The 64,421-nt window shown below is 45.0% G+C and overlaps 4 protein-coding genes across 8 annotated transcripts in view; 2 read left to right on the top strand and 2 right to left on the bottom strand.

Moving 5' to 3' along the window:
* Positions 1–3,875: 3,875 nt before the first annotated feature.
* Positions 3,876–48,799, top strand: CYFIP2 (cytoplasmic FMR1 interacting protein 2). 3 transcript variants are annotated; one of them, XM_003210363.4, is made up of 31 exons: positions 3,876–3,989; positions 4,652–4,792; positions 7,019–7,108; positions 7,186–7,263; positions 9,520–9,621; positions 10,218–10,399; positions 10,713–10,809; positions 11,480–11,608; positions 12,269–12,373; positions 14,774–14,865; positions 17,561–17,678; positions 18,541–18,660; positions 19,189–19,314; positions 19,768–19,934; positions 20,226–20,373; positions 20,713–20,866; positions 21,168–21,324; positions 22,046–22,142; positions 22,593–22,669; positions 23,548–23,656; positions 23,922–24,041; positions 24,715–24,914; positions 25,409–25,496; positions 33,531–33,674; positions 34,946–35,036; positions 35,632–35,762; positions 38,721–38,793; positions 39,306–39,400; positions 43,256–43,494; positions 43,960–44,107; positions 44,667–44,834. In XM_003210363.4, exons 2-31 carry the CDS (start codon positions 4,676–4,678, stop codon positions 44,832–44,834), a joined length of 3,762 nt encoding a protein of 1,253 aa, XP_003210411.1. In that variant the 5' UTR covers positions 3,876–3,989; positions 4,652–4,675. The 3 variants fall into 3 exon arrangements, with proteins under 3 accessions (XP_003210411.1, XP_010717326.1, XP_031411569.1); XM_010719024.3 differs by lacking the exon at positions 3,876–3,989 and adding an exon at positions 4,351–4,424; XM_031555709.1 differs by lacking the exon at positions 3,876–3,989 and having other exon boundaries at positions 4,676–4,792; positions 44,667–48,799.
* FNDC9 (fibronectin type III domain containing 9) lies at positions 26,312–28,827 on the bottom strand. The gene is made up of 2 exons (XM_010719023.3): positions 28,539–28,827; positions 26,312–26,981 (listed from the first exon to the last, which is right to left on the bottom strand). The coding sequence occupies exon 2, from the start codon at positions 26,975–26,977 to the stop codon at positions 26,312–26,314; it is 666 nt and encodes a 221-aa protein (XP_010717325.1). The 5' UTR covers positions 26,978–26,981; positions 28,539–28,827.
* A 2,893-nt stretch (positions 48,800–51,692) lies between the features above and the next one.
* On the top strand, positions 51,693–60,797 carry NIPAL4 (NIPA like domain containing 4). 2 transcript variants are annotated; one of them, XM_010719022.3, is made up of 7 exons: positions 51,697–52,167; positions 53,914–54,162; positions 56,316–56,372; positions 57,240–57,330; positions 58,328–58,488; positions 58,590–59,173; positions 59,619–60,797. In XM_010719022.3, the coding sequence occupies exons 1-7, from the start codon at positions 52,125–52,127 to the stop codon at positions 59,628–59,630; spliced, it is 1,197 nt and encodes a 398-aa protein (XP_010717324.1). In that variant the 5' UTR covers positions 51,697–52,124; the 3' UTR covers positions 59,631–60,797. The 2 variants fall into 2 exon arrangements, with proteins under 2 accessions (XP_003210427.1, XP_010717324.1); XM_003210379.4 differs by lacking the exon at positions 59,619–60,797 and having other exon boundaries at positions 51,693–52,167; positions 58,590–59,612.
* A 1,136-nt stretch (positions 60,798–61,933) lies between these two features.
* The window catches only part of ADAM19 (ADAM metallopeptidase domain 19), a 30,272-nt gene continuing 27,784 nt past the window's right edge, over positions 61,934–64,421 (bottom strand). For both annotated transcript variants that reach the window (XM_019620436.2, XM_010719020.3), the window contains 2 exons: positions 63,891–64,037; positions 61,934–63,107 (listed from right to left, as the gene is read on the bottom strand). In XM_019620436.2, the coding sequence (XP_019475981.1) occupies positions 63,033–63,107; positions 63,891–64,037 (222 nt within the window). In that variant the 3' untranslated portion in view covers positions 61,934–63,032. The remainder of the gene's footprint in view (positions 63,108–63,890; positions 64,038–64,421) is intronic.

Below are 64,421 nucleotides of genomic sequence, written 5' to 3'. Positions count from 1 at the left end.
GAGGGTGGGCAGGCGGCCGCGGGGTGCGGGCTGAGGGTCAGCGCCGGGTGTGGAGTGATGGCAAAATGGTGAGCAAAGCGGCCCTTCCCGTGCGCGGGGTCGCCTGCGAGCGAGACGCATCTCTTTCTATTGAACTTCGCGGCCGAGGATGCTGCTGGAAACACTGTGCCAATGCCATCCGCATCCTAGCTGAGCAGGGAACGCGGCAGGAAATCTCTGTGGTTGCAGAGCCTGGGGGGGGGCTGGGGAGGAAAAGGGACACATGTTGGAACCCTGCCGCTGTCTGATTTGGGGAAGGGGCTGGTTTGTGTGCCGTTAGGGACGCTGCCAGCAGCAGAGCTTGGCCTCTTTGCCATCTGCCGCTTTCTGCGGGGGTTCTGGCCTTGGCCTCAGATCACAGCCATTTCCTGCAATTAGGATGGGCTGCACCCCAGCAACCCTCCTGCCCTGCACCACTCCTGCCCCACAGCCGTGCTTTGCACGGTGGCAATTGTTGTCAGGGGTTGGTCACTGCCAGCAGAGACCGCCTGCTGTGTTGGTGTCTGTCACTGCGTGTAATTCTGGGGCAGTTCCCTACAAAGGATAATTCCTTTCTCCTTTTCTCTGTACAGCTAATTGCTATTAGTGAAGCCTGAGGAATATGGAAAAGCCTTCCATTTTCTGACTCGGGTCTCGAGCAAAACTTAATATCCTGATATCACAATGATTTTATTAACAAACAATTATTGTCTTTGCACGAAAAGAGGAAGATCACTTTTGGAACATTTCTAATTATTCAACTACTAACAACACTGTTCTGTATGATATTATCTTCCAAGAAGTGCTTTGACTGTCAGCAAAGGATCTTGCTCACAAACTTGCTTTACATTTCTCTGCTATATTGGAAATGCAGCTTCCTATAGCAGCCTTCTTACTTGGCCAGAGATAAATGAAGTTATTCTACAAGAAATAAATTCCAAAATAACGATGTTGCTGAGACAGAGATGCACAGATATCTGGAGCTCAGCCTTAGTGGGATGGCAGCAAATTTCGAGTGCAAATACAGACAGCTTCAGGAGTGGTGCAGTTTGGCTTCCTTTTTTTGTCAGGATGGGTAATTTCATGGTTATTAATGGCCGTGGCTGTGGAGGGCAGCAGTCCAGCTCTGCTCATCCTGGCTGTGTTGATGTGCTCGTGCAAAGAACCTCCTGACTGTGGTGGTTGCAATTCCAAGTAAATCTTAGAGTATGTGAGGAGACTGTTGACATGCATTCTGCAGCATAGGGGATGTTAATCCTGTGCTTCTGGAGCAAGAGTAGAACAATCCTTTTGCACCCTGGAATCACTCTTCTTTACCAAAATCCATTGCTGGCCAGCAGCATGTACCCTTCTCTTACCATGAGGCAATGGGCATCAGAAATGTGCTGCTATGTATCCAGGATGTCTGCCTGCCGGGATGCATGCTGGGCCAGGGTGGTTTCTGACCACGAGTTAAATGATTTTTTGGAGTAAGAGGGTGAAATTTTTATCACAAGGCCCAATAAGTGAATGTGGCTTTCCCAGGTTGCACAGCAGAAGCAGAGCACCAGATCCCCTGGGAGGTGTTTTCCTCCTTTTCCTCCATGTCACCACCTCTCCAGCAAAAGTCATTTTGTAGCAACTCACCCCAGGCTTGCAGGGCTTGGATCTCAAATGACTGCCAGTCTGCAGGGCAATTGTTGCTGCCCCTCCTGTGCTTGGCTTCTCCTGCAGCTCCAGCATGGATGTCTGCTGTGGGAGCAGGAGTGCTGAGCACCCGAAGCAGCCCATTCCACTTCTCCACAGCTCTCAGCTGTGCAGCTGCGAGGCCAAGCGCACATGAATGCAACATACTCATTATGGCCCCACTTTCAAAAGTCTTCCTTTGTTCCCCCAAGCTGCCCTAACGGTGAAGTCTCCTTTGTTCCTCTTGCTGTGAAGATGATGATATTGCACAGATAGGGAAGGTAGGACTGGGCTGCAATGACAAGCTCAGCCATCTGGGATGTCCATGGTCGCTCCTTCCCAAAGCCTTCCTCCAGACTGTTAAATCCAGCCCTCTGTTCTCATAACAGATTTACCTTCTTTTCAGCTCTGGGATGGTGAACCTGGGGCTGCAGTCGTTTGGCACATGGGTTGGGGAGCACTGAACATCATGGTGGCAATGAGAGGAGGAAGTTTCTGCAGAGGACAGGCAGAGTGTGAGCAGCAGATCGCTCATCAGCATTAGTAGCATCAGCCCCATGGCCCCAGGGTTTCCCTAGGATAGGGTTGGCTCCTGCAGGGTGCAGTTCTACCAAAATGCATGGGGCTGGCGGGGCTCTAGTGGCAGGATATACAGAACAAAATACTTTAGAGAGGCAGCTTCTAGCAGCCTGGGTGGCGGTGCTTTGCTCCACGCAGGCAGGATATGTTTCCTGTGCGAGGAGGAAAGCCTCACCCCTCTGCACACATGCACAGGCAGCAAAAAAGCCCCATGTGGGGCACGCTGTGCTCCACCCCAAGCAGCGATGTGTGCTGGCACAGGAAGCACTGCCGATACACCGCAGGCACCATTCACAACCCACACCTTGCCCCTTCATCTGCTTTGGCTCTGCCATTCTGTGCAAGAAAGCATACAATTGAAATTGGGTTCTGAGGATGTTGCAATAAAGATTCATCTGTTAAAATGAGAACATTTGTGCAGTTTTGTCACCTGGATCCTATTTCTTGCAAGACTAAGCATGGGGCAGGCTGTGCTCATGGCTGTTTGCTTGCTTTGCTCGATGCTTCCTTTTCTGTTCATTATTTCCACACTGCTGCCTCCTCCCTTCCTGCGTTTGAGTGCAGGGCCGTTGTCTTCCTGCAGGTTTGTGCAGTACTCTGCACTGTGGGTCTGAGATGCTGAGTTGGGAACCAGATCTCCTGCTACAACCCGAAAAGCTGCCCACTGCTTTTGGGAGGCATTTGTGGAGGTGACAGGGGTTTTTCCAGACCCCTCTGTGCTCTCAGAGTTCCCGCTGCAGGCAGCAGCAATGAGAGGCACAGCTTATCTCTGCCCTCACCCAGCATGAAGCCACTCAGGTCTGCATGCATCCATCCCCTTGGGCCGCGTTCCTTACTGAGTGTGTGTGTGTGTCTATCTATGGACAACCCAAAGCCATTGTCCTTCCATGTTCCCAGTGCTGGAAATGAAAAACAAACTTATAGTCTGGGAAGCAGTGACTCAATTAAAAAAACAAACAGCAAAAAAAATGGACCTAAGAGAATTGAGGCAGATAATCAGCTGAGCAGGAGCGCCTGTAGGACTGCTGCTGTGACCAAAGGAGCTGATGTGGTGGTGCACAAGAAGGGACACTGTGCTGCTTTTGTGTCTGGTGTTTGTGCAGACAGTGCTGGAGCACCGTGTCCTGCTATGCTGTCTGCACCTCACCAAAAAAAGCTGCAAAATTGGAAAATGGGATCAAGCTTAGAGAAAAGCCAAAGAGATGATTAAAGGATTGGGAGATGTGCTCTGTAACAAGGCATTGAAGAGCTCAGCCCACTTGCCTGAGCTAATTCAAAGGTTGCAGGGTGTTCCTATTGAAATCCGGGACTATCCTCATGAAAACTTTGCCAACAGAGCTCTGCTGTCTTACAGATTAAAGTGATAAATTCAATTTGAAACTAATTGGGTCCAACTGGGAAAAAAAAACAAAAAACAACACAGTTTTTGAAAGGGGAGTGATCTGCTAATCGAGCGACATGTCAATATTTAAAGCTATTTCTCTCCTTTCAAATGTTTAAGTGCAACTGAGTGTTTTCTAGGAGACACACTCCAGGTCAGCACAGCCATTGCACAGGGATTAGGCATTAACCAGGGGAGCCCAGTGGCTGTGGTTATACAAGTGCTCAGCATGGAGGACAGCAGGGTCCGTCCATGGTGAGGCATTCACTGCAAAGGTGAAGAGCAAAGGAGATCGGGGACGTAGAGGTTTGTCCTGTGTTTCCTGCTGGCTTGGCTGAGCACAGAGGTAAGCAGCAGTGAGCTCTTTCAGAAACATTTCCCTTTGGTTTTTGTGTCATGTGCAGCTGGCACTACCTCAGGACACAGCTGGTGGCAGCTCCAGGGCAAGCAGGGCCTGACCAGGGGACGCACTGCACAGTAAAAGCAAATAAATACTTTTTTTTAACAACCACCTCTTTTTTTTCACCATCTAAGCTGTCCAGAACCTGAGCCTTTCCAGTTCACCTGCAAAAATGTGCTTTGTTGTTTACAGTTTCCAATGCCTCCTCATGTAAGGAGGGCACCATGTGAGTGTCAGCACTGCTCATGCTTTTGTCACTGCACTGCTTCGAGAGATATTTTTGAAAGCACCGCTTTGCATCTCACGCTTTCACTTCAAGCTGCTCGGGCTGCACCGCAGCACCCAGCTGTTCTGCACAGAGCTGAGCACAGAAGGAGTTGGGTGGGTGGCTGTGTTCCTCTGATTCTGCATTCCTGCTCTGTTACTGAATTGTGGAAAGGGAGATGACACAGAGATATAGGTTAAATACACAAGAAAAGGAAACAAGATAAACTGTGATTGTGTCCCCTGCAGTGCAAGGCAGGCCTAGGTCCAGTTTAGTCCTTTGGTGCTTTCCCACTCAGTTTTCCGGCTGCTGTTTATCATTCTGTCTTTTCCTTTGGATCTAGTGTGGAAACTGAACAGCTGGCATCATGACGACCCACGTCACGCTGGAGGATGCCCTGTCCAATGTGGACCTGCTGGAGGAGCTGCCACTGCCGGACCAACAGCCATGCATCGAGCCGCCTCCTTCCTCCATCATGTACCAGGTACCCACAGCTTCCAGACCCACAGGGCACAGGGGCTGTTCTGCTCAGCATAGGGGCACGTGGTGCTGGGAGAAGGAGCAGAAAGTGCTCCCAGTCAGCGTGTTAGAGGAAATGTTCAGAACAGATCGAGCCACAGCTCTGCTGTCAGAGATTGGGAAAAGGGTTCTTTAACACTGAGCAAGACATAGGGAAGTTAAAAATGAGGACCAGAGTGTATGAATGGATAAGAAGCCAGAGATGAGATTTGTGATAACAACAGGAGGTTCTCAGCAGTGTTTTGTTATGTGTGTATTTCTGTGCTTCCTTTAAATGCTAAGTGCATGTGTTTAAGTAGGTCAGAATCAGAGTTCAGCTTGAATTTGTCTGTCCCGTACTGTGCGCACAGCTGGAGCTGCGGGTTGGGGGAGGGCAGGCAGTGGGGTGGTGAGGCACTGGCATAGGTTGCCCAGAGAGGTGGGGGTTCCCCCTCCCTGGAGATACCCACAGTCAGGGTGAAGGGGCTCTGAGCACCTGATGGAGCTGTGGGTGTCCCTGTTCATTGCAGAGGAGTTGAACCAGGTGGCCTTTAAGGGTCCCTTCCATGTCAAACGAGTCGATGATTCTGTGATAACCACTGCTCTGCCTCAAGTGACCACAGATTCATCTGCAGCTGCTCTGCCCAAGCCTGGCATGGGCCCAAGAGAAGGCTCAAAGCGCTGCTTTTGGACCCACAGCGGGATGCCACGACTGCTTGGCTACCACACCCTGTCCTATAGCACACTCCCAGGATTAAATATAACACAGGGTTACTTTCTTCATCCTACCATTCCTGCCTGCACGCCTTACTGTGGTCATGCATAAATGCAACCATACGGTGATTGCTGTGCTGCCTGTGCAGGGTGCTGGAGTTACAGTACCTCTTTCAGCAGGTCAGACTGTGGGCTTGTTCAGTAGCATTGGTATCACTTTGGGTTATCAGACCCAAAGGCATTTCTGGGCTGTTCAAGTTTCAGCTCTCCCTGGAAAATCTTAGTAACATTTTAACATCTATCTTCACAAAGTAATTTTTACTCTTTGCTGGCCTGTGGCTCATGGGAGGCTCAGTGTTCTGCCCAATGGCACAGCTTCACTTGTGCTTCATGACCACAAGCGTGTGCTCTCAGCTGGGCCTGTAAATCTTACTGAGACCATGACAAAACTGGATCTGGAGGTATTGGCCAAGCCTGGTTCCTCATCACGCCTGCTTTGGGGTTAGCACTCTCCCTGCTACTCAAAAATGCATTTGCAGCCTCAGGTTTGCTGTTATGTTAATCAGATTAGGGTCATAGAGGCATGAAGAAAAGCAGCTCTATGGCCACAGCTCTGTGCTCCCGGCTCAGCTGCTCAGGAAGTCAGTTATTGAGGTGAACACAGTCATTGCACTGCTGATGACATCGCTCTGTGCACTTAGGACTTGTATGTGCTCTGCCTTGCAGGAGATAGCATCAGTGTGCCTTCACAGAGGAAATTGCCCAAGCCCAAAGCATGTGAATGAGGCGGAGGAGCTGTGCTTTCACCTCCTGCCTCGCTTTGCACTTTCTTACTGCCACATTGCTACTGCATGCAAGGCAGTAGCTCAGGTTTCACAACAACTGTTTCTCCCAAAGCATCAGCTTGCAAGAGCAGCACTAGCACTAAGCGCTGAGTGCTGACTTTCACGTTTATGTTTCATGTTATGTTTTGTTTATGTTATGATATCTCTTTCCCTGCTCTTTCTATGTTTATCCTTTGCAATTCCTGCTGACAGGATGTGGTCTTCCCCTAGCATCCAGGGCACAAATGGAAATTAATGAGGTTGCATCTTTCTCTGAGTTAGAAGACTGAAGTATTTCACTTGCTACTGGTGTGGCTGCAGTTCTGTATAACTGATCACCACTGGCTTGGCTTGATTTTAGAAGGCTTTGTCAGTCTCAGTGGCCACATCTTCACATCCATCATCTGCAGGGTTTCTTCTAATGAACACGTGGAATTCAGATACACTGCAAACTGTATATGTGAATCTACTTTATCCCTAGAGATGCAGTGATTTCCAGCACCTCCAATTCATTATGGGTTGACCCCTATGTCCCAAGAGCCCTCCTGCTTCTCCCTGTGCCTGCTGGGAGTTTTCTTGCCTGTACTTCTAAAACAACTTGACAGCACATGGCATCAGGTGAGCAAACATCTAGCTTGTGCATATTTTAATCCTCATCTCCATTTCACCCATAGGCTAATTTTGACACAAACTTTGAAGACAGAAATGCCTTTGTGACAGGAATCGCCAGATACATCGAGCAGGCAACAGTGCACTCCAGCATGGTGAGTTCCCAGGCACTGCCCAGCAATGCCACACCACAGCGGGTGCCATGCCCCAGCAACACCTCTCTGTGTTTCAGAATGAAATGCTGGAAGAAGGCCATGAGTATGCTGTGATGCTGTACACGTGGAGGAGCTGCTCAAGAGCCATTCCCCAGGTACATGTGGTTTTGTCTTCAGTGTGGTCAGTTTGGGGTGGAGGCAGAAAAAAAGCAAAGACTGAAGGGGGTAGAATGGTTGAAAACAGAAACCATAGACTCTTCAAATTGCCTTCCTCTCCCCATCAAAGTCTCAACCACTAATCCCTGCAGCAGGTAGCCACTCCAGAAGAAGCACATCCCTTTTGCTGCCCTAGCAAAGGACTCTGCTCTGCACCTTCATGTATAGAAGATGCAGCAGCTCCATCCCTGACATCTCTTAACAGTACCTCTCAGCTATATATATATTTTCTAGTTTCAGGAGGCAAAGGCAGGGAGGTAGTGGAGTCACTGTCCCTGGAGGTGTTCAAGAACCATGGAGATATGGGACATGCTTAGTGTGCATGGTGGTGATGCACTGACAGTTGGACTAGACGATCGTAGTGGTTTTTGAAACCTTAATGATTCTGTGATTGCATGAAGAAGCAATATGGCCAGCATCACATGAGAGCAGCAGGTGCTCTTGAGACATGGCAGACCTGGGCTGTCCCTGCCTTGCACAAAGCATTGGGCAGCTGGGACAGGTTTCTACGTCCCCAACTGGCGCCTGGATGTGGGGGCCCTTTCTGCTCCAAGGGGAACCCCAGAAGGATTGATGTTGTGTTAGGGTGCATGAAGGAGCTCTTTGCTATATCAGAAGCATTTCTGGAGTGAATATCTGCTTCCTTGTCAGGTCACAACCAAATGTCCTATTTTGCTGCTGATGTACCTGAACATCCCAGGCTTAATCATTCTCCCCTTCTACTGCAAGTTCTGTTTCAAATGTTTTTCAGTCCTTCTCCAACCTGAATTTTGGTGGTTCCATCCTTCAAACACCTACAAGCATGAGTAAGGTTGCCCACATTGCCCACTGAGCTGTGATTCAGACTCCAACACAAAGCTTGTCTTCTGCCACGTGAGAGCTCACTTCATCACTTCAAAAATGCAGGCTGACAACACTGCAGGCAGATGTAGCACACTTGCATTAACCCTACTGATAAAAGGGTTTGCAGGGCTTCCGTGGAGCTTGGAAAAAATATTTCTGCATGGCTGGTATTGCCTGTGTTAGCAATTCCCCAGGAAAGGTCAAATCTCAGTTCCCGCTGGTTATATTCTGCTGATGAGACCCAGCCATGGGGAGACTGCTGATGCTGATTAGTTTTTTGTTTATCTCCCATTTATATTTGCTGCTGTGCTGCTCTTGCCTTTGCTGTTCATGCTAGCAGAAGGCAGGCCATGGCTGAGCTGTTGGCAAGACAAGATGTGGGTTGTGAACTTGGGCAGGGTTTGAGTACTACGGATCATCTTCTGTTTTGGAGTTTTAGTGTCCTCTCATCCCTATTGCTCCTGTGATTTTCATGCCACCTGAAGGGGCATGAAACTTGTGGTATCGCTGCTCTCCCCAGTCCTTCTTTGCTGAACAGAGGCTAAGGGCTGTTTTGTAGTGACTCTGGCAGCTGCCCACATGTAAAGCTTGCTGATTTGTCCCCCTCACACACTGTAGATCAACTGCTGGGCTGCTAAATTTGTACCAGAGCTTTGAGCCCCATCACAACCTTTTGTCAGCAACAACTTTAAACAAAATACACCGTAGGAAGGCCCTTGGCATCCATTCCCTGACAAAGAATAACAGCAGCGGAATGCATTTTGTTGGGCAGCTGGGGATTTTCCCGAAAGTTTGGTGATGACTCCAAGTCATCATTTAAAAATGAGGTGGGTGACAACTGGATACGTCTTTCCTTAAATGTGGCTTCCTAGGACTGATAAAGGTGACTCACTTCATTGCTGCTAGCCACATCCAAGCCCAGGGATTTTTAATGGTTCTGCAAGAGAATAAAAATTATCCCAGCAGAATTAGAGCAGAGCCGCGGCATGGTGCTTTGTGTGTACAAGGGACTTTGCAACACAAAATCTTCAATAAATTCATGATAAAACATTCCCACATCATGTGGGTAATCCAGACTCTGTATTTTATGTATTCTACTGAGAAGTGCATTAGAAGATTTTGTTTCTTGGAGTCAGGATTGTGCCTGTCTATAACACATGGAGAGAATTTCATATTGGAGAAATAGCCCCTTCTGACATCACCTTTTGCCTTGAAAAAAATCTCCCTCTTGAGTCACTCCATTGTCCTCAAATGGGGACAGTGCTCAGTGTGAAACAAGCAGAAGACAGTGGCTGTAGCAAGACAGCTGTGTTAGAAGTACTAATGCTGACAATCATCATTTGTCTTTGCAGGTGAAATGTAATGAACAGCCAAACCGAGTGGAGATTTATGAGAAGACAGTAGAAGTTCTGGAGCCAGAAGTCACCAAGCTTATGAAATTCATGTATTTTCAGGTAAGCAGTCAGAGAATTGACAAAAATAATGTCTTTGGTTTGGGGTTCTTTAGCAGGGCCAGCATAGATCACTCTGCTGTTCTTCCATCTGAAGCAAAGACAAAAAGAGCTGAAGGTGCAGCTGGTGTATTCATTCTGGCCACTGTACCTGGCCAGTGTCAAACACCAAAGCTAACAGTTGCTACATTTGAGACACTTGAGAAAATAACGCACTCAGATCCCAGCAGAGCAGTGACCACAAAGCAAACAGAGCTGCTGTGGGCGAAGGGAGCACCCCATGTCACTGCTTGCATTTGCAACTGGGTTTCACTACTGCCTTTGGGTTTTGTGTCCCATGAGATCTTAATGCTCCACCTAAAGAGCTAAAGCATGATTTGACTGATCACGCTTCTCTCTGGACAGGCTGGGCAGAGGATTCAAGGCTCTCCTCCCCTCCAGCATGGAGGACATTTATTATAGGGGTCTGTAATGCTGCATCATTTCATGGTGACAACAGAGCGAGACCCTGGAGCTGCCATCCCACCAGGAGAAGGAAGGGGATGGTGGCTGTAGGGGTGGTGGTTTGCATGTGCTGACCCTGTCCCACTGCCTTCCAGCGCAAGGCTATCGAGCGGTTCTGCAGCGAGGTGAAGCGCCTGTGCCACGCTGAGCGGAGGAAGGACTTTGTCTCTGAGGCCTACCTCCTCACCCTGGGCAAGTTCATCAACATGTTTGCTGTCCTGGATGAGCTGAAGAACATGAAGTGCAGTGTCAAAAATGACCACTCAGCCTACAAAAGGTGAGGGGCAAGAAGCAGGCAGAGCAGGGCTTGAGCCTGTGCCTGGTCTGGCAGTGGGCATTTCTCACAGTGGGATCAGGCAGATATAGGGAGGCTGGAGGGCGGTTATCTGTGCTGTTGTGGCATCTTTGTGAGAAAAAGACCAAGCTCCTGTGTGTTTCACTTCCCTGTTGGTAAAATGAGGAAAGGGAAAAGCTCTGCTCAAGGTGAGCTGTGAAGCTGCTGCTCTGCAGCTGCAAGTGAAGTGAGGAGGATGGGTGGTGAAAGCCTGGCACTGGGCAACAGGTGGTGATGGTGGATTTCTCCCATTCAGAGCTGCCCAGTTTCTGCGGAAGATGGCGGACCCCCAGTCCATCCAGGAGTCCCAGAACCTCTCTATGTTCCTGGCAAATCACAACCGCATCACACAGGCAAGTCCCGTTCCTCTGAACCAATTGATCCTTCCATGCTTCAGGTGCTTCAGGCTGGACTGCATCAATATCTGCCTTCTTTGTTGGGTCATTTCTGATGATTCTTGGTGACTGGCTCAGGCTGCGTAAGTCTAGTAATAATTCTCTCCATTGGGTTATCCTGGGTAGCTTTGGAGGTCTTTTTATGTCAAGACAAGGATAAAGCTCTAAAAGGTATAAGAAGAGCTCTCAGGAGGCTTTCTACCATAAACCTTGCTCCTATTTTTCTCCAGAAATCCATCCAGTCTCTCTGCAGCTGCATAGGGACTGCAGATCAGACACAAGGGACCTCCACACTCCACAGGCTCTCAGATTCTGCTAATTAGATAAAATATTGCACAGAGACAGGAAACAGTCAGAAGGTGTGCTTCTGTGCAGACTCTTTTTTTCATATCACTGTCTGATGCTTGGCTGCTGTCATCAATCTGAAGAGGAGAGCTCTCCTACAGAACGTGTTTCTTTATAGGTGGTACCATGAGGTCAATCTTCTATCTGTAACTCAAGAAAAGTGCAGACAGGGTTTTAGGAAACCTCATTATCTTCTTAATATTTCAAGTATGCTTCCACCTCTGGAAACATTCCTGCTCTTCCTCCGCCCTTGTGGATAAAGTGTCTCCTGTTGCTGTTTCAGTGTCTACACCAACAACTAGAGGTTATCCCTGGCTACGAGGAATTGCTGGCTGATATTGTCAACATCTGTGTGGATTACTATGAAAACAAGATGTATCTCACACCCAGTGAGAAGCATATGCTTTTAAAGGTGAGGTTTGGCTGTACTTACAGAGCTAGGCATTTGGGTAGTTCCATTTTTGACTTAGTAAAGTGAAATTCCCTTCCAAGACAATACTTGTCTTCATTTTCTTTACTTTTTTTTCTCCTTTGGGTTTACATGCATCCCTTTTCTGAAAAGCCAATATCTTATGGGCACACAGCTTGCTTAGTTAGTATGTTTGTCCTTATTGTAAGTCAGTTATTACAGTGATTACAGTCACTATTACCCTAAGAACAACATTACCATGGTATGAGTCAGCTTAGATTCTTTGAAGGATAATGTGGGTAGGTTTAATATCTATAATGATTTGCACTGAATTAAAGGGAAAAATCAATTCAGAAGAATATTTTAGATGTTTTCAATTCTCTGGGAGCAAATGCTTGCCTAAAATATGAGTGGAAAAGAATTTTGGATTGTCTTTATTTGTGAGAGAGGAGGAACAATTAAGAACCATGCATTTTTGCAAAGAAAACAGAAGCATTCCATAACGTGTACTCTACCTACCACACACATCCTTGCAAATATGTGCACATTTTATACTGTTTTCTCAGTGAGTTCCAGGTGGCACAGGATCCTGAAGTGGGTTGGCTAAGCAAACAAGAATTGCCTTTGACTTGTTAAGTTAATGAGACTTTCTGTCTTCTTCAGGTGATGGGGTTTGGCCTGTATCTTATGGATGGGAATGTCAGCAACATCTACAAACTGGATGCCAAGAAGAGAATCAACCTTAGCAAAATAGACAAATTCTTCAAGGTCAGTGACCCGTCTGGGTGAGACTGGAGACCAGTGAACTACCAACCTGTATCACTGCAGGTGCTGCCAACAAAAAAACACAGGAGTCATTTATAGTTACAAAAAAAACAACACTAAAGGATCAAGGAATTATCTAGACAGAAGGATGAGGAGTGGGATTGTCATGAATGTGAATAGGCACAGAGGAACAGCATGAGTGAAATGGGAGATGATGGCCCTTCTGTCAAGGGCTGAAGGATGGGAATGGCACAAGGAAAGTCTGTTTTGTGGACAAGGGAAAAGTATGCCAGGCCAATATCCACATCTAGCTTGGCACAGTTTTCAGGCAGGGCTGCAGTCTCCTGAAGAGCACCATGATTTTTTGGTGGGTTTACCCTGTCCCTTAGCTCACTGCTGAGCTGGCATGTTGAGGGACAAGGGACAAAGCTGGCCAGCGAACATACCACTGGCAGTCTCACCTGGTATATAAGCTGTTCCCTGTAGGAGACAAAAAGCTACTTGGGGAGCTTGTATTGGTTGCAGTTTGCAGGTGTTCAGGGAGTACCTCAAGGGGCTGAGGTTTGATGTTCCACAGGCCGTATGGAGGAAAGCATTGCCACAGGGCTGCTCAGCACAAGAAATGTTTGGGGTAACCCTGTCTGCTTCCTCCCCAAATGTGTGTATGCAAGCTGTCAGTGACATATGGAGAGTAGGGCTGACTTTGCATAGTCTTTGCCTGATTACACGACTTGCTTGAGCTCAGCACACTACAAGCATCTCCTGGGCACTGGCAGGATGAAATGACTTCTCCTGCCCTTTGGTTCTGTGCGCAGGTTGAGTGTTGGAGACTTTCCAGGTTTAGGACAGGTCAGCTCATTTTGGGATCTGGCAAGGGACAGATGTGTTGGTGAGCCTGGATGGCTGATTTCATGGAAGGCTGATGTACCTGCTGCTGCATCCTCACCTCAAGTGAGTGAGGAGCTGTTCACCCATATTTGCATCATCTCCCAGAAATGGCAAGACTCAAACACCGCCTATAGGGAACTACAGACACCATAACCTCACAGATGGGGAGGATAATGAGGTGGCTGAATACTTCCCAGTCACCAGGGAGATGGCTGAAGAATGCAGCTTTGCAAAAGAGATTTATTGTACCACCTCTTGGAGTTTTCTGAGTTGGTTTTTTTTCTGAGTTCACCTTTCCTAGTTTGAATCTTTGCCTCAGTTTAAACCAAGTCTTCAGCATAATCTGTAGTGTTTGGTCATCTTACTGCACTCAAGCACATCCGTGGTTGTGGTCCATCAGAGAAATGGACTGTACAGTATCTTCCACTGCATGGAATAATTTCTTCCTTTCCAGCTTTTTTCTGCAAGCTCTTCTCCAACATCTGCTGTGGTCTCACCCAATCAGTTAAGTACCACTCCAGACTATCAGATCTCAATAAGAAAAGCCGACTGCTCCTCTTACTACATCTGCTTACTGCCTTCTGATTAAATTTTTAGTGGATTGACCAGGACTTTGAGTAGCGAAAAAGAACAACCCTTTCATTTAAACTGCTTAGGAGAGTGCTACTGGGAATTCCTGATGACAGCATTGCACATCCTCCACACAAGCTAGCCTCAGAAAAGAAGTGTGTGATATAATAGGACAGTGAATTTGCCACCTTATTCTTTGATTTTTGGGGCTAGGCTTCTTCTAGGTGAAGTTGAAGCTTCACTTTTTATTGAAGAGCTGTAGAAAGCTCTTGATTGAATTTTGCTTGCATCTGAAAGCTTAGTCCAGTGGGGGCCTCTGTGAGCTTGAAACATGTTCAGTGCACTTAGAATTTATTTCTCATCAAAATCCTCCTGAGATGTACAGGGAGAGCAGAGCCATGTTGTAGTGCAGGCAGACAATGACTGTGTTTTTCTTTTTGTGGAGAAACTGTAAGACACATCACTAGCAACCACAGTGCCAAAGTAAAATCTGAGTTCCCTGGAGAAAGAGGCCACATCTCCAGCAGAGCAGAGCAGCCCCCACCTCCCCTCCCTGCCATGCTGCCAAGATACTGATGTGCCAGGTTTTATGCCTCTGTTCTCCCTGAGGTTTATGGTGGGAGGAAGTAAGCCCCAATGAGGAATATGCTTCTCTCCTTGTGGTGTAAAATGACCTTTCTCTCACAGCTGATGCTGGTTACAGCATTCTGGCAATAACCAAGCCAGTACTGGCAAGCCCATGGCTCCAAAGCACTCGCAGTGGGTGATCTTCCTTGCCCCAAGCCCTTTGTGATAGTTTTCAGTCAGTTTCTAAGTGTGAAAAGATCCCACAACCAGGTTTGAACAGCCTGGAGCTTCAGAGCCGCAGAATGCCACTTCTTCATCCCTTGCATCACCCTAGGGACTCTCTGCTGCGTTTCAACCATCTTTTGTTTTCTTTTCCAGCAGCTGCAGGTGGTTCCTTTATTCGGCGATATGCAGATAGAACTGGCCAGATACATTAAGACCAGTGCTCACTATGAGGAGAACAAATCCAAGTGAGTGCCTGCCATAATGTCTCTTGGCTTCTGTGTGTGTCCTGAAAGCTGTGGGAGCTGCATCTCCCTCCTCGGCGTGCGTGAGGTCTGTGCACAGGTACCTGTGTGTGTCCCCGGGGGCTGCACACCCAGCGTGCCTGACTCTGTGTGCACGTGTGTACCTGTGTGTCCCTGCATGGGAAGACATCTCCTCGCCAGCTCCATGGAGCCATTCCCGTGTGTGCAGGCGGGTGAGCAGGCATGGTGCGCAGTTCTGGGGTGGCCGCTGAGTGCTTGGGACGTGTGTGCCCGGAGCTGTGTGAGTGCGAGCAGCGTGTCCCTGCTCTGGAGAGATTTTAATCCGCGTTTTCCATCCCAAGGACAAAATCCTTCAGAGCGTGAACACAGCTGGGTCTATCTGTGCAGTAGCCAGGCACTGTGCCTTCTAGTTCAGGCACTGCAGGAAGGCAGCAGGAATGAGGTGAGAAGAGTGAGTCAGATGCATTACAAATGAATGAATATTGCTGGAAAAAAAGGCAGAAATTGAGTCTTTCCAGGAGCACTCAGTCACTGTGGCGTGGGATCTGCAGCACTGCATCACAGCACCGGTTCAGAGCCATCAGGAGGATTTGCAGGTGTTGCTTCAGATTCCACCACTTGTGTCCAAGCCCTAGTTGTCTCTGTAGCTTTGCACAGTGCTCAGTTATTATTAGGAGAATCACTGGTGGGTTTGGACATCCTAGGAATAGCATTTACCACTGCACATAAGCAAAGCCCGTCTGAGCTGTGTTTGCTTTCATCACTGGTTGCAGACTGGCTTTTACCACTGAGTGACCATTTACCCATGGGACCAGGTCATGCAGAAGTCAGATTTCTTCATTGTCACTGAGCAGCAGTCTAGCTGAACAGCTGTCGGGACAGGATTTATACTACAGGCTGCCTGTTTGCTTTCCCCTTCCCTGTGGAGGGTCCTGCTTTCTGCCCACTGCCTGGCTGCCCCAGGAGCACCCTCCCTGCCCTCCTGAAGGCTGGTTGAAAAGTGCGAATCAACTTTGCATGAGAAAAATGAGAGTAACATGGAAGAATTTCCCAAGCAAAATGGAAATTGGGAAAGAAAAAAAAAAAAGAAAAAGAAATTCTAATAAAAATGTGAAATTTAAAAAAATATTTTCAAAAATTTAAATTTGAAAAGGAAGATTATCTAAAAATATACACCTTTTTTCCCCAAACCATTCAGAAAGCACATTTCAACAAAATGTGTCAGCTGCATTTCATTTTCTCATCTCAAAACCGACGTAGCTCATGGGCTGTTTACCTGTGCACAATTTAATGTCTGTCTCAAAATCTGTCTACCAGGTCTCTGTGCTGCACCTTACTAACTAACGTTTCTTCACTCACTTGCTTTCTCAGCAAATTGCATGGGGCTTCCAGCATTAACTGCCAAGTCTGTTCCATATATTCCCCATTTCTTACTAATATTGTTTTTGTCACTTTCTTTCCGTGTCTCCATGAAAATGGATTTAATTGGTGTTTTTCCTGCATGGCGTTTTGTTTCTGCACTGTGGACTAAATTGTATGTAGCAGGAAGGGCTGGGGCAGCCCTGGCAATTCCTGCTAGCCTGCCAATTGTCCGGTGGGGAACACAGGACATTGAAACGGGTAAGAGTGGAGTGATGGGACTGTGGGAGGCTGGATTCACGAGGGGTGACATGGTCCAGCACTTCCAGCACCTTCCAGCACCACAAAGGTTGGCAACAGGCGCCTACAGTTAACTGTGGGAATAGGTTTTTGTGTCTATGTCCATGTCAGAAGCAAGTTTCTCACTTCCCTTTTGTATGGCCAGTCTATACTGGAGAAGACTATCTTAAGATGGCCAGTTATTTAGTTGGAAAAAAAAACAACCACCTAAAACCATTGTGATGATGGAAACATGTTTGTTTGCACAAATCAGTTTAGCGGAGCCATTCTGTTTCTATGTCTGTAGCCAATAAGGATCTGGGAAAAATTAGATGTTAAATTAGACTTGATTCATGCTTATTGTGACCACTTCTTCATATGACTGTGCCACTGGAAGGGGAGAACTGTCTTCCTTTTAAGAGCGCATTGCACTGTTACACGGTACATGTGGCTCAATGCAAATCTAGTTCATCTGACCATATCCTGCTCATTGTTTACACTCAGGGTTTTTCAGTGAGCTGGCAATATGACCCAGAACCAAGTAGAGCAGAAGGGATATTTTGTTGCTGGCTCCTTGCAGGGTATTTCCTTGCAGCAGAGGCATGACCTAGCCTCAGACTCAGAAAGATGTCCTCTAAAGAAATTATTATCCTTATATTTAGCAGAAAGGATGCAAATGATGATGGTGCTCTGCAATTTGTTCTTCCCTGAGAGCTTGCCTGACAGCAGCCAGGGAAGTAGTCTCCTCTGCATATGGGGGTTAAGTAACCCATAATGGAGTGCAGCCTTCAGGGTAGATGGAGCAGAGATGTTCTGGTAGAAATGTGGAGCAAGCATCCTGTCATACCCCTGAGACCACTTCTGAAAGACATTACATGCCCTAAGTGTGAGAGGGAGGATACAAGCTGACATTTGTCCTGAAGGTGGGATGTCTTGGGCACACTGAAAGGAAGAGAGCAGCTGAGTGCAAGGCTTTGTTCCTGGGGTGTCTGAGCTGAGCCCCGTGTCCTCTTCTTGAAGCCGCTGCTTTTTTGCTCAGGTGGACGTGCACTCAGAGCAGCATAAGTCCGCAGTACAACATCTGTGAGCAGATGGTCCAGATCCGAGATGACCACATTCGCTTCATCTCTGAGCTCGCTCGCTACAGCAACAGTGAGGTAAGCTCAGGGGCAGTCGCTTTAATTGAGTTCATTAGACAGACAAGGCTGGGAAAGGACAAATGTGGCATTAGTATGGTCTGCCAAGACATACAGTGAGATGGGTGAAAGGACACAAGTGGAACAAACTGCTGCTCGATCCAGCAATAAAAGAAAATGAGTTATGAAAGGTTCCTGTGGGTGCAAAATTGTGCACTGGGAGACCTACTCCAAAAGCTATTACTTTTTTGGCCAGAGCTTAGTTGAAATAAGGGGTAGAAATATTTTTGCAACTAATTGTTTATCATCAGCTGTGGATGGCAGAACACCCATGTCTTGCAGATGGGCCTTTTTTGTTGCACGGGGCCATTAGAGCTCTGAGGAAAATTCACTGTTCTCTGTTCATTACTGAATGTCAGAGCCTTTTCTGATGCAATTCTGACTGTTTTTTGCAATTGCCTGATCTTCATTGATCACTGTTAGTTCAGTGAATTGTTAGAATTCTCAGCCCTTTTGTTTTGGCATTTGTATATGCTTATTTGAACTTTAAGTCAGTAAATGCTAGAGGAGTTCAGTGGTATTAGACTACCACAGAAAAATGGGAAAGTGGAATGAAAAGGTCAGTTATTTGCTTTGAGGTTACGGGTCAAACTCATTTTTCTGTAGGAAATAAATTGATCTCCTGGGTAGTAAGAGTCCTGCCAAATTACACTCCTTTTCTCAAGGGAGAATACATGCACAGCCCAGTTTTATCTTAATCATAAGATCATGGAGAATTCATTTCAGCTGGGATTTGAGAAGGAGATCTGCTGCTGCTGTTTGGCTCAACTGAAGCTGCAGCAAGTTGCTGACTCCGGCCTTGACATGATGTGATCTCCTCCAGGTGGTCACCGGCTCAGGGCTGGACAGCCAGAAGTCCGATGAAGAGTACCGGGAGCTCTTTGATCTCGCTTTACGGGGACTGCAGCTGCTGTCCAAGTGGAGTGCCCATGTCATGGAAGTGGTGAGTGCATCAATGTGTAATGTCCTCCTCTTCCTAAGTGAGTGTCAACTTGTTAGCAGGCTATGCGATATAGATTGTGAAATGATGAGGCTGTTTGCATGCACCTTACTTCAAGCCTTCAACAAACATACTAAAATCAGACAGCTGATCACTCTGAACTTCCTCTACAACAAATAGAGAAAGAAAACTTGTTCATCTCTCCCAAGAGCTGCACTGCCCTTCATATGTTCTGGGGTGTCCACATTAAGTATCGAAGGGTGCATGACAAGTCTGGGTCTTGAGCAAGTAAAACTAATTTAAATGATGATAGAAAGCCCATAGATATCAAAAGCCCAATATAACTGGCAAACCATCAAATAAACAAAACCAATATTTAATACAGTGATGTTCAAGCCAGGAAAAAGTACACATTCTGCACCCAAAGTTGTGTCAAGCAAGTATACTGATGTCCAGGGACAGAGCTCTCTTTGTCTCCAGCCTTGCTTCTTACTCACTGCAATGTTGACAGTATCTTTTTCCATTTTCCAGTACTCTTGGAAGCTGGTTCATCCCACCGATAAGTTCTGCAACAAGGACTGTCCAGGAACAGCAGAAGAGTATGAACGAGCCACCCGGTACAACTATACCAGCGAAGAGAAGTTTGCCTTTGTGGAGGTAGGTGCCATCTACTGCCTTGCTCCTTAGTGCCATGGCAGAGAGAATGGCCTGGAGATCAAGTTTTCTGCATTTTGAAGTTTTGATTTTTGCATAAAAAATGCTAAGAGTGACTAAGAGCCAGCAAGGGCTGTTTTCCTATCAGGCACAAAGAACATTTGGAACATGTGCAGTTTCCCAGGGTTAGGTGTTATTAAAGATACCAAGAGATCAAGAGTGGAAACAGATCCTACCAAGGGACAAGGTCCATTTGCAAGAAACTGGTGGTGGAAATGCTCTCCCCAGCTTGTTGTGATCCTTAAAGCATATAACACAGGAAAAAAAAATCAGCCACCTATTTGCTGTACCTAAATTACTTGAATAGAATTTATTATAAAATTATCTGAATGTTTATGGACCTCTCCGTACAAAAGAAAAAATAGGAAGTACATCTGTTTTTAATTTTTGTTTCAGGTAATTGCTATGATCAAAGGTCTACAAGTGTTGATGGGCCGGATGGAAAGTGTCTTTAACCAAGCCATCCGCAACACTATCTATGCAGCTCTGCAGGACTTTGCCCAGGTGACGCTGCGAGAGCCACTCAGGCAGGCAGTAAGGAAGAAGAAGAATGTCCTGATCAGGTTGGTCTTTCTTGAATGTAATACAAAGCCAATGTATTTATTTGTGTAGTATGTAGTACAGGTGTACTATGTAAGTATGTAGTCCTGTACACAGCTTAATATTATACAGTCAGTCAACATACCTTGGCCAGCAATTCTTTCCATAGTGACTTTTGGACGTGACTCCCCTGCAAACAACAGTGTAACTCCCCACTCCATATACTTCTCCTGCTAATGTTCATAGCTGTGAATGTTTTTGCCTTGCAGTAAAATCAAGTTAAGCACTAATTTCCCTCTCCCTACCCATTCCAGTGTTCTTCAAGCAATTCGAAAGACAATCTGTGACTGGGAGGGAGGTCGAGAGCCACCAAATGATCCTTGCCTGAGAGGTGAAAAGGACCCCAAGGGTGGATTTGATATTAAAGTCCCACGGCGAGCGGTAGGACCATCAAGTACACAGGTATGTAAATCTATATTTCTATGGAATTAATGGCCTTACAGTCATGTAGGAATCTTCCATTCTGTGGGTTAGCAGCTCCTTTCATGGGCTCTCCAGTAATGTCTTTACCCTCATGTTACATGTTAAACATTTTTTTGATGCCTAGCTTGTTGTATAGTTCCCTAAGTCTCACTTGTTATGGGTGTGATTATTTCCATCTCAGAATGATGGTGGCCCAAAGGGTGCAGAAAGTAGAGCATAAGCCGAAGTAGAAGCAGAAGTGTTTTTTGCTGCAGAGCATCATGTTTGCGTGCAGTGGTATCTCACAGCAGAGTAGTGACTGTTAACTTCCTTCCTAAGCTCTACATGGTACGGACCATGCTGGAGTCCCTCATAGCAGACAAGAGTGGCTCCAAGAAGACTCTGAGGAGCAGCTTGGATGGGCCGATAGTTTTGGCCATTGAGGAGTTCCACAAGCAGTCGTTCTTCTTCACCCACCTTCTCAACATCAGTGGTGAGTGAAACTGTGGCAGGGGGAGATTTGAATCCAACTCTCACATTCTTGGACAGGCAAAGGTTTACCTGTAGTTTTGCTCCTCATTGATTTGCACAGAAGATTTTCCTTGATTTTTCCCAAATGTTCTACTTCTGGCTGATGCAGGCATGCTTCTAGGTAGTAATCATGATGAGAACAGGAATGAGTCAGCAATAGCAAAAGAGCCATTAGTGGTAGTTTAGTTTCTAGGAGTGGAGTTTTCTTTCCATCCTAGGATGACTTCTGAGTCCTCCCACTGGGGGATCTCTCTGTGTTGCAGAAGCGCTGCAGCAGTGCTGTGACCTGTCCCAGCTCTGGTTCCGGGAGTTCTTCCTGGAGCTGACGATGGGCCGCCGCATCCAGTTCCCCATTGAAATGTCCATGCCCTGGATCCTCACGGACCATATTCTGGAAACCAAAGAACCCTCCATGATGGAGTAAGAGATGATGGGCTGTGGTGGGCTGTGCCTTCAGTGGGGCTTGAGATTTTGATTGGTGAAGGGTAGGCTGGGGATGAACTATCTCTTTGAGAAGGGTGAAAAAATATATATATATGTTTTTTGACGTGCTACTGCATGTGTGTAATGTATGAATAACTCATTAGCAGATGCACACTGGCTGCTTCTTGACATTGGAACTTGCTCATCCATCATAAACCAGCAGTTGGGAATTGCTGCATTAGGATATCCACTCAATTTGGTGGTAGTGGTCTGCATACAGCAGTCAGACAGCATGTCAGACAGGGACATGAACCCTGGATAAAGCACTTTAAGCAATTTTTTTGTACATCTGATAAATGATCAGAGAAATTGCTGTAATGCAAGTATAATTATATTTATATTATCTTCCTCATTAAGGAAGCTTTGTTTTCCATTTTATAACCATTGGCAAGGCACTCTGGACTGAGGGCAAGACAACACTTTTTATAAGGGCAGAGAAAGAGATGGCATTGATTGAATAAGACACAGCATACACCAGATTGTTCTTGCTGCTTCCAGCAAATCAGACAGAGAGTGAGATGAGGGAACTTGAGGATCTGGAGTGAATGGAGGTAAAAGGAGTGAAAGACAGAAAAATGCCAGTTCTTGCACCGAGTGGCTGCTCTTTATGCTGATATCTCCAAGGTTAATTGAAGATATGATGTCTTCTTGTCCTCAGATACGTACTGTACCCCTTGGACCTCTATAATGACAGTGCATACTATGCCTTGACCAAGTTCAAAAAGCAGTTCCTGTACGATGAAATTGAAGCTGAAGTAAGTTCCTCTTTATTGTATGGAAAGAGCACACGGGGGTCACACTGTCTTGTTTGTCAGCCCAACCCAGCAGTTCAGTGAATCAATAATGGGCGTCTCCTGAAAAATATACTCCATCAGACTGAGATTTTCAGAAGATCAAAATATTCAGAGAGCTTACATGCTCTGTTGACAAAGGGCTTCAACTTAGCAGTGCTGTGGGACCAGGGGAAGCCAAATGCTGTCAGACACTGTGAGCCTGGAAGAGTCTGTCTGATGGGCAGAGGGTTATAAGACATCAGAGAAAAATGACAACCTGGAGATCTCTGAGAGCAAAGGATGACTGGGGTTGGGAAGATTGGGATCTGTAAGAACATGCAGAAACTATAAGCTCTGTATTGAGTTATACCAATCTTGCAAGAGTAGAAAGGAGCTACTTTGCAACGGTGATTTTCTTTTTTTCTCCCCCAGGTGAATTTATGCTTTGATCAGTTTGTGTACAAGCTGGCAGATCAGATCTTTGCCTATTATAAAGCAATGGCTGGCAGGTAGGAGAACCCGACTGCTGCTGATGAGTGATGATATTGCGGTTAACCAAAAGGTACCCCTCAGGGAGTAGTCACTGCAGGTAGACAAGACAAGAGATTATTCTTGTCTCACCAAGCTTAGTATCCATGTCAGACCACTGTAGATAGGGAAAATAAATTAATGGTGGCAAGCGGACATGGCGAACAGTGAAATACAAATAATTGATATCCTATATAGCTGTCTGAGTACCATTTTCTGGAGCAGCAGCAGAGCAGATCAATCCTATTGAAGACATGTCCTTGCTTGACTTTTGATTGTGTACCAGGCAGATGAGTACTGGAAGCCTCCCAGCTATAGGAAGCAGGGATATTCACTTGTCCTAACCCTAGTAGAGCATCAAGACTTAAAATAGCCAAATTGATACACAGTCATAGGACATACCTCAGACTGCAGGACTTCTGCAGTTACTTGCTCCCTGATGAGGATATAAGCATTCTGTGACATTTCCTTTTAACAATTTAAAGAGCACAGATGAACTCTAATCTCCTCTCATGTCTCCAAATGTGCACAAGTCTTAGTTTAACTCTGCAAGGAGTTTCGTTTCTAGATCACAATTGGTCTTAGAAACAGAGACCACTCCACTACTTGGTACTAGTGATATCTTTCAGCACAGTCTTTTATATTTTTGGATGTTTTAGCCATAAAAGCCAAGAATGGTAGCAGCCTGGAAGTCACCATGGTGACAACTGCTGCTTTGTGACTTAGAAGTGAAAGCAAAGCAAGTGGACATTTGTTGGCATTCTGACCAAGATGAAAAGAATGAATATAGCTCTGGAAGAGATTCAGAGAGAAGATGATTGTGTGTTTGCGTTTTGCTGATGTTTGTTGCCTGTTTCAGTGTTTTGCTGGACAAACGTTTCCGGGCTGAATGCAAGAATTATGGGGTGATCATTCCATACCCACCATCAAACCGCTATGAGACACTGCTCAAGCAAAGGCATGTCCAGGTACACTGCAAGCAAGTAGTATTCATAGCTCTTACTCTATTATCCTTTAGTTGGCATCCTAGTGCTGGGCTCAATTGAGACCAGCACTGGAATGAGAAGATCTATCTATCTCACTGCACTCAGGACATTGGGTTGAGGGGGATCAATGAGTTACACTCCATATTTCCAACCTTATTCCCAAGTAGTGGTAAACCAAATAGAGGGTTTACTACCAACTTTTCCCCATCTGAATGTAACATACACCTATCTTTTCTTCTTTTCCCAGTTGCTGGGCAGGTCAATTGACCTGAACAGGCTCATAACCCAGCGTATCTCAGCAGCGATGTACAAATCATTAGACCAGGCCATTAGCCGCTTTGAGAGTGAGGACCTGACATCCATAGTGGTAAGAACTATTACTGAGAGTATGAATTGAGAGAATAATACACTGCTAGGAATACAGAGTCAGCGATCTTCTGCTAATTGTCCCACCTACAGTACGGTTCAGCCAACCATGTATTTTCCTTTATGACACTGAATCTCTACTGTTTCTACTTATGAAGACTTAATTGCATTATTATTAGACTATGAACTATTTGTGTAAATCATAAGGTGACAGTCAGTATTTAGATTTTGCGGAGCTCATAGAACAGAGTCCAGTGATCTGAGAGTAGGAAATCTTGACTGTAATTCCCTCTGTTGAATACAGGTAGCTGAGATCGTTTGTGCAGGATTTTCTGCCTTTGATACTTAAAAGGAGTATCAGAGTCAAGTAGTGTAAAATTACCAGTTTCCACCTCTGAAGGATTCTGATGTGAAAGCCAGCCAGCACTCAGTGGGGAACAAATTAATTTTGCTGCCTGCAGGTTTAGGAGATAGTGGACCAGGACCCCCTTGAGTAGAAGTGCAGTTGGCCTCAGTCACTGAGTGAAATCATTGTCTTTAACATTTGTTTCATCCTCACCTGGGAAGTTCTCTGTGTGGGTGTGGATATAATATCATCCCTTGGCAACTGAACCAACAGTTTCTATTGCCATCTTGGTAACACATGTCATCTGCCGCTGCTTTGTGTGCTGCAGGAGCTGGAGTGGCTCTTGGAAATAAATCGCCTGACTCACAGGTTGCTGTGCAAACACATGACTTTGGATAGCTTTGATGCTATGTTCCGGGAAGCCAACCACAACGTCTCTGCACCCTATGGGCGCATCACCCTCCATGTCTTTTGGGAGCTCAACTTTGACTTTCTACCCAACTACTGCTACAATGGATCCACCAACAGGTGAGGAGGAAAACCAGAGCACCTGGAGACCTTACATCTCTTTCCAGAATTTCAAACCTGACACATAAAACTTCCATGCATTGCAGGGAAGTTTTTATTCCCTATGATGTGCAGCACTGAGAGTTAAAATAAAGTCCACCAGCTCCCCTTGGTCTTGGAAGCTGTAGTAACACATTCAAACAAAGTTGGACAGAGATTATGAACAACTGAGGTAGTTCAGTCTAGAATGTTGTGACTTGTCAGCAGAGCTGTGGTCCCTGCTCAGATGTGGGTTTCTTGCCTGCCTCCAAAAAAAACCAAAACCTTTGTAATATGTTAAGTTGATGTGTTTTATATCACAAATAGGTTGGGGCAGGATTTTGCACATGTAGCTCGGATGATGACTTCCTAACTAGTGTGCAACCACAGTTCCTCTTGGACCGCGTGATGTCTGCACTGCCCACAGTTGACCAGGCACTGACCACTTCCCTCCCTATCTCTTGTGCCTGCTGCAGGTTTGTGAGGACAGCAATCCCCTTTACGCAGGAACCCCAGCGGGACAAACCAGCCAACGTTCAACCATATTACCTCTACGGGTCCAAGGTCAGTCAATGAGCCATGGCAGCCAGCAGGGGTGGATGCTGGAATCCTTTATTTAGGAAGAAACAAATGCAATATCTTGTTCAATAACAGCGTGACAAGTGCGAATGTTAGCATCACATTGCCATGTGAAACAAAAAAGCCATGAAAGAAGCAGCTTCAATGTGCTTTTTGCTATTGCTTTCCCATATTTTTCTCCATAACATGCCTGTGAGGGGGTGCTGACACCACCCTTTGCTTACTGGTGGTGCTGAGACCAAGTCACATCCATTTAAACACAGAGAGAGGAGAGCTAGCTGGAGTTCCAGTACGGTGCTGCTCCCCGAGGAAGGTGCTACTGCAGGAATCCCATTTGTAGTTCAAAACAGGAGTTACTAAAATGCTGGAGTGCAAATGTAAACTACTTAACACTGTCAAAAAGCTCTTTTGTCAGGCCATGATGACTGTTTATACAAGTGTTAGGAGGGCTTGGGGTGTGATGCTAGTGGAGGATCACTCAGGCATGAAACTACTGGAGTGGAGTTTATTTCTTGTGCATGCTGGTTGATGACTGATGTGATCTACAGCACTGATGCAGATTAGATAGTGACACTACAGTCAGCCTAGCATGGCCATTCCCAGAATGTGTTTCCTTTTAAAAACCCCTCAATGAATGATAGTATTTTTGTCACTTGAAAAAGCTTTTCTCCCTGCAGATAATGTTCCTACCTCATGTTTTACCCTGGGACAAACAGCCCCTGTGCATACACAAACTGGGAAGAGCTGGGAAAGAGCAGCATGAACCAGACTGCCAAACAGGGCCTCTCTTTATTTTGCTCTCACTGAAGGCCATGCTGCGGCAAGATGGCTGTCTTATCATCACTGTTCTTATAGGGGAAGAAGCAGCGTGGGGAACTATATGGACTCTCCCTCGTGAAACTAGAGCTCCTCATGAGCACAGTGGTCATGGGCACTTCTAGAAGCTCTTCTTTCAGTCCATCACTCAGAGGACCATCCAGCGAGCTGCTGCCTTCACCCACTTCTTCGGGGCTGACATCATGTTGCTTTGGCCTGGAAGGCCCACAGCACTGTGCAGCCCAGAACTGCAGGCAGCCGTAGACTAAGAGAGCTATAAAGCAGAGCAGCAACAAGCTGCTCACCATCCACATGGAGGTGGTGGGCTCGTGCTTAGAGCTGCTGAAAAGTAGGGGGTTTTGGTCCAGCGTGTGAAACGTGGTGCAGTGGTTGCTGGAGGGATAGGAGTTCTTGCACGTGATGCAGAGGACATAGATGGTGGAGGGCGTGAGGCGATGGAGGATGATGGAGCTGAGGGAGTGGGGAACTCGCTCCTCACGGTGGAAGTTTTGGCGCAAATAGCCGGCAAAGACGCTGTTCCAGTTGGGGCGGTACATGACGTGGTAGTAGTTCTCCGGACAGGGATTGGTGGTGGTCCAGGAGACTGTGGCACTGGTGTAGGTGATGTTGTGCACTTCGATGTTCATCATGTCCCTGAAACCAGAACCAGCGAGAGGCTGAGTTCCCCAATGCATGTGCAGTCCTAAGGGCCACTGACATCAGTGAAGGCTTTCCAAGGTATTACTGGCCCTTAGACTGGGCATGTGTAGGCTTCAGCTGAACTCTCTGTGCCTTTTGTAAAAGTAATTACTAAAACACACTGCATTCTGGATAAGTCGCAATTGTCCCTGAAATCTCTTTTAAGTGTTTTGCCAGTGGTTGACACTAAAAAATACTGCATTTTTAGAACTGTTAAGCACTGCAGGTGCTCTCTAGCAGACAAAAAACTTCATCGCAATTGTCTTCAGGGTCTTCAGCAAACTTTCAGAAGCTAAGTTACTCAGCTGACTGCTTCAAAACCTGCCCATTTCACCATAGACTCCTACACTTAGGGGAGTTTGTGGAAATGAAACTCAATCTGTTGAGGCACCTGCTGCACTCAAGAGTTTCATTTCTAATATTGCTGTTTCCATGATTTCCACACTCATAGTTGTTACCATCTTTTCCCTCAGTCACCACAGCTTCACTTCCTTGAATGTAGAAAATGTCATATTCCTCTTTACAGAGGCAAAAAGAAAGCGACTGTGGGAACTGAGCTGCCCACAACCTAAGAGGGAGCTCTTTCCACTGGCTGCAGAAGGGCTATGCCTAATGAGCTTAGATTAGATGCTCGATCTTAGGTGATTAAAATTACCGAAGATGAAACCTGCTTGGTTCCCAGACTACTGTTATCAGCCTGCTTCTTAAAAGAAAAAAAACAACAACCAAATATGTAGGACATAGGGTGTACTTTATGGTCTAGTTAGATTTTGAAAAATCTCTTCTTTGTGACTGGTTGTCTATACAGGAAGCTTTTTTAGCTCTTTTGCTTCACATTCCCATTGAATGGAAAGGATACTGCAAGTTTGATTAACATAAGCTGATAATTAGACTTGCCCGGTAGAATTTCCTAAAGATTAATTTTATACCTAAATGTCATACGGAAAAGCTGCATAATGATTCAATAGTTGTTTAAGCTGTCACTGAATTTTCCATATTTAACGTGTTGATTAATAAACAATAAAGTATTTCTGTTACTACAGTATCTCACACCGTAATATCAGGATAGTAACTGTGAGATCTGAAAACTGCTGAAATATAATATTCAATATTATATTACAATAATATAATATAATATTGTAATTCTTTAAGGGATTACAAGTGTATGAATGACAAAGCTCTCCCCCTAATAAAAGACTACTCATTAACCCATCCCTGATTAACAACACCCACAACAGCTGGTACATCACTCTCTTAGGGCACCAGAGTGCCCTCTGAGCCTTGTTGCAGGGTTCTCTTCCCCCAACCACCTGAGCATTCCAAGCAGATGCTGCAAGCAATCGATCTCATTTCTTTTTTCTTCTCTTCCTCCCCTCTCCCTTAACAGAACTAACTTTCCCTTAATTCTCTCAAGAAGCAGCTCATCTTAACAACCATTGAACCATTCCTACAGAGCAGAAAAGCACATGCACCCATCACTAAGCCCTCCCAGAGCCACAGGAAGCGGCTTACCTCCCCAGCACCTCTGCAGCAGCCCCTCAGTGCAGGAGAGCGGCGCAGCACCTTCCCCTCTTCTCACCGCTGTGTCCCTCTTGCTCTGCTAAATCCCTGCTCCGCACGCTGCCTCGTATTATACCCATCTTGGGCTCCGTCATCTCTCACCATAGCAACCAGTAGGAAAGGATGGGCAGGCATCTTCAAATAATTTGGGAATGTTGTCCCTAAAAGCTTTTTGCCTGAGAGAAGTGTGTCTCCAAGGCAGAATGAGCAAGCCAGTTTTGTTTTGTTTTCTACTTTGTTTTTGTGGTTTTTGTTTTTTTTTAATCTTTATCTGCAGCCCTGCTCCAAAGCTACTGCCTCCAGAAGAGTCTGGAGTTAGAGCCATACTGGTATATGGTGTGAAATCCAGCATCCTGGCCTATTGATAGTTAGCACTCAGGGGCTTTGTCTTTATTGCTATGATTTCTTGCATGTTTAAACTGCCATTTAAAGCCAGTGAGCGGAAGATTTTCATCCCTGATACTGAGGTAAGTCCATTTGCTTTTTAATTTATTTCCAAGCTGTGTAATAGGAGCAGGTACTGGGTTTTCTCTGAATACCCAGGGAAGGAAGGAGAGGCAAAGCTATTGAGAAAGCAGCCCGAGCCCATAGCCAGGAAGTGACAGGAGGGAACAGATGTGGCAGCAGGACTGGTAAGGAGAGGCTCTGAAGAAATGACTTGCTGCTCTGTGAAGCCAAAAGATATTCAAGAGAGGAACTTTCGCAAAATAAATTTCAGTTCTGGCTATGGAGTTATTAGTTCTCCATTCTTGCTAGGAAGGTGCCTGCAGTATTTCACAGATCTTCACAATGTCATTAGTGAGGAGATGATGCAAACCAGATTAGGAGAGGCTGTTACAAGCCCAGGCAGTACGTGTGACTGTTGCTTTTGATTGACACTTTGCAGTTCTGTGTGTGTTTATCTTCCAAGTCCTGCCATATTTCCATCAGTTTCTGAGTGGGCTGCAGCTGCCAGGGAGCTGAAAATGGGGAGGAAAGATGAAAATAATTATAGGTAGGGATGGAAATGAAAGTGCTCCCAGGCGGCCTCCAGCCTTTTACATCGCTCAGTCCTCCTTGCAGGAGCTGGGGAATGGAGAGCTCTCAGCTGCTCCCATGCTGTGAAGAAAGTACATCCCTGCCTGCAGGGAGAGAGCTGAAGATACAAATCTGTGCTCAGAAAGGTGTCACCATGTGATAATACTTCATGGGAGTACTGCTTTTCTTCTGCAGATGGGTTGTTGAGTTAGTGGTGTTCACAGTTGTTTCAAAATTAAATTTCAGTTGTTTGCACATAACATGTTAACAGCAACAGAGGAAAGCACAGAAAACAGGAATAGCTGCATCCTGCTAACTCTTCTCTATGCAGTGATCAATGCCACGAGCTCTGAAGGAACCGTACCAAAGTTTTCAGTGCTGTTGGCATTACCAAAGTCAAGTCAGCACCAGTTTACACTGGTGATAAACTAGAAATTGTTTTTTTTGTGAACAAGAAAACACCAAAACTGTGTCAGTGCTTGGGCTGGTCCAGCACCTTTGTTCCCTTCTACCCAAATAACGTCTGTCAGTGGCCCTGGCTGTCCTTGCCTGCCACTCTACCCTCTGGGATGCAAACCATGAATGTGTTTGAGTGGTCAGCAGAAACTGAGCAATTCTGTCACTCAGCCACTTAGAAAATGCAGCAGGTTGCCAAGTTTCCTACAAAGGAGCTGTAAATCAACAGCAACCCACTTCTTACCACTTGCTAACCACTTCTTAGCTCTGTAAATGCTTCAGATTGGGTTTCATTTATGTACTTTCAAGAGTGTTTCTGTTTTCTCTTGGCACTGCTGGACCCAGGGTCACGCCAGACTCACTGAAAATCACAACTTCCCTCTCACTGCTGACTTTGCCCACCCATTTTTAGCAAGCGTGAGAGCAGATGTAACCTGAAGGGCAAGGCATGCTGCTGACAGCTGTATAAATAGCCATGCTGTGTGAATGGGATGGAACCACTCTATTTTATGCTGCCACGTCTGCAGCAGCAACACTGAGGCGTGAAGGGGCTATGGATGCTGCAGGTGGTGTTGGCAGTGGGGGATGCTGATCCATTGCAACAGGCTGTGGGGGGCTGTGCTACCTCTCCTGCCGTGGTTCATTATACATTATAGCAGTGTATGTAGGTATGTACGTGTGTGTGTGTGTAAAACTACAGTCAGTATAGCAAGGCATTATGCTAAGGCATGGAATAGACAGAGAGATTGTTTAAATACAGTATATTGTATTTTTGTATGATTTGTATGATTTGTGCATATGTATTTTAGTGAAGCACTGGAACAGGTTGCATCACTGGAGATATTCAAGGTCAGGCTGATCTGGGCTCTGAGCACCCGACTGAGCTGTAGATGTCCCTGTTCAATGCAGCAGTTGGACTACGTAGCCTCTAAGGGACTCAAATGACTCTCTGATTCAATTCACTTTGCGTAAAAGTCTTATAGTTGTTTATACTTTCTTAGACACCATCTCAACTGTGGCACTGAAGTCAGGCTGACAGTCAGGACTAATCTTTGGTTGTGCCACTGCCACAGATCCCAACCTGCCTGCCACCCAGCCTCTCAGCCCCAAAACCTGCCTGTCTGGCCCTAAACGAAAGGCAGGGAAAACCGCTATGTGTTCAGTGGCTGTTGCTCCGGTGAACAGTAAAGCATCCTGTGGGCCTGCAGGAGAGGGGCTTTGCTCCTGCTCCCGGGGGGTGGCAGTGGCCGCACAATGTGGGGGAGTGAGCGTGCCACACAGCCAGCTTGTGTGTTCAGCTGGTTTGTCTTAAAATACACCCTGGTGTCATATTTTACATCCTACAGTCCTTAAACTAAGTTGTGTATCTCGCCCTTAAATGGAGGTATATTTTAATTGCTCACAGGGTATTATTATTAGACGCAAGCCTGCTGCTAATGCGCTGTGCAGAGAGCTTGATGAGCCTACCTTATCTTGCAGACAGGCGGGGATGAATCACTCTCCTCATCTGCAGCCCATGCACAGCCTAAAATGTATCTTCTCCTAATCAGGCTTATTGCTGGGACCCCCACTCGAAGGAAAAGACAGCTTCAAAGCTGCGCTGCAGCAGCATTGTGTTTTGCTGCAAGGCAGGAGGCTGCACCAAGAGATCGCAGCAAAATGTCAGCCTCGTTCCAGGGAAAATGCAACCAATTCTATCTCCCCAAAATTATTTCACTCTGACCCTTCCTATTCAGAGGCCTATTGCTTAGTTTTGATGGAGGAGAAACTTCATGCACGCTGTGAATGAATGCACTACAGAGACTACAGAGGCTTTGTGTACATAACAGTACTGATGCACAGAAGAGTGGTGAAGAGTTTCACTGTCTATCAGGGCCAAAGGTGAAGTTTTAAGAGAAGCAGGGGGCTCTCCAACTTTTTTTCCTGCTAGCTCTTTAGAGGAGTACCTAGCAATCATAGGAGGTGATACATTGCTGGATCAGGGCAGTAGGGCTCTAACAAAACAATTAATTCACTGATTAAAGCAACTGTCAAGTCCATGAGAGCTATCAGTACATCAGTCAGCAGAAATTCTGTATCTGAGAGCAAAAGAAAACAGTATTCTGATTCCTAGCAAATGACTTCACTTCCTAACTTGTTAGGCTTGTGGAAGTGAGTCAGAAGGAGTGGATGAGTGAAGCCTTCGAGCACAACTGGCTGTATTGCAACTGCTACGAGCTGCAGGAGCTGAGGATCCATCATTTTGTCCTCATCTGCCACTTCAGTGCTTGCTGCCTTTCATCTTAAGCTCTCCAAAGTGGTGGTCTCTCAGGTGCCTTGGCCAGAGTCTGTCCTTGGTGCTGTCATGGAAGGGAATTCCTGCAGAGTTGAGTCTGTAGTTGCTGTGGAAGGATGCAGCATGCCTTGCACAGCACATTTGGATGTAACTTAATTTGTTTAATTTGTCTTAAGATCTTCTAGCAACCCTGAGCCAGGGATTTCATCTGTGTTTTTCTGGAAGCGGCACTACATGCCAGAGTCTTTCTAAGGCTCAGTGCTGTGTACTGGAGCTGTGGTTGTCACAGATCTCCTAGGGGAGGCTGCAGCCCTTCTCTGTGGGGCTGAGTCATGGTGCCAGCACTTCTCTTACAGATGCCAAGCTGAACATGTGGTGTCTCAGCTAAAATCAGTTTTCTTTTTGATTTTTGGTTTCTTTTGCCAATCACACAAGTGAATTAATTCCCCTACTTCTCTTCTTCTTACACCAAATGAATCAAAAAAATATTCTAGTGCCAAAAAATTGCAGTAATTCCCATATTTCCAACATTATATTGATAAAATATGCTCCTGGAAGTTGCCTTCTGTTTTTTGCTGCTAACAATTTACTAGTGTCCAGGGCCCCAGGTATGCTCCCTAGGCAAGGGTCAGGTTCTTCCCTTTGAGCTCAGTCACATGTAAATGTCTCAAGTACCAGTATGTAGGGCTGTATAGGATGCAGAAAGGATCATTTCTATGTCTCTTCCAACTAGTCTTAGGCTCAGATGCTCTAGTTCCTACTTTTCTTACTGTTCCTCATTTGAAGCAAATGTCAATAGGAAAAATTCTACCCTGTTATTCATGTATAAAGCTTTCAGTTTTGGTGGAGAAGAACTTGGGTTTGAAGAGGCAAAGGGCCAGGGAACTGAAATCCTTGACTGCAAATACATAGAAGAGCAAATTATTTTGGAAATGAAAGTGGTGTTGGCTATGGAGCAGTGTAATAAACCTTGTGACATGACAGTTTTTTCAGAGTAGAATATATATGACTACACAGAAAGAAGAGCAATCTTTTTGTACCTCAAGAAGTATTGTAAGAAATTTCTTACAGGAATTATTATTTCTCCTGCTTTCTTTCAGAATGATTTCAAGTGATGGAACACAATACTACAATAAGAGAATTACTTGCAAGTCCTGTAAATGTGCCTAAGTGTCACTGTGCTTCTATTTTCTCAGCCTCTCAACATTGCCTACAGTCACATCTATAGCTCCTACCGCAATTTTGTGGGGCCACCTCATTTCAAGACAATCTGCAGGCTGCTTGGCTATCAGGGGATCGCTGTGGTCATGGAAGAGCTGTTGAAGATCGTCAAGAGCCTGGTAATTCTGAGCCTGACACTGATAGCAGAGAAATGTCAATGCTTTGAGAGGCATGAATTGGAGGGTCAGCCTGGTCTTCAGGTTTTGGTTTGGGTTGTTGAAATCTAGGCACCTCTTTGCCCCTTTATCCACATTGCAACACTTGTATTCATGGTCTTGTTCTGCTGTTGCTAAGGTGGAGGACACGATACCTTAAAAAAAAGAGTTTGCTAGGAAATTTCTGTTACATGTGAGCTCTTAAGAATTCAAGCCATACATCCCTTCCCATCAGATGTGCTGAAGCCAGTAGCTCCATCTGCTTTGTACTCCTCTCAAAAGAGAGATGTGGTATCCACAGGGAAGTGCTCCCTAGGGGCACCAACAATACAGAACATTAACAAGGCAGGAGGGAGCGTGCAAAAATTTATCATTTTTCAGGTCACGCTTTTCTACCCAAAACTGTTTTACCAAAGAGAAGACTTTAATTCATTATAAATATTTAAATTCTGTTTTGGCTGCAGTGATTTAATTTTGAACTTATCTAGCAAAGCAATGTAGACCTAAATCTTAAGCATATACCCAGCTTCTCTGCTGTAAAGCACGGTAGCTATTGAAGATGTAATTTGTGTCACTCAGTTGAAAGCACCATAACTGCTGTGTGAGATCAGACAGCATTCAGTGAGAAGATAGAGATCTTGCATTTGGCTAAATTATGTTTATCACATAATCCCATGTAATATGTCTACAGGATGTATTTATATAACTCCAAATGACAGCAAACATTTTTAACTAAGAAATAAACTTTTCTCCATATTAGTTCAAAACATCCAATCTGCAGGAACTTGTTCTATCTGTATATATTTTAAATTTTTTTTAAACTCTCAGTGTCAAGAATCATTCCTCAGGTGGGAAGACCATTTCCTGTGCTGTGGAATGGCTCCTTTAGCAGCTCCAATGAAATGCTTTTTAGGTTAGGAACACAAGTCCAGCTGGATCTACGATGGAGCCTTGTTTGGATTTCAGCTGCAAATAATGCAAACACAATGAGCTGTATTTTGAAGTAGAAAATCCATGCAACCATTATTTATTATTCAGGAGGAAGCTGTAAAACTCCATGCACTTGGGCTGGACTTCATATTTGGGTGAAATCCAAAGGAAGCAAGTTCTTCTTAGACTCCAACTAAAGTTTCACCCTTTGTTGTCGGACAGGGACCTGTCCACAGTCTGTTCCCTTTAAAACCAAGGCCAGAAGAAGCCATCCTTCCAGTTTAACCCCTGTTTGTCTCTTACAGCTGCAAGGCACCATCCTGCAGTATGTGAAGACTCTGATAGAAGTCATGCCCAAGATATGCCGTTTGCCAAGACACGAATATGGCTCTCCAGGTAGGTACTACAGTGAGATGTGTCATGGTTTGAGCAAGAGCTCATCCAAATCCCTGCACAGCATTTACTCAATTAAACAAGGATGAGCATCCACTGTGCTGGTGTTCCCTGTGACACAACTTTCCTGTTACAGATTTCACTTTGAACACACAGATGATTGATAAGGGTATGTCTGCTGGTTGTTTAGGTTTTGTTTTCAGGATTTTTAAGCTTTTGTTACAGTGGCTTCACTATTACTTTTTCTAAAGCTCTACTTCTTTGATGAAAAGATTTTTTTACCGTATGACTGCAGTCTGCAACTCAGCTGGATGTGAAAACTGACTGTTATAAGTGAACCAGCACAAAGACATCCATAGCGGTCTTGAATCTCTTTTTTCTCTAATGAGGAAATCCAAGGACTTCACAGGAATTACTCCCTATTTCTCATGGGTCAGCAAAAGCATACTGCGTGCTGGTTCTGCCCAGTGCCTATCCCTATCTATCCATTTAGCAGTTCTTGCAGTTCATAATAAATGAAGCACCAGGCCCTGACTGCCTTTTAATCCACACCACTGAAGGATGCTTTTGCACTCACTGCCCTCCCTTGTCTTTTAAGGAATCCTGGAGTTTTTCCACCACCAACTGAAGGACATCATTGAGTATGCAGAGCTGAAGACTGATGTGTTCCAGAGCCTCAGAGAAGTGGGCAATGCCATTCTCTTCTGCCTCCTTATTGAGCAGGCTTTGGTAAGGCAACATACCCTGCACCAGCAGATCCCACTTAAAATTGCCAGCTCAAGAGTTTGAGTGGAAATGGGTTCTCCAGCAGATGAGTTGGGGAAATTTTCCAGCTTATCATGTACCCAGGGTCTCTCTAGGGCTCTGCTGCTGAGGTCTGTGGGGATGATATACATTGGTGCTGGGTCACTGACATCTGGCATTGCTCAAGGAGAATCTGAATACTGGAAGATCTAGATTTAATTCTTGAACCCAAAGCTATCCCGTGTTTGTCCATCTCAGAAATAAAAATCAACTGGAGATATTTGTAGATTGTAAGCTCTTTGGGGCAGGGATTACTACTTTTTCTAATGCTCTCTTTGGAGTGGTAGTGCAATGGAAAAACTAGTTGGTTCTAATGACAGTAAGGATAAAGCAATACAAAAGGAAGGAAATCTCAGAAGAGATTATATTTCCTATGACTTAATCTTCACTAAAAACTTAGCTAGAGTGATGACGTGATATTAGCCCTTGCACAAGCATCTTGTGCATGACAAGTCTCTCAGCCTCTTAGCTCATGTGATGCCAATTCTAACCTGAGTAGGCTGGTATGGGGCAAAGGCTATCTATGGCTGAATGCAACATGTTAGAGCCAACTGAGAGTTGCAACAACAATCCAGTTTTGCATTAAGATGCATGTTTCATGTCATAATAGTTTTGGCAGGGTAATGTCAGATCTTTCCGAATTTTTTTCAGCAAGCCTTCTTGAGCACACGTGGGATTTCCAAGCAAAGCCATAAAATTTTGTTCAGAGTAAAACCAGAAGAAACTTCAAAGGTTCCAACTTTAGTCAACTACAGAACACAGGGAAAACTGAAAATCTCTGCAAACAACCCCAGTAGAAAGACTTCTAGTTCCTTATATGGTATATCAAACATATTTGGTGAGCAGTAGTTGCATAAGATTTAACAAACAGAGATAAATATCACCTAGCAGCTGGGTTTTATCTAATAGAATGACCAGACAGTATCCTGGCAGTTTATGTTTCTTTTGTGGCTTTGTCACTGCTCTCTGCTATTTTGTGCTGAATTTTATGCTAGATGTTCTGCATTTGCCTTTTATGTCCCATCTTCTAAATGGATACTTAAGGGACACATGGTGGTTTCTTTTAGAAATCCCTATTTGACTGCAAAAATGTTCCTCCTGTCTCTGGAGCTGTACACTGGCAATATAATAACATCCTAGAATAGCAGAAAATAAAGGAGACAGTGAGACATTGGGGTTCTTTTTAGAAAGACTGCCCATCCAAGTCCACATCTGCCCACCTTCCATGCTAACCAAAGATGTCTGTTTTTCTACACAGAAATTGATTCAGAATATAAGGGAGTTTTGCATGTAGCAGCCACTGGTTCTCACTTGCTGGAAGGCTGTCATATGCTTAGAGCCATTGCATAACAAGATTTTCCCTCCCTCTGTAGAAGGAGCAATTACTTTTATGGCACAGTTATCTTCATAGCTGTCAGCCTAATCTAAGGCTGGTGGTAGTTGTTGGCAGAAGCTGCTCTAGTGAAGATCAGAAATCTGCTCCAGTCTGCCCCCCTTTTTATTGTTTAAATTTGAGGAATGAAGTGTTGCTTGGGACTAAATTTCTAGGAATTCTTACTCTCAGGTAATGGACCTTGGGGAGAAAGTCTCCCATGATTAATTTCAGAACAGATACCAGGTGTATGCAGCCTGCAAATGCAGAAAGTGCTCTCTTTATCAGAGGGAAAGAGCAGTGAAACCATATTGATCTAGAAGGAAGAGTCCTTTGCAAACAGAATAACAAAAATGATTGCAAACAGAATAACAAAGATAATATGCACACTCTGATAGCATCAGCATCATGCCCATGGAGAGGCCATGGGCTGTTCCTGTCCCTCCAGCACTGTGTCACAAACTGCACTCCCACAAACTCACTCTCATGCCAGCATCCATGGCACCAGTGCAGCCTCCTGCAGCTCCATGCTACTCTGTCCTCTGCCTTGGGGCTGGGAGAAGGGGTACCCACCCATGGACCCCAACCAGACCCAGCTGAGTCATTCCATCTGGCCCTGAAAATCTTTTGCTGCTCTGTCATGACCTCCTCTCAAGTGTGTCTAAACCTCTCTGGTAAGCTCAGAACTGCAAGCATGTCCTAGAACGAGAGTTTTGCAGGAGCAAACTATTGCCGTGTTGTTATGCAGTGCCTCTGTGTTGAACAGCTTTGGTTTTCCTTGCTGCTGTTTCCCATTGCAGACTTGTATATGATGTATTGTCAGCCATCGCTCCTCAGTCTCCACCTTCCTATTTCTAGGTTTCTCCGTGCATCTATGTTCGGGATTATTTTTTCTCTAGTGCATTGGCATGCATCTTCTCAGGTGGCATCTCATGATGTTATTACTCTCTGCACTTCTGTATTATTCTCCCTGGTGCCTCCACCACTGGGATTTTGGTCTGATAGCACTGGCCGTGAGCACTGAAAAACCAAATAATTTCAGGCAAATGTATCATGTATCTATTTATAACAGTATATTTAACATGTACACATCCCAGAGCAACTAAGCCAAAGGGTAACTTCCACCTGGGCACACTCAGTGAAAACAAACAGCAGGAAGTCATCAGGGTAAGACAGAACTGAAATTTCCATGGCCTTTATCCTCTTTTACTCACAGCATTAATAAGTGGGCGAGAAAATAAAACAAAAAACATATGAAGCTCTGGCCTTGTGTAGGCATGAGGTAAATTATTTGGGTTATAGAAACTTCCTGACTTAAGCTGAGAGCTGTTTCTTCCAGTTTTAGTCCATTTAGATACAAACTATTGGATATATTACTGAGCTGGGTTAGATTTGACCAGGTGCTGTAGATGTGATTGGGTTGTTGTAGGGTTGCACAGACCCCTGAGCCGAACAGTCACGCCCTATAGGTATTTTTTAACTTACTTTATCTTTCTTTCTTCCTGCCTCAGTCCCAGGAAGAAGTTTGTGATTTGCTGCATGCTGCTCCCTTCCAAAATATTTTGCCCAGGGTCTACATCAAAGGTAAGAAGCTCAGAGGGCAGCAGTGAACAGACTCAGAGGTCACTTCCAAGAGCCGTTTCTCTCCCATTTCAACTGAGGATTAGTTCTGGCCCTGCTTCCCCCTCTAAATAGATAAGTGCGTACAGCCGAAAGTAAGGTGGAAACAGATGCTAGCAGAGCATCTTCTGTAGCCTAGTTACAGGCTGGAACCTTAGATAGCCTGGGGGTTCTCTTAAGTCTTTAAAGGCATTTTGCAGCCTCTTTGGAGAATGACAGCATGAAATGTCCATCACAACAGGAGTGATCAGGAACAGGGACATGCTTCTGAACATGTTTGGTTAAGCTGCTGCTGAGACTGCAATTGCACATCCCACCCTTCTCCACATCACCGGTCTCCTCATTTGCTGTCGGTTTGGCTCTCTGATCCAAAGGCTCATTGGATGGTTGCTGGGGGGCAGCTCTGAGCAAACTCAGCGGAAATTGCGGGTCTCCACTTCCTCCTCTCATTTCACTGTTTGCTGCTCGCTTGACAGAAGGAGAACGCTTGGAGGTGCGCATGAAGCGTCTCGAAGCCAAGTATGCCCCACTTCACCTGGTTCCCCTAATAGAGAGGCTGGGCACTCCGCAGGTAAGGATTTCATTGAAAGGGATTGCTGTTGAAAATTCATAGCAGTCCCAGTTGCCCTGTTCAGCCCTGGGAAAGTGATCCTTTATTTTTATTTATTTTTTTCTAAAATGCCAACCAGACAAAAAAAGTCAGAATCCTTGCCCTAGCGGACACATCAAAGGGAAATTTGTGAGTGGGTCCAGAGTGCGTTGCTTCCTCCAGTCTGGAGAGCTGGCAGGCAGCTGTAGCATAAGCCAGCTCCGAACACAAACAGCCTTGAAAACCTCTTTCCTCTCCATTAAAAAAAAATAAATGGAGAATTGTTGGGGTGGTTCCAGGGGAAACATTGTAGGGCTGTCCCTGGCTTAATTCATTGCCATCACTTTTGGGGATCCTGTTTTAGGACTGCCTGGTGGTATATTTTTAAGCTCATCCCTGTCAAGGAGTACATCTGAGAATGGTTTCCCTCCTAGCACATGCTTAGAGCTTCAGCACATGCTTAAAATTACAGCTCCATTTAAGTGTCATATTGAGGTGGGGTCTCAGCTTGAAAAAAAATCTATTTTCTGCAGAAATTGAGTACCGCTAAAAATATCTCAGATTTAATCAATGTAATGGGCAGAATTGAGTTCTGTTGATATCAGGAGCCAAATGTCCACTATCTACTTAGTGGATTTAATAGGATAAAAATCATTTGAAAGTGTTAAAGAAATCAACAGCCTTTTTTCTGTAATCTACTGCTGAGGGAATGGAACAAATACTCAGTTGTATGAGGTGACAGATCTATGGCAGGCAGAAAGTTACACATCTTTCTTCCATTGTTTTTCTGATGGATTGAGGATTTGGAACTTTGCTTCACTGGAAATCATATGAAACAAAGAAATTGGATTGAAAACCGAGAGCTTTGTCTGCCTTTGTAGACACTCCTCTCACTTCCCATTGGCTTCCTTTCAAAGGAGACACTCGAGAAAAAGAATTCACCTCTGTGTTTTTGTGTCTTTGTGTTGGTCTTTCTATCTCTCCTTCTTTTCATGCAAAACCATCATTGAAATCTGCTATAAGAGTCCACTCGTTGCTTATCCTTGCCGTAGTTACAATGATGAAAACAAAAGGTATTTTATGTCCTGAATTAACTTTCTGTAAACAGTTCCTACATTCACCACACAGGTACAGTTGAGTACCAGATCTTTTTTGAGCTCAGGTATAAATGAACACAAAAATGACATTCAGTAGGCGCCTCCATAGCTTCTAGCTTGCTCCTGGAAATGCAGTTTTGGACACAGGCCATGTTGGGTTTCTCCTGCAGAACACAGAAACACCTGAGAGCAATTGTCCAGAAGGTGCAGAAGTTGGCTGCTGGATGCCTCTCCCAAAAGGTGGCCTTATGCAGTTTTCCCATAACCACTTGCTGTAAGGGTCTGAGCCACAGCTGCTGAAGTTAGAGGGAATTGCTTCCCAGCAGTGTTCAGGTGTGGTTCTTGCAAGTTTGCTCATTAACAGACTGTGAAAGAGGTATGGCATAACTGAATTAGTGCAGTGACAGGAAAATTGTCAGGGAGTGCATACTATACACTGGAAATCCACCAACAGCTGTTTGGTAGGTGATTGATACAGAACTAGGGAATCACAGCAGATTGTTAAAGGAATCCTTTCCCTTTTAATGCTGAGTAGATATTTAGCAAGGGACTTTAAAACGTGCTTTGTCAATGGACTTTTTTTTTCCTTTGAAAGCCATGGGAGCTTTTTTTCTTTTGAGAACAGAGGGAATAGTTGAGTCAGCACAGTGTCTTCCCATGGCAATCTATCCTCAATCGCCCATCCTCTCCTGGTCATAGAAGTCAGTGGGACCTCAGGCTGCTAGGCAGCTTTGGCCACAGGACTAATAGTTGTCCAGCTGCCTTCACCATGTTAAATATCTGCCAAGTAATAGTCGTGCTCTGTCACGACTATTGTCACGATTCTGTCATGATTCATGGGAATGAATTTTAAAACCAAATTCTGTCTGTGAATGTGAGTGGTACAATGTTTTTTTAGAAAACAGGTGCATCCTTTTCTAGATTAATATTTCTTCATGCTAAGATCGTGGAACTAGTTTTGTCAAAAATACCAGTTCTATTGCTATTTCTTAGCAAACAGTAATGCTAACACTTAATTTACACATTAAGAGACTTTACTCTTGCTGTGTTTCCATTTTGCCATCATAGACTTCTGTGTGCAGACACTAATCTTTCGCCATAAAAGTTTGATGCAGATGGAGAGACATAAGTTGTACCTACTGCCTTTAGCTATAAAAAACACACTGGATAAAATAAACTCTTACTTGCTAAGCAAATATGTGCAAGTGTGTGCTGTGAAACTTGGGTGACATCATTCCTGAATTTAACAGATCTAGGGATCCCATCCCCCATCTGGCCACTGGGCAGCAATACAGTGTTCCCTTGGTATTTGCTATTAGTTGAACATTAATTGCTCTGAAGCTCCCAAAATGTCCTTGGAATTGTGTTGAAAGCAGGAGTTGTAATGCTTTCATTTCAGTAGCTACCAAACTAAAAAGGCTTTAGGTCAGCTTCCTGACTATGTAAACCAGTAGTCAGGAAAGGGGATGTATAACCACGTTCAGATTTTTATTTTTTTAGTGCAGAATAAAGAATACCCAAATAAACTGAGCAAAATTCACATTCTTAAAGTCTGACCAGGACATGTGCAGGTGCTTTGTAGCAGAGGCTCTGAGCCTCTGTTGTAATTCTGGTCAGGATGACATTTTTTCTCATAGGCATTAGGTGGACAGCTGGAAATGGAGCAGAACTTAAAAATGACCTAGGGTTCCAGGAAGCCCTCTAAGATAGGCAGAAAGTTGATAAGTGCCACTGCTGAAGTGGTGAGGTGGTAAGAGGCTCTGCCTGTAGGGACAGCAGGATGTGGCCATCACCCAGGTAATGGGGTGAGCCTCCTATTTCCGTGGCACAACTCTGACAGCACTTGGCTCTCATCTCCCCTGTTATTTTTGGCAGCACTTCAAGAAGGCAGTAATACTGCTGGAAATGGCAAGGAGTGGGGCAGACAGGCTCCACGCATGCAGCCCAGCCCAGCTCAGAGGATGAAGGCAGGAAGCTCACTGGGGTTGGTGTTTATTTAAGTACCCTTGTTGGCTTTTTTCCTCTGGAGCAGCAGTGGAGCTGAAATTAAGTCAGTTCTCTATTCAGCTTCCTCTGGTGTAAAAGCCAAATCAACTCCATCCAACGGAGCCACTCCCTCCAAATTTGTTCATGTAAATTTGGGAGGGGATGTCGCAGAAATTCTCTGCACATGGAAAGTTTCTCAGCTGGAAAATATATACTTGTCTTTCTTAGAAACCACAGATTTTCCAGTATTAAGGTTCCAATGGCTTCTCATTTATCTCAGAGCTTTTGAACCACTACACAGGAAATCAGGAAGTTCGTAGCCTATCTACATTTTAAAGAGATGATGGTAATGCCCTGGGAAGCAAAATGCCTGTTTTCTCTCCTGTTTCATTTTCATAATCTGCACAAATCATGAAATTAAGCCTGGCAATGCTTAGTAGTGCTCGTGTAACAGAATAGCATGCTAGCAGAATTAAGGATCAGTATTTCTGGTCAGAACTTTTGCCTTCAACTTTCGTTTTCTGATGCGTATAGTTATTTCAAAAGATACTCAGTTTGGTGAAATATAATTGAGCACAATATTAAGTCTTCTGGGTTGAGCATTCCCTGGTGGGGAGTGCCATGGGAGCAGCCATCAGAGGTAAGGTTGGACCATTCATGGGATATGCCAGGGAGACCAGGAACTGTGAAGTCCACCCAGAACGTACATCTGTATTACATTGTCACTTGTTTCTTTGGTTCTCCTCCTCTTCAGCAAATAGCCATTGCTCGAGAAGGTGACTTGCTGACCAAGGAGCGGCTGTGCTGCGGCTTGTCCATGTTCGAGGTCATCCTGACACGAATTCGGAGCTACCTGCAGGACCCAATCTGGCGTGGACCACCCCCAACAAATGGGGTCATGCATGTGGATGAGTGCGTGGAGTTCCACCGGCTCTGGAGTGCCATGCAGTTTGTGTACTGCATCCCTGTGGGCACCAATGAATTCACTGCAGAGTGAGTGTCCAGTACCCAGCTCTGCTATTAGCTCATGGGCCCTTAGCTGCAGCAATAGCCACAGGCAGCACAGAGGTAGAGAGAGAATATGGGTACCTGAGGACAGGACCTTGTTGGATGTAGACCTAAAGAGATGCCCCCAAAGCTTCCCATCTGAACGACTGGGAAAAGGAGAGAAGGGAAAGAGGAATACAGAGAAATGCCCAAGGTGCCCTGCAGAAAGAAATGGGTAGATGAGCCTACAGATCCAAGTTAGAGGCAAAGTCCTCATCCATCGTACCCTGTGGTGCACCACGCATAGCCTGGTCCTGTCCTAAGATCATTTTTTTTCTCTAACTACATGCCCACTTCCCATCAATAGGACCAATTTCTCCCACCAAGGAAAGTTCCTGTCTCATGATAGGACATCATTTATCTAACTCCATCCTGTTGTCTCTTCATCCCATCACCCTGTCCCCATTCTAGGCAGTGCTTTGGAGATGGTCTGAACTGGGCAGGTTGTTCTATCATTGTTCTCCTTGGACAACAACGACGCTTTGACCTATTTGACTTCTGCTACCACCTGCTGAAGGTGCAGAGGCAAGACGGGAAGGATGAAATCATTAAAAACGTGGTAAGTTGAAGGGTAAGGCTCCAAAAGACCTGAACTAGCACACATCTCTGTTTTCTGACTTGCCTTGTTGAAATTCATAAATCACAAACTTTCCGGGCATTGACCTTATTCAAGCTGGATGTGATTGCTGTGAGATTTCCACCTGCAGTTTCAGCAGAGAGGCCAGGATTTTAATTGGTTTGACAATCAAATCTTTCTTCTTCCAAAGCTTTTCCTTTCTTCCTGGGGTTAGGAAGCTGCAGCAGAGAAGCTGGTATTTCCATCAACCATTTTCTGATCTCTGTGGCTTCATCAATAAACAGCTGGGAGTCCAGACTCCAGATCGATTAACATAGAACCACACACTGACCTTGTTAATTCTGCCTTGAGTCATCAAACGCTATAATGAAGTGAATCACCAGTCTCTGGTAGCTGCTAAGTGGAACTGTAGCACGTGTAATAGCTGCTTTGTAATAGCAGAGGTTTCTCAGCAGCAGGGCAAATGTACTGATACTTTCTGTCTAGTAAATGACATAAGACTCTCTTCATCTACTGTTTTTCTTTCTTACCATCACTCCAGCCCTTGAAAAAGATGGCCGACAGGATAAGGAAGTATCAGATCCTGAACAATGAGATTTTTGCCATCCTGAACAAGTACATGAAGTCGGTGGAAACAGACAGTTCCACAGTGGAGCACGTGCGCTGCTTCCAGCCTCCCATCCACCAGTCACTGGCCACCACCTGCTAGTGTGACACTAACCCTGTGTGCTTTGGGAAGGGAGAAGAGACTGAGCCCAGGATGACTGGGATGATGAACTTGATGGCATGAGACCTGGCAACAAAGTAAGATGGGGTATGCTCACTACAAGGACTTATTTTCCCATCTGGCCCTGTTGAGTGCATGTTCTTCTGTTCCATCCCTGTGACCAATTTTACTTGTAGCTTTTGGACTTGGGAGTGGGTGGGGGTGGGAGGGCAAATGTGCTTTTCTTCCATGAAATCTGGTTTTCCCTGTGATTCATCCAGCCGAACACAAAAATCTGAAGCCATATTGCAGCCCCAAAGGTGGGGGATCCTGTCGGAAGAGCTGCGTGTTGCTACTGTGTCAGGAGCCCACTCCCACTGCAAAAGCAATGGGGAAAGTCAGCTTCACCCATGACACGTGCCACCAGGGCTGAAGACAGACCCTGACTTCTTTTTGGGGAAGAGGGGATGAAGGATTTCACCTACGGCAGCAGCCTGAGGAAGGAGTAGTGCAGAGCAGCCATGCTGGGCTGGTTGTGGATTGCTTCCTGCTCTCTGCCAAGTCGTTGGCCTTCCTAGCATCTGGCACTTGGGTTTCAAAATAGCAATGTTGTAGCTGCCAAATAAGTCCTCAGCACTTCAGAGAGCTGGGGGAATCGAAAAAGGCCCGTTTTGCTTTTTTTTCCACTGCTATTGGGATGTCCACTTATTTTTTTTCAAAGGGTTCTCCCTTGAAGACACATCTTCCATGAAGTAAATTAAATTTCTTATGGGCCATGGAAGAGGTTGTATTGGATTCACATGAGTATGCTTTTGCACATGCTAACTTGAGTGGAAACAGACACTGTTCCTGACAGGAGGCAGTTGTATTTACCTTGACCATGTGTGATCTTTGATATTCAGCCAAGGATGAGAGCTGGGATGCATAATTTTTGTATGTTCTGGCATGCTATTTTCCCTTGTTTTAGATAAACTCCTACTCATAGCAACCAATTTTTATTTATTTATTTTTAAGAGAATGGTGTCCATCAGTAAGGCTAAGTAAACTTCCCACCACACAGAAATGATGTGATTCTTTAGAAAAGGTAAAAGCATAACAAAAACAGCATTTTCCAGGCTCAAAAGCATTCTGAGGGAACACTGGAGTCTGTTTCCTGTTCCTACTCAGCTCATCTAGTATCTCTGGATGTATTAGATACTGGGAACAAATTCAGTAGGGACTTTAAGGAGATATTCAAAACTTGTGGTTTTCCCTGCTTCCTCTTGGTGCTGTCACCACACTGACACAAAACCTTATGCCTGAGGCTAAAGAAGATCAAACCACGTGCTCCAGCAGGAAATTATGCTAATGTCACCACTGGCAATATTTTTATTTCTCAGTTTTAGCCAGGACACAGCAGATAACTACTGTTTAAATCAACAGACTTGGTAATATATGTTCTTTTCGTGCATTCCATCATGCCTTGTAACCTGCATGCTACTACAGATGTTGAAAAGGCAGAGCCTGGGCCCTTATTCTCTCAAAGGAAATACATTATTAATTAGTAGAAATGTCCCAGCTGGAATTATCTTAGAAAACAACAGCAAGCTAAAGGAGATCTTGCTGTGTGGGATGCATTTGTTCTCCCACACACTCCCTCCCTCATAATCAACAAATAATCCACACATGGAAGTGCTGAACACCTTTACACCTTGAGTCTCCTTTAATTGCTGAGACAAATGCTTGAACCTCTGGGAGAAAACAGTGCAGCACAGTAATCTGAAAGTCAAATGGCATCTCAGGAGATTGGGCTGAACCCTTTGGGTGCCAGGGAAGGATCCAGACTCTAGAAGCAAGTTGTTTCCCTCACACTGTGAAGAAGAGCAGCACAAGAGTATCCAAGACCCAACAATACCAAAGGACTCCTGCTCTCAATTTAACTTTCTCCACTAACGATGCCAGTTCTGGTTTTCCACTGTGTTCCAACACTTTACACTGCTGAAACTACTGAATTGAGGGAGTTTACAGATATATATTTTTAAAAGGAAGAGGAGAATTGAGCACTTTATTTTTTGTGAAAAACAAGATACGAGGAAGATAGATCCAACCAAGATCCTATTTTCCTGACCTAAATAGCAAGTGCTTGTTATTTTGGTATGAAATTGTTGCTGATGAAGTGGCACAGATCCCTGACTGGCTCTCAGAGCCATCTCTGAGCACAGCACAAATTGAATGTTCTATGATGTCTGATATGTTATGGGATGTTGGAGCCTTGGCAGAAACCAGCAAGAACAAGAAAACAGAAGGATGAGCTATGCCACACAGCCCAGTCACACACAGCTAGCAGACAGAACAGGATATCCTAAGTTGAATATAAGTGTCTTGTTTAAGTTTGCAGTGAGACAGGAGATTTTTTACCTATACATGACTATCACTGCATTCTTTTGCTGTAGCTTTGGCTTAATTCTCTGAAACAAAACAAAACAAAACAAACAAACAAAAAAAACAACAACAAAAACCCCACAAACCTGCAAAACACAGTTGGGTGTACTTGAATGAAAAGGTAGAGGAAATCTATTATTTTTTTTTCCCTCAGATTTGCTGTCAGAAACAAACCCCTTCCAATTCTGAGGGATGAAACATTTTTGAGCAAAATGTCCAAAGTGCATGAACAAAATGTAAAGTGTTTTTAACTGTAGATGTTTTTGCCTTGTTGCTCAAGTAGTATGAGATCAGCTAGGAATAACCATATGGTCCTCACTTCTGAAATTTGATGTTATTGTCCTTATGTTAAGAATCTACCTGATTCAAATAGTCTTTAGCTTGTTTTCTAATTTCACCTCCCCCCCCACCTTGACTCTATACAAGAAAGGTTCAGGCTTATATCTGCAAAGAACTCAATGAAGCAGAATTTTTCTCTTCTATCCTTTTTTTTTTTTTTAATGTCATAATTATTAGTGAAAATAGGGGAGAAAATTTGTGACAGTAGAGCTAAACAACAGATTGCCAAGGGGTTGGGCATATCCTCCACACTGGAAAACTTTCTGCCAATTTTGGATGTCTTCCTTGCAGAGGTGCTCTAATTCAATCTGCACAGCCCATATTATTTTTTCCCAGGGAAACATGGACCCCTATATGGATAATTTAAGTCAACTGACTATGGGCTTACCTTTTTTTAACCTACATTTTCCCAATTACTCTAAAGAAGTTGTAACTCCTTGGGGATTACCAATCATCGCTTGGAATGCCTACTTCAAAGACAAGTTGCTGACTTGATACAGAAGTTAGAGAGAGGGAAAAGGATGGTCTGTGTAATGAGCAAAGTCAGACTAGATGATTGTAACGTTCCCTCCAGCTTTAACGTTGTGAAATGTGACTATTGGCAGTGCAAATGCCTTTCTTGGATGACGCTACACTTGACTCTCAGAGATCCAATAGAAAGGAGAAGCAAACTTGTTCAAGCTTAGCACTTCAGTGGTTTTTCTTTTAAACTCCAGCAGCACTTATTAGCACTGAACAACATTAGTCTTTTTTCTCCTGCGTTACTTCAGTCCAGTAGGTTTGTGTGTGTTTGAGAACAAAAGAAAAAAGAATTGAAGGTGTAAAAAAAAAAGAAAATATTCTCAAAAGCTCTTGTCAAATGTACCATATTTGTATGAAAAGCTGCTTGAGTTATTTTGTACAATGAGTTTTATTATGGTGAGGTATATTTACGCTCGTGGTCTGATACAGTGTTAAATTTTTGATCCATATTTGCTATGCAGCTGAAGATGATATTTTGGTTTTGTATTATTTTTTGCTGTTGTTCTAAAATTCAGCTAACAGAAGCTTCCATATCCATTAGAAATGCTTCTGCAAGAGTAAAGCATCTGGTACATGGTGATATGTCCCGTAACACAGCAACCAACAGTGTGTGCAACAAACGTGGGATGACTTTTGTGATGAAAAGAAATAAAAATTGGGCTCATTCATGAAATGGGCAAACTTTATCTCATGGTGTCACTGTCATTTGTAGTAACTGTTATTTGAGGAGGGACTCTGATCATACCTGGCAAAAGGAGAACACTAAGAAGGATGATGGCAGCATTTTGTTGCTAAAAAATGTCAAGATTTTGGAAAAAGGAAACTGAAACCTCATGGCCAACAGCAAAACAGGCCAACAAATTTTCCTATCAGGAAGTTGTTTTTTGAGGGAAACATACTTTTGCCACAAACTTTCATTTGAAAACTTGTGGAAGGGAATAGGGGGAAAATTATAGAACTATCTGTAATAGCATTTGACAGGCCTAGTCAAAACAAAGCTAAATGAGCTCATCTCACTACCACAGCCCTACCAGCTCCACAGGGACTTTTCATCCCAGGAGACAGCCCTTGCTATTTTCTTCCAGATTTCCATTTGCAGCCATTCTTCAGTTCCTATTAAAAGCCCCAAGAGATGCTGGGGGCTCCCAGGCTGCATGGCTCCACCTGGAGCCAGCCCTTGCACTGAGCATCCAGCTCTGAGAGTCTGACTGTTGGATAACCAATCCTAGCAAATCATTACCAAAACCACAGACTTACATCCTCCTTCTTTCTCGTGTATCTAAGTATCTTTATGTCCTCAGATTAACGGCACTCTGCCAGTGAGAATAACAGTTCATGAATGGTTGCTTCACGATTTCAGCTGTAGCAGAGACCCTTGCTGTAACTCCTGCAAGCCAGCAGCTTTGAATCTAGTTTTGCTTCATGTAGAGCTCTGATGCAAACACCTAGCAGTTAAGAGCTCTATAAACAAACACTCTGCTGCCTGCATGTCACTTCACCTCACAGCGCGTGCTGCTGATCTGAAGCTTTAGGGACTCCGTTGCCCATAGAACATCCACCCTATCCATCACCAACCCATCATTCCTCTTCTGCCAGCATCTGTAGTTTGTGGGGGCTCAGGGACCCAGATCATTATACTGATCTGGATAGAGAAAATAACCCCACAAGTGAAGCAGGGCATGCTTATTATGGCCTTATGAACCCGCACAGCTCAGCGGCTCTACAGCAGAACCACAGATACTCACTCTGGCACAGGGAGGGCAGCATAAGGGTAGGAACCCATTGTGGGTGTGACAGACTGGAGACTCCAAGATGGTGTCATCTGAACTGCTGCAGCATGAAATGACAACACCAGCCACTGCAGGCAGGGTTACCTGGAGAGATAACTTGAGCTAAAAGCTGTCTGCTCAACCACATCCAGTCCTACAAGCTTTTATGTTGCTGTGCTGCAATCATCTGAACACCAGGCATTTCCTTTTGCCCCTACACCACCAGGTCACTGTCAAAAAGAGGATTTATCTTCCTTCAAAGCAGTAGATCTCAAACTACACTGAGCCATGGCTGAATATTGCAGCCTTGTTCTCAAAGTTCCTACAAGAGCCATGCCTAGCAGACACCCAAGGGCAGACATCAGCTGTTAGCAGGATGCTTCCACCATTATAGCAATACACAGGATGAGTAACAACTATTTTTCCACCATTTTTTTTCCAGTCCAATAAAGAAGAAGAGAAAAGGAGTAGAAAGAAAAGCCTTCTGATGTTGCTAAAGATATCATTTGCATGCAAAGCTGTTTTGCTATATCCTCTGGACTCCAGTCAAGTTTTTTGGCTTGGGGAACCAGTATTTCAGGAGGAACCACATTGCTACAAGATGAGCCACTATGGCAGACTCCCTGATTTCTGATGAGCTGGAGCTTATTTTTAAGGAAGCACCTGATGTGAGTATCAACCACTGAGCTCACAGCTTGGAGCTGAATTCCCCTAATTACAGCCTTACCATTAAAACAAGGATATGAACCAATAACAGAGACACTGGTTGCATCCCTGCTTTATTGTTATCAGTCTGAACTTGCCCTTGACAAAGTGTTGCAGGCAATTCTTTGCCAAGCCTTCCTGGCTTTTAACTCCCGTATTGCCATATGCAGCCTTGCTAAATCCATCTAATGCAACTCCTGTGACTTAGTGATTTTATATACAACATCTCCGCAGCCCCTATACCAGAAAGATGTGACACACATGTACCACAGCTGATTGCAACATCTAAGTGAAGCTTTTCTCGTGGTGGTGAAAACTTCACATGCTCCCTCCTGATGTCTAACAATGAACTTGCACTGCTGAATTCTCTCCTTCTGGGACCTCACCCCCCTCCACATCTCCTGTCTCCCCAGAACTCAGAAGAGCTTCTCTTGGAGATCTCGCCCCTTCCCAAATACAGGAAAATAGGCCCATGGGGTCAAATACATTTGGGAGTGAAGATGCCAAATGCGGTCAACTCTTCATTTAGGAAGTCAGACCACCAAGGGAAGATAAAGCTGTGATCCAAAGGGTCTTTTGCTTTACACCATGTCATCACCTCTGCTTTGGCAGCATAGTTATCACAGATAAATAAAAACCTTTAACTTCCTACACCAGAAACCATTGCCACACCATCTGGACAGCTATCAGATGTTCCTGTGATGGAGGGCAGGACATGGGATCTGGCCAGCACAGCCTTTCCCAGTCACTGAGTGTGGCTGATGAACTGGCCCAATTAAAGTCAAGATGACTCACAAAACACTCAAACATGACATTTGCTGGAGAGCAGAGTTGTACAGAGATACAATCAGGCGCTGAGTGAAAGATGCACACAGTGCTGGCAATGTTGCAGCTTGATGGTGTAAGGGCAACTTCTGTAGCAATGTACAAGCAGTGTATTTCATGGAGGGAGAAAAAAAAATCAAAAAGTCAATTTTCAAGCATTAAGTCCTCAGATCTTACATTTTAGTTATTTTCTTTAGTGGCTGGAGGCAGCAAAGTCTTCAACTGCAGGTGAAACTGTGCCCTGCACCTCTGCTCTCCGCAGCACAGCACACGTCCCCTGCACACACGTCCTCTGCTGATATTTGCTTTGTGCTTGTGCTGGAGCCCAGCCTCTCCCTCTCTGACTCGAAGGCCAGAAAAGCGATTAGGGAACGTGCCTCTGTGCAACAAGTACACAATGAGGGAATCCCTGCTCCCACTCGAAATCTCCATTGAGATACATCAACCTTCCTTGAGTAACGACACATTCCTCAGCCCCACGATTTGCCCTTTGCATCTGCACACACATCCCTGCTAAGCAGGGAACAACAAACACCAAAGCTCACATTTGAGGGGACGCCTTCTGAACCCCTTCCTTGCTACACCACAGGGAGCAGCCCCAACCCCCAGGGCAGCGCGAGGCGCGCAGCGCAGCGACGGAGGAGGAGCCGCCCGGGCAGGTGTGCCTGCAGCCAACACCGGGTCACTGAGAGCCCCACGGAGAACTGAGAGGATGATGATGGAGCCGCTGGAGACCAACGGCAGCTGCAGCAACGGTGGGTGCAGCCCGGGCTGGGGGGAGCGGGGCACCAAGCGGTGGAAGGCAGGGGGTGCCCCAAAGCCGGGGCTGATCTTTGTCACTGGTTGGTTTCGCAGGTGGTTGTTAGCCAGTAGGTAACTGCCTCACCCCACTGCCTTCTGCTTGCTCCCTGGAGAGCTGGATGCGTCCAACTTGCCTAGGTAAAGGAGCTCAGCCTTTCAGTGTAAGGGGCTGTAAGAAAGAAGGGGGCAGACTCTCAAGCAGGGTCTGCAGACAAATGGAAGTGGCTTCAAAATAAAAGAGAGGAGATATAGATTGCACATAAGGAAGAAGTGCTTTTACGATAAGGGTGGTGAGGTACTGGCACAGGTTGCCCAAGGAGGTGGTGGGTACTCCGTCCCCGCAGACAGCCAAGGTCAGGCTGGAGGGGCACTGAGCACCTGGCGGAGCTGTGGGTGTCCCTGTTCAGTGCAGTGGAATGAGACCAGATGGCCTTAAAGGTTCCTTCTTACTCAAACAATTCTGTGACTCTATGAAAATGTCCCCCAGTACCCTGGAAAACAGTTCCACAATGAAGGTTATTTTTCCATTAGAGAAAATCTCTTAAAGAATCTTTAGAAAAGCCATTGGATTTTTTTTCCATTAGAAAAAAGAAAGATGGATCTAATCTGGATCCAAACCCTCAGCTGTAAGTGCAGGGGATGGGTGGAGGCTGCAGAAGATTTAAGGCAGTTTCTTGGGGGAAAAATAAGGTCAGACCCAACTCCTGGAGAGCTGTGAGCCACAAAACAGCCTGCAGAGGGATAATTGTTCCATCCATATTTCTAACATGATTTGAGGCAGAAAGTTTGTCATTTACTAGAGGCAGATTTGTATATGACACTCCTGCTGGGTGCTTTATTCCAGCAGAGCACAGTCACACTGTCCACGCTACAACTCCCAGCTCTGATCGCAATAGGAAGATGTGCTGGGTGGGGTAGCTCAGCAATTTTCCTGCCCACACAGCCACACACCCCCCAAGCAGGATACTCCAGGGTTTGGTGCTTTTTGTGTGGGCAGCAGAGAGCCATGCCTGTGTTCACTCCTTCCACACTAGCCAGCACTTGATGCCAGCACTCTCAGACATGCGGTCTGATTCTTGGGTGGTCCTCTGCAGAGCCAGGAGTTGGACATGATGGTCCTTATGGGTGCCTTCCAGCTTGGGATATTCTGTGACTCATGAGCACACAAGTGTCCATAAATAGGGGGAATAAAACCAATGCAGAGAGGGACCTTTAATCTGGGACAAACCTGTTGTCCTTTTATGAGCAATCACGTGGCCTCGCTCAGTACACAGAGCTGGGACAGATTCACAGTTACAAAATACTGGCACTGCTCCACATTAAACTCAAAGCAGTGAGCTGCAGGTAACAGGAAGATGTCAGGATTAGGTGGCTGCAAAGCACCAAAGCCTTTGGATCAATACTGGACACTGGCAAGTTCAACCTCGTAATACTGGAGTTTGGTGGAGAGACTCTAGCATAGATATTTGGAAATTCAGATTAAATATAGTGCCCTTGTGGTCTTCCTGTTCTCAGCAAAGGGCACCGCAGGCACAGTGTGTCAACGAGCTGCTTGAGCAGCATCCCAGAAACCAATCACCAAATATCCTCCTGCTTCCACGCAAGTGCAGAGGTGTCCTGAGTATGAGAGACTGATTACAGCACTGAATGGCACTCTTGATAGCCACGTTAGTAATTGTTGTATCTCCATGTTCTCACAGGGTCTCTGCTCTCCATTTCATGCGTTTCCCATCGAGTTGTGTGCCAGGTGGTCAGAGGTGCTGATCTGGCTGACCTTGGCCATGACAATGGGACTGGGGATACCTCCTGGGTAACACGGCTGGAAAGTAACTATGGATTCTACATTGGTCTGGGCTTGGCTGTCTTCTCCAGTTTCCTCATTGGCAGCAGCATCATCCTCAAGAAGAAGGGGCTGCTCCGGCTGGTGGAGAAGGGAGGCACCAGGGCAGGTAAGATTTTGTGCAGGGCAACACCTTGGTGTACATGTGCCAGCCTTTAATCAGCAGGGAAAAGACCTTTTGTGAAATGGGTCCCATTGCACAAAGGTGAAAGTCATCCCCATGCCACAGCCTGGAGCAAGATAGTACAATTTCATGCCTCCCCCCTTGCTCTCACTGATACATCAGGCATCTTTGCCACCAAATCCCTGAAACAAGGACACATCCCCATATGCTCGAACTGCATTAGCAAAAGCCATGTATTTATGCACATTTGCACCCCTGCAATTTGTGTGAGCCCTGCTGTGGTTTTCACAATTGATACATCCAAAGCATGTTGCTCAACAACATGTTGGCTGATAACTTTCTTCTAGTGCTGAGGTCGTTGGATGAGGTGTGTGTTTATGGATGGGCACAGTGGAGGAACGTGCCTGAGCTGAGTTGCACTGTGCAATTGGGCACAGCCCATCAACACTGCAAACATTTGCTCCAGCAGCAGCTTATTCCTACGTGGCGGGTGACCTACTTACATAACTACTGACAAAATGATGATAATTAAAATACTACTGCTTCCTACCTGTGGTCTAGGAAGTGCTCTTAAGTCATTTTACAAAGGAATTCAATATCCTCATCTCCATGCAGGGACACAAAGGCATGAAAAGACAAGGTGACTGCTAAGCAGCAGGTGAGCAAAGAAAAACGATATCCGTCTCCTATCCTTACCCCATACATTAGGCTGTCCCCTTTGCAATGGTGAACTCACATAAGTTTGATTTTCAGCACTGGATTTGTACCATGAAATATCGGTGTTGTTTCAGTTGTGGAACTCCCAACTTCGTCTAACATTTCAGAGCCAATCTAATTAAAGAAAAGCAAACTCCTTCCTACTTGAGGATGTTTTACCAGGAGTAGATGACAGAAAAAAAATCACAGCCAACAAGAAAAGTTCTTCAAGAAAAAAGCTACAGGCAAACAAACCAGCAATTTCATAATTTCTAAGAAACACCGGAGCATAATATTTAAACTTCATCACTTGTTAAGGAACCAGAAGTTGAATTATATCAGAAAAAAGAATTCTGTACCTCCTGAACTCTTATTGTGCACACCTTCATTGCTCCTTCTCCTGCCTCTCCCCCTTCTCTTACTCACAGTATTTCAGCCCTCCTATGCACACATATTAACCTTCTCCAAGACATCTCTAGCAGTGCACAGACCATTACCACCAGCTCCTGCTATCAGTCTCTCCAACCCAGTACCCTCACAAAGTCACCATGCCCAAGCTCCTGCCATAGAACAGCTTGTGGTTAAAGACTAGAGCTTGGTTAGTTCCTGGCACAATGCACCCATGCTTCCTCATTTTTATTCACACTTTCCTTTATTGAGCTTCAATACCAGGAATCATTTATCACGTGCCACTTATTTCCATTTATCAGAAACAGCCACTAAATGACAACTTAATATAAAGGCAACATTAGGATTCATGACAGTTCAGACTGAGACCCTAAAGCACAAAGCAACATATAAAGCAGCAGATAACATGTGGATAACTCCAGGACACCTAGAACTCTCACCTGCACAAAATACAGCAACACCAACTAATATAGCACAGGCTCACACAATGCAACCAACAAGTTCCCCTCCTCCATAGCCATAAAAAAAATTATTCCCTTACCTTAGTGCCAATACATGCTTCTTCATAGAGATCCAATGGGGATGCAAGGTCCAGCACAGCAGCTCCATGGAAACAGTCTCTGTGTGGAGGCATCCAGTAGGGCACAGCCACCACCACCCTCAGCCCCAGGGTCACCTGGGGAGGAACATCCAAGCCAAAGTACATCCAGCCCCCAGAACCTCAGCACAGGCATCCACTGGTGACTTCAGAGGCATAATCACCATGATGAACCAGTGAGGAGCACCACTACAGTCCATCCCAATAATCTGCTGCTCTGGGGCAGTGCATGCCATTCCCATGAAGATTAAGCAGCTACTTTTGTTGCATTTACACTGTCTACCAATAGCTGTCACTTTCTGCTTATGCCTTGAGCCAACACAACTTCTATGTTTGCACTGTCCTTCCAAGCCACTCTTCTCACTGTGACTTATCCCTCCCCAGAGGATTATTTGTCTCTTCTCATTGTTAACTCCTGCCTGCTTTGCTTTCCCAGGAGATGGAGGTCATGGCTACCTGAAGGATTGGCTCTGGTGGGCTGGCTTGTTAACGAGTAAGTAGAAGCTGTCTCCCTGGGTTTGCAGCATTTCCAGGTCTGTCCACTTGAACCAGGCATGAACAAGTCCAGCATCAGTAGCTCAAAGCCTTGTTTGGTTCCCTGTTCCTCTCAAGGCCTGAGGAGGTAGTGAGCTGTACACCTCCCCCACCATCCTGCTGCAGCCCTCCTGCAGGGCTGGTAGTACTTAGCAGCTCCATTTTGCTTAATCAAAAAACACACAAAGACAAAACTGAATAGGGCAACCAGCTGTACCAGGCACTGTGTGCGCCCCAGGAGATCGGGAAAGGTCACTGCAACAGCAAGGGTGATAACAAGCTGTTGGTAGCAGCTCCTTTCTTAAAGGAAAGTTTTTTTTTCCCTTAGAATAAGCCTCCAAACCTTCTTTGTATACAAAACAATATAACACCTTTCCAAACTAGAGTTGCACAGAGAGTAGCAGATTCCACAAGGAAAGTTTTCAGAGCTGTTTTTCCTGGCTCTCCCTACAGAAGTAGCAGCTAGGAATACCCTCACCTTGCTCTGCTTCTTCAGCTCCTGCTGTACAGCCCATAGGGAACCACTTAGGAAACCACAGCAGCATACCCAGAGACAATTTATAGCTGAGGAGCTGTCTGTGCCCTCCCAGCACTCCAAGGCTCCAACAACCCAGTAATGACCCAGATGCACTGCAGCTGTGTGCCTGGATTGGTGATTCCCATCAGTAAACTGATGGGAGGCAGCTGTGGTCCAGTTTGGGACCCCATTTAGAAGCAGCATGAAGCCCCTTTAGTAAAACCCAATCTCTAGTTTGCAAGCTTGCAAGAGAAAGCACAAAAAGCATATTGTAGTTCACCAGTGTTTGTTTTTCCTGTGTTTATTCAGTGGGTGGAGGGGAAGCTGCCAACTTTGCGGCCTATGCCTTTGCTCCTGCGACCATTGTCACACCTCTGGGGGCCCTCAGCGTGCTCATAAGGTGATGTATGTGCCTGGGGTTTGCAGCTGGGCTGATCTGTTCACCTGTTTGTCTATAAGACAAGAATACTTGGAGTAATGTGAATGTGAGGAAAGAGTGTCTTCTAAAAATACCCCAACTGTTGCTGCCTTTCGAGGGGATCACCCAGAAAACACTGAATTAAGTGCTGTGCCCTTGCAATGCTGCATGTGGCTGTGAATAGCAGCTGCATACAATTCATGTTAAATTACTGTAGTTAGCAGTGTGACTTCTTCCATTGCCTTCAGCCAGTAAAAGGATACTTTTTTCAATAATAAACAGCACTAAAAAAATCTAAAAATATCAGAAATACTACATTTGATTTAACTTTGTCTCTATTTTTGCCTTGTGTTTACTGAGCTTTTAGGGTGCTCTGAGGCAGTGTTTTCATACGGTTGCTAAAAAGGCTCCAGGCACTGAAGGTTCTGTGGAAGTTCTGTTCCTGGAAAATGCATAAGCAAATGGAGATTGCTGTGCTGTCTCGGATTGCTTCAATGTCATGGAAAACAACTCTTTATTTTATTTTTTTCAGACATTTTTACAGCCCCATTATGTTCGAATTTCTCTGGGGCTTAATATTTCTGATGATTAAGTTAAAATTAATGTAGCAATTTTGTGTTTGGTTGTTGGTTTTTTGTTCCTCTCTATTACAATGGCCCTTGAATTCAGGCACTAAAGGTTTCATAATGCCCAACAGCTCACGAGTGAATTAGAAAACCTTGGAAATGTCTCCCAGGATGTGCTGACAAATTCGGCACTTTTTCACTTTGCTGATACATGTGCTGTGGTCTTCAGAGCTCCAACTCTGGAAGTTCAACTGTCAGCAGATGCAACACGAATGTGTAATAACATGCAGGAATCCTGCAAATGTATTCCAAATTGGTGTCCTTGTATCATATGCTCTACATCATTTTAGATGCTGCTTCCTCTTTAAAGGACTTCAAAGTAACAGCAGCCATTGTTTTCCTGTCCCATGCAGTGCCATCCTGTCTTCGTATTTGCTGGGAGAGCGGCTCAACTTGCTGGGAAAGCTGGGCTGCATGCTGAGCCTCGTGGGCAGCACCGTGATGGTGATACATGCGCCAGAGGAAGAGGAGGTCACCACTCTGGATGAAATGTTATTTAAGCTAAAAGAGCCAGGTACACAGGAGGTCATGTTTGGGGTTGGGCAGAAGTACTGCTGTGGCCCCCATACCAGTTCATGTTTGAGTTGTTGTTTCTTTGTTTCTTTCCCCTTCCAGGTTTTCTTGCTTATGCTGCAGTCCTTTTGGCTGTCTGCTTCCTCCTCATCTTGTACCTCGCACCTCGCTACGGCCGGAGCAACATCCTCATCTACCTCACCATCTGCTCTGTTATCGGAGCCTTCTCCGTGTCCTCGGTCAAGGGCCTGGGCATTGCCATCAAGGGCTTCTTTGCTGGCCAGCCTGTGCTGCAGCACCCACTGACGTGGATCCTGGTCATCACGCTGGTAGCATCCATCACTACACAAATTAACTACCTCAATAAGTCTCTAGACATTTTTAACACCTCTTTGGTGTTTCCCATCTACTACGTTCTGTTCACCACCATTGTCATCACAACTTCCATCATTCTCTTTAAAGAATGGGTGGCCATGACTGTAGTGGACATCATTGGGACAGTTTGCGGCTTCCTCACCATCATTTTGGGAGTGTTTTTACTCCATGCCTTCAAAGACATGGATGTCAATTTAGGGAATCTGCCACAGGTCCTCCAGAATGAACAGGAGGCACCGGTCACCCGAGATGACAAGAACATCTTGATAGAAGTGGACAACTCCAGCATTGCTCCGGAGGATAAACCCAAAGTATTCATGATCTATACTTAGCATGTTACATTTGAGGGTTTGGAGGTGGGGCATAAAACTAATCTGAGTAGGTTGTTGCCGGAATTCCACGTGCTGTTGAACAATTTAAAGAAAGACAAAAAATTAAAATCAACAGTGTCTTATCCAAAGCTTGGCAGAGTTAAGCCAAGTCTTTCACTGAGCTTGCACTGGATCTTTGGCATGGGGTGGCAGCAAAGAGCATGTCAAATTGACACTGGGCTTTAATGTATAGTGTCTCTGAAAATCCTCTTGAAATGAGGTACTCCTGGGACAAAGCCCCTCTTTGATGCCCCTTGCTATCTCTTATCGTTGGCAGGGCTAGTGTTTACTCTGTACTCCTACCCCTGGGTAGAGATATCACCAATGTATTTATTTATAGGCCTTGTCTGATTCATTGATTACTGTTTTTGTTTTTCCTTTCTAGGCACTTGCATGAACTCTAAAATATAGAACAATATCTCAAACGAAGGAAAAAAATGAGGACTGAATGGCGTACTCCTGCTATTCACATTCTGCTTATCCACATTTAATTATTCTGCAACTTTGGATGAAGAATATTGGTAAATACGGTGAATTTTGGAAGAAGTGTCAGGACCCAAGCCATAAAGTGTTTATATGGGACTGTGGCAGATAAATCATTTTACGCTTTTGTTTGTGAGGTACAGGAGCTTCCCAGCAGCACAGTGTTAATTAGTTTTCTGCAACTTTTTTTTTTTTTTTTTTTCCATTAGAAACTGCAGTGCCCAGGCTGCAGTGTTGCTGTTAGTGAAGCCAGACCTTACACAAGCAAGCAAGGGGCAGCCCCTGCTCAAGCTTGAAAACTTCAGCAGGGTAAACCCCCATCAGGAGAACTAACAATTTCTGTAACACTTCTTGGTGATTGATGAAAAATGCTTTCAGCCTGAAAGATCAAGCAGGTGAATGTTTTAAAGATGTTTTTCTTAGCAGGTGTCGTGATCTTGCAGCTCACCTTCAGAATTCCCTTGTATTTGGATCATGGGTGGGGATGCAAGGATGGGAGCCCATTTGGGCACAGCAAAGCCTGACCCACCTCTGCCAAGCTTACTTGGTCCAGAGTTACTTACCCTGAACCATGGCATGTACCTGTGCAGACCCAGTTTTATGTTGTTGGGATATTAGGTTAGGGTAGGGAAGATGATGCAGTCTCTTATTCTAATAACATTTCATTTACCTTTTTTTTTTTTTTTTTCCTTGAATGTGGAAAGGGAAATAAAAGCTTTTTCTAAAAACCTTTGAAGGTGGATCTGAAAGATTTCAATGACTTCGCTGATTTTGCAGAAGGAAACCAGCGCCCTCATTTGGTTTTGCAGGAAATAATCCTAGTAATTCACTTGCTTTAATTTTGGCATCCTAATTGGTATAATGCTTTACACTTTTTATAAATAGATTGCAAACAGGTCTCATCCTTCCCAGTGCCTAGGACTACATTTAAGGAAAACAATTCCTCCAGAAATCCTGCTCCCTCTGCACAAAAGGCACATTCAGAAAGACTGAACTGCTGTAGTGAAATATCACAGCGACACAACACTTGTTAAAGACAACCTGACCAGTTTATTAAAAACTAGGCAAAAGGCACAATGAATGGCATTCTTCAAGTATTTGCATAGATGCACAGAGAACATTGCTGTAAACCTTTAGTATGTGGACATAGAAGAAAGTGAGATGTATTTTTGTATGCATTCTTCCAAGTAACATCGCCTTTAAAAAAATACCATTTTTTTTAGCAGCTTTTACTCCTCCTGCAGTTCCCATTATCATGCACTCATCTGATGCACACGTGAAAATTTAGAAAGACTTAAAATCTCCAGAATGTATGTTTATGATATACCAGTAACAAAGGATTCCATTAGGATTTCTCTTAGCTTTGTGTGTCTGGGAATATTTTTTAAAAGCTTGAACCTGTGCTCACATGAAATGCACTGAAAACATTCTTTTTGTGGTCATTTAATAAAGATCAGAAGCTCTTATGCAGACATAAGAGTTCCTGTGTTTGAACCTGTACTACTGTGAGCACCATTTGTACCCAGGTTACTGCAAATTAGATGTCTGGGCCCCTGCCTATAAGCAGTAAAGTAACAAATTTGGAGGGTTGTTTATATGCAAAAACCCCATCTATAGAAAAAGAATATACATATATCGCCATTAGAAAGGCAAAGTCTTTTGCTTGCCATCCCTTATTTCAGAGAGGAGTAATTTATGTTGTTTTTTTCCAGGCATACAGAAGATAAGAAAAGGTCTAAAATGATCAAGATAATGAATAATTAACCAGTAATTCAAGACAGACCCCGTATACTTCTTCCTTGTGAAGAAAGAGGTAGTAAAGTTGCAAAAACTGGTGTGATTTCACTCATCCTATAGCTATACTTCTGTGTGTAGCTTAATGAGTGCTCAAGCTTTAGATGTTGTTTTTGTTTTTCCTAAATAGTAGTACTTAGGGAAACACAACCAGCAGAACAAAAATATTTTTCTTTAAGCCAACGATACAATTTTTCACATGTGCAGCACCAATTACACTGTTTGAGGAGCTGTCCATGGAATACCAGACACAACACAGTGTTATTGTTTTATATAGCTCCAGAATTCCCTGTGTTCTCCCAGGAGGAAATAATAAAAGGAAATAATAATTTAAAAAATAGCATTTAAAAAGGTCTTATTTTAAAAGCCCTAGGAAAAAGAAAAAAAATGTAAAAAAGCTCAAACCACCAGGAGGGGAAAAAAAATCAAGCTCACAAGGGAGGGTTCTGAGGGTCAGAACTATCAATCAGCAGCTTAAAGTGCACACAGCTCTCTCCATCCAAGTCCTTAAGAAAGAAACCTGGAGTAAATAAAGCTGTCCTACAAAAGCACCATGTGTCATTACTATTTCTGCTGTATTACCACCTGGTCAACATTAGAGCAGGTTTCTTACTGGTATGAAGAGTAGTTGGCTTGTGCTGAATCACTGCTCAGCACAGACCAAAAGCCTGAAGGGATGCACACGAAAGAGTCTATTGATTTTCTGTGGTACCATGTGGTGGGGAGGAGGTTTCAGTACTGGCTGTTGCTGGCCATTATAGCTCCGTGTCTTGGGGGAGAGCGTCCCTGTCGTACCTTGGCTGTGTCCCAGAGACACAGGTGAGAACACACAGATCGTGTTGGTCCTATAGCACCAAGGCAAGGAGTGCTGAAGGACTGAAAGGTTGCAGAGTACTTGCTGAAGAAAGTTTTATGGAGAAAATAATTAATATTTTCTATAAAAGTTGACCAAAATCCAGAGTGACCTTAACCAGGAATATTTCCATGGTTTGCTCTCTGTTGTGGCCCACCTTGCTGGCCACTGTAAACTGTGAATGAACTGAAGAAAATTATCAGCAGCTGCCTCTTGGTCTCCCAAGAGACAGCTGTTTCTCTATAGCACCACTGATTGCTCCTGCAGCTGCCTGGATGGGCTGAGGAAGCCAATAGGGCTAGTTCATCGATGAAAGGCTATCAAGGCCATCACCTGCACTACCTGGAAACAAATAACTGCTAAAAAAATTATGTGAAGCCCACATTGCCCCATCCCTGCATTGAGTATTGCACAATAACATATAAATACCACATAAACAAATTGTCCCTATAAAGAAAAGGCTATTAGCAGAGAGAGAAGGTTTCAGCTTGGCATGTACCGGCTCGCTTCTTGGGTGCACTCCTACCAAGTCTGCCTGCAGCCTCTCGAGTCACATAGGAAACAGATAAGGCTAAGTGGAAAAAAACCTGTGGCCAATGAAAACTTTTCTGGATGATGAAGGCCATCCAGTCCCTCATGAAGATCAGAACCATCAGGGAATAGACCAGTTCATGGGTGTGCACTGGAGCCTGGCTGTCCTCTTCTCAGAACCTTTGCTGCTCCAGCTGTCCTAGCACCAGTGTTCTGAATGAGATGGAAAACAGGTGAGAGAGAGAGGAGTGAGCACAGATGAAAGAAAAAATCCTGCTCACTACCTTTTCTAATGCTACAGCAAGTCGGGGAAGGCTGTTCTCACTCACATTGTACATTCACTCTAAATGGTCATAGAGGAAACTGCTACTGTCTGCCCATAGCATGAAGATGTTCATGCAGGATTTGCACTTTGACATCTAGCTTCAAGTATGCTGCAGGTAGCACCTGTGATGTGTGGAGGGGAGGTATTTTTTGCTAGAGAGTTCAGTTTGCAGAGAGCTGAACTCAGCTACTCAAAGACTCTTATTCGTTGTCCTTATTTTGGGAAATGTTCCACAGGGAAAACATCGGAGAGGCTGGAGAAGGTTCCTGATCCTCTCTGGGGTCCTCAAGCCTTGTCTGGACCTTCCTGGGCTGCTGCTCTTCAGTCACCTTTCTGTGTCACTCTCTTTGCCCCACTCACACAAAAGCTTAATTTGAGGAAGCGTCCAGGGACGTGGAGAAGTAAATCAGTTATTCCAGAACATGGCATGGCTGTTTACAGCACCTGCACTGAACAGTTCTTACAGCCTCATTCCACTGAGGGTTAGTCAGTTTTGCTGCAGAATTAAGACCAGGTGTATTGTTTGACACAGTAAATGCTTATCAGGGAACAGGTGAAAACAGAGGCCTCTACAGCAAAACCCATGAACCCAACAGCCCTTCCATTGCCATCCACCACAGCTGCACAAGATTACTCCCCAAATAGCTCTGTTGCTCCCCATCTGTGCCCACCTCTGCTGCAGGCTGGGGTTGTCCTGGGATCCTGGGCCGAGCAGGAGGCAGTGGGATGGCAGGGCTGTCCCCAGGCCGTGCTCTGGACCTGCTTGGGACTGGGTTGGCTGGCAAAGCTCTTTGGGGCGGCCGGGGCCTCGAAATGTCCTGTACAAGAAAAAGACAGTTTTGAGTTGTCAGACTGGAGAGATATCCAACCTGAAAGCAGAGATAACGTTTACGTTCATATCACATGGCCTGGGCCTCTGTACGTGGCCACAAGTACTTCTGACCTGTTTTTAATTTTTGGGAAGTCAGAGACTGCAGGCTGTGTACACAGCTGCCCACCATAAAGCTCTGCTTTGGACCTCACCCCAGAAACAGCACAATCTAATGGCTGTACAATGCAAAGCAGGAAGGACCTAACAGATTACATGGGAGGTACTGTCATACAGTAAACTGTATGTGCATGCACATGTGTGCCCATACACAAACATGCAGCCCTTCCACCCACCTCCATTGTTATTATTTTGTTTGTGCACGCAGCTGTCA

This window comes from Meleagris gallopavo, chromosome 15, assembly GCF_000146605.3.
Source record: "Meleagris gallopavo isolate NT-WF06-2002-E0010 breed Aviagen turkey brand Nicholas breeding stock chromosome 15, Turkey_5.1, whole genome shotgun sequence".
NCBI classification, from domain to species: domain Eukaryota; kingdom Metazoa; phylum Chordata; class Aves; order Galliformes; family Phasianidae; genus Meleagris; species Meleagris gallopavo.
This window is presented reverse-complemented; position numbering and strand designations above follow the sequence as displayed.

What these genes read in the sequence shown, in the direction of transcription:
- CYFIP2 (XM_031555709.1), top strand. Translation starts at nt 4,676, where the DNA reads ATGACGACCCACGTCACGCTGGAGGATGCCCTGTCCAATGTGGACCTG. An exon ending in AGAAGTTTGCCTTTGTGGAG is followed by an intron (nt 19,315 to 19,767) that starts GTAGGTGCCATC and finishes TTTTTGTTTCAG; the next exon opens with GTAATTGCTATGATCAAAGG. An exon ending in TATAAAGCAATGGCTGGCAG is followed by an intron (nt 22,670 to 23,547) that starts GTAGGAGAACCC and finishes TGCCTGTTTCAG; the next exon opens with TGTTTTGCTGGACAAACGTT.
- FNDC9 (XM_010719023.3), bottom strand. Translation starts at nt 26,977, where the DNA reads ATGATGAACATCGAAGTGCACAACATCACCTACACCAGTGCCACAGTC.
- NIPAL4 (XM_003210379.4), top strand. Translation starts at nt 52,125, where the DNA reads ATGATGATGGAGCCGCTGGAGACCAACGGCAGCTGCAGCAACG. An exon ending in GAAGGGAGGCACCAGGGCAG is followed by an intron (nt 54,163 to 56,315) that starts GTAAGATTTTGT and finishes TTGCTTTCCCAG; the next exon opens with GAGATGGAGGTCATGGCTAC. An exon ending in GCCCTCAGCGTGCTCATAAG is followed by an intron (nt 57,331 to 58,327) that starts GTGATGTATGTG and finishes TGTCCCATGCAG; the next exon opens with TGCCATCCTGTCTTCGTATT.